Genomic DNA, 72,089 nt, shown 5'->3' with positions numbered 1-72,089 from the left:
ACTTTTTGGGATGGCTTGAACGCCGGGAGGCAGGTCTTCTGCAATTCTGTATACCGTGTCCTTTAGGTTGCAGCACTCCTTGAAAATTTTAACATTATCCCTTCCATCAACCAGATTTATAAAGACTGGCCGGCACTATCCTCAACTGGTCGCCCAATTCTGTGATTACGTTCGATTGCGACGCTTGGGGTTTTGAGGAAATCCTCAAATAAATTTTTTGTTACTTGCTCTTCAAGGGATTGTTGAGGTTTGCCCCTGGGTTCGTTGACACCAAAAACTATGATACTGTTTCTGCAGCTCCTGTTCTCCAGGTCATCAATTTCTTAATTAAAGCATTTGCTTGCGTCCACAAGTCGTCCACTTTTTCAGTGTGGACGTAACGGTCTAAGTGAGTTAATTCAGCTTGTAATTGATCACTGTCAGCTTGCTGCACGTCTCATAAAAAAGGCTGGTTAACTTTGACCGAGGTTTGTCTAAGTTCGCCAAGTTCATTCATAATTGTTTTCTGCATTTCCTCAACGGGGGGTACCGGGTTACACTCGACATCGCCAAAAAATGACAACAAATCAAGCAAGCAGCCAAAGGTCATGAAAAAAGCAAGGACAATCGGCCGTGCGCACGGCAGAAGAAATACGCAAACGTCATCGCTACGGTAGCAAGCTATTTTGCTAGACTCTCTCACCTGACGAATAAACAATGGGCAAGCCTCTGAAACAAAATTGAATAGGTGGAATGATAACGGGAACAATCACTGGAAGCATTTGTCTCCTCCCACGCAAGCAGAAGACATGACCACGCTTTTGTTAGGCGACAGCCACCTTCAGATTAACTTAACGTGAAGCTGAAAGCCATTAATTTAGGCAGCTGTAGTCTGGCTGACAAACAGCTGTCTAGATTTACCAATACAAACGTGGGTTCTTTCAAACGTGGTGCCAGGGCCGGCAGTACCTATGTCATCAGGTTTTAAATGCAATGCAGTCGAATGCCGAACAAAATTTGCACAAAGAGAATTTTGAAGAAGGTGTCTTTTTAATGTAGATGCGTTTTAATAGCATAATTGTTGAAGAAGTCGTACATCCTCGGTTGCATGCAAAAAAACCAAGAAAATGCCGAGCGTTCGTGAGCGTGGGCCTGGTGGCGACTGCCCCGTAACGGGCTGGCGCACTGCCTTTAGCAAGAAAACAGCTCCAGCGGTGTCGTCAAGCGTTACCACGCATGTAATGGTTGGCATGAGGAACATGACGATATCGGTGGATACGATCGGTGGAGACGAAGCACAGTGCAAATGAACGACGGAGCATGTAACTAAACAATTCCTAACTTGTACAAAAGAGTGGTGATGTATTCTTTAGTGCTCCCGTATCAAGATATTCTGCAGCTTCGTTATGGTTCACCTTGCGAGACGTTGTGCAAACTTCGCCAATTGAGCTGCTGGAAGCCTACCACGCTAAGCATGACTTTGCATCCACCACTCCTCGCCAAGAATACAACGACCTCGTCGATGCATATGAACAACGATTACTTGCACCGAAACTATGCAAATATACAATGATGCTGAAACTCAGCTAAGTGTCCGGCAACGTTCACTTACAACGGCTTTACCATTCAAATTCTTCGCGTGAGGGAAAGCTTCCCTGAAAAATTTTAGGTCGCTTTCATAGTATTTTCATCACGCGACTTATAATGGCTGGCTTGTTAGGACATGGTAATGAGTGGGAACACTTCGATGAAGAACGTCAAAGGTACCAACACAGTTAGGCACCGGCGGGAACGAGAAGCCCTTCACCGCTCTAGTTTATAGCGGACGCAATAGGCATCAAAATAATTACCGCAGCAATTAGAAATAGTGCAATGCCTACTAAAGGCGCACGCCGGTATTTGAAAAACTGTTGGAATGTTTCGTATGTTTTGAATACCGATTCCCCCAGCTATGGGGCTTCGCGTTATTTTTTCGGCTGTTTCCTACTGTGCGATCAGATATTGCAGCCCCCATCGCGGTGGCTGAATGGCCAAGGCGTTGCGCTGCTTAACAAGAGGTCGCGGGTTCGATTCCCGGCCACGGCGGCCACTTTCCTGATGGAGGGGAAAAGCAAAAACGCCCGTGTGCACGAGATTTCCGTGCACCTTAAAGATCCCCAGGTGGTCAAAGTTAATCCGGAGCCCTCCCCATTGGCGCGCCTCATCGCCTGCGTTACGTCCGCACGTTAAACCCTACAATCAATCAGATATTGCGGTAAGAAATCACCTAAGACTCTTCATTTCTAGCACGTAATTTGCAGCGTTTTGGTGTAAATTCTCTGAACATCTTACAGACCGTAATAACTATAATAATGCAGGAGCTCGCTGCCAAGTAAGACGCTGGCTTACTGTCACACTCTCATACTCTTTAGGCCACTTTGCCAGCGAGCAAGTGACTTGTTCTCGAAAATTAGCTACATGCTTAGCGATGGTGCGGGCTGTGGGTTTGTTATTTTCACGGGTAGTATAACAACGGCAACAGTTGACAACTTTTTGGAGTTCTGTGGTGCCTGAATCGAAGCGGAGGGGCTGAAAACGCAAGAGTACCCCTCATTCCAACAAAAATTCTGGCTTCGATTCGTAAAGGAATTCTGAAGTGACGTGTAAACATTGCAATATTACTTGCGAGAATTGTAGTATGGAGTCTCTAGGGTATCTCTCGATCAGTGTCGCACCGACTGATTGCGGGCACAGTGCAAAATCAGCTGATCCTTGGCCTGGTGCGAGCCCACGTCTTACGAAATAGGCACGAACAAGGCAAGCTCCAATGGAGTGGGCAAAGCGAATGGCATTGGAGAGTCTCCGCTGACGCGGATGGCGTTGATGCACCGCGTCAAGCCATGCTGAGGTCTTATAGGATGCACTTCACAGCCGACAACATGGCAGAACCGCGGTATGCCGATTACTGAAATATCGAGGATGCCCAACTAACAAAAACTTCGGATGCCAAGCATGTTGTGTCACAGAACCGCAACCAAAACTGGAAGGACTTCTAATCTTGGACATCGTACAATAAACATCGTATCTAGTATACGCGTCACTTCTTTTGGTTGTTGGGGCCACCATCAAATGTCGAATTCGATTATTTCTTCATTCAGGTGTTATCAATAAATACAGCTTTATCGACCAGATGTACGATGAAACGTGCATTCGTTTGAGCCAGTCTATACCATAAAAACAAACACAGAAATTTGCCAAAGTCACTTCAATGTCCTTTTAATGTTACGATCCGCCCGTGTTTGAAACCGCATCAAAAAGGGCAGCAAACACAGTCACAGGGTAGATGAGACGCAGAAGCAGCCGACGCGTCATTCAGACGCCAAGCAGGTGTGCATATATTCTCCACAATTTTTTATTTCCGATTATTGCGAAAAGTCGCATAAAAACACCAAACAAACACATGTTCCTCATAGCCCATCTTAGCGTTACTGACTGATGCCTTTCCTGCATATATATTGTCGCGTGCAAGGGGGTCCTTGGAGGCGACGACCAGATGTGTAGGGGCAGCAGGAGCGTTTCCGGGAGAGCTCAAGCGCGGGGTTACAAGCGCGAGCCCAAGAGCTCTCAATGATCATGATCAGAGAACACACTCACTCGAACACTTCGTCGTCACAGTCGCCTGTTGTCACCATGTAAGGAACACGTGACCATATTAAGAAGATACCTTTGAGAGACTGGTGCCACAGGGGGTTTAATCTGTAGTCCAGCCATCTGGGAAGAACACTTCAGCAAAACTCTAATTATGAAGTTCACGGGGAAATTATGAAATATTGATGGAGATGTTCAGTAGGTGCCGAAGATGAAGTTTGTAGTAGCCCATGGTATAGCAGCAGTGGATGGAGAAGATAACAAATTTGAAAAAGTTCCCGATGGATCCAGCACGCGTTACTTGAGGTTATTAAAAACAAGTAGCGTGATAACTTTAAGCCACGTCTAAACAATATGTTATCGAGTAAAAATTCTGCTGCAGTCTGCAGCTGCTGATTGATGTAAGTAATGGTGCCTTCATTGTTAAAAACCGTGTTTTTTTATGTCGGGGCGATAACTCCCAGCATTCATAAGCGTGAACTAGTTCGCCCAAAAGGCAGAAATACTGACCCTAGTGTAGTTGTAAAGCCAGTCATTGACGTAATCGCCACCGAGGCTGGCGAAAGCCGACCGCCTTAGCCAATATCAGTCGAGAGTGTGCGCTCTCTCGAGTGAAGAGAGAAAACGGGGATTTGCTGAAAAGAAGGCGCATGCGGGGTTGCTCCCGGCTGCGCTTGCGTGCCTTTCAAAGGTAAACGGCTATCGGTACGGACTTCTACGGAGAACATTGGAAGGGGTAGACGACACGATTTAGCTTGACTTCGACCAATAAGAGACCTTTTAGAGACCGGTGCAGTAGACGGTTTATTCTGTGGTGCAACCATCTGGAAGGACCGAACACAAAAGGATAATGATGATGATGTTCCCGAGAATAGATTGACAAATAGGGGAGATTGAACAAGACTGTTAGAAGAAGCACAAGAAAGAGCCCATATTGTAGGATCTAGTCACCGCTGTAAATAGCCATCTATTCACAGGATGCCATAGAGTGGCATAAGTGTATTTATTAATACAGTCTAAGGCACATGCCAGGAATCTTGGAGCTGGGCTTCGTTTGGCAAGCTCCTCCTGCTTGAGAGCGCAGCGAGTCATGAAGAACCGAAGTAGGTGACGATGCTGATGGGGTTACATCGCGAACGACAATGAAGCCTAACTGGTTGGATTGGCATGAGAAGCGCGTCAAATGACAGTGCTCATAGCTACTAGGTGGCACGTAGAGACACGGCCGGGCCCGGGCCGTGTCTCTATCGGGGCGGGTCGGGCCGGGCCTAGAAATTTCGGCCCATGCACAGCTGTAAGGTCCACCCCCTCACCCAAAATTAACTTCTGCATTCTGCGCCACTATTTACTGTACCTATTAAATGGCTTCGCCGATTATGCATTTTTGTTCATTTACAAAGCGTTTACATTTGGTGCTTCTTGGCAGATTTTAATTTTTTTTCTTTATGTGTTAACCGCGGTGCTTTAGATAAGCCTCTGCTATTTCGTCCATTCACTTTTAGCTTTCGTTTTCCCCTTGGAGAAATAACTACATACACTACTACAACAACTGAGTCCTCGCTTCGCCATTTGCGCATTATCTTGCATATACAAGGTATGCTTTTTGCGGCTATGATTTTCGGCAAAGAAGGCTCATGATTAATATCAGTTAACTGCGAAATCAGACAGACTTAGTGGAAGAACAGGGCGATTCATGTAACATACCTCTCCCGCGAATTCTTTTCACAATACATTGCCGGTCGAACGCACTTATATAAGACGCAACTTTTTTCGCAGATGACATTTAACACCAAAACTAACGATCAAGAAGCGAGCCTCATTGATGCTTTATTATGCGTGTTACATTTAAAAGTCTAGAGACATTGCGCTGACTTAAGTTTACAAACAAAAAAGTAGGAGACGCACGTATAGGCGGTGGGCACGGATGCGCCTCTGTGTGCCGTGTTTCTCCCGCTATTTCGTCTTGTCGACTTAGCTAGCGCAGTGTTTTCACTGTTAAGACGTACAAACAAGCCCACAAATGAGTTCTCCTTCCCTCTGGAAGCGGTTTGTGGCCACGGAATGCGTGTGCATATAAGAATCCGATAGGACATCCCCGTGCTTGCAGCGCGCTGCCCCAGCGGCGGGGAACGACATGGCGGCTTCCGTAGCAGACGACGCAGTTGTCTCCACCCGTCACGGAGGGGCGGCGAGGAGGAACATTCAGGCACCCTAGGTTGCACGGAGTGCATACGCGAGGAAGACAGAAGGATGGGTTGGGAACACCGAGATGCTTTGCATCACAACATAGTTCCCTTCGGGGAGATGGTCTACTTTTTTGCGATATAATTCCTTTTAAGGCGGCTACAAAAGTGCACTGGACATTGTAGAAAGTAAATTCACAGAAATGTTTGTTGTTCAGAAAAACATCTCGTTTCCAACATTGTTTTTTTTTAGTTTTGCGTTTTTTCCTGAGTTACTGCTGCCACTCAGTTCAGGCCTGTTTTCAAAAAGGAAAATACAAAATCCCCTGCGGTGGAATTGTTCTGTGTTAAAGTACGCCGTAAACAATAGATACAGCGGGCGTCATAGGTCGCATATTTTCTTGTCGCATTAACTCTTTTGTTCCCGTTGGCGAGTTTAGTCGTCATGGGATTTTGTAACAAAATGACCAATGGCGACTACGGACGTCGTCGGTCATGACGAGTATACTCGTCATCAGTTATTTTGGAGCACTGGCGGCGCTCTCTTTGCAAGACATTCAGGGCATGAGGGGAAGCCATCTTCGGGCTATCTTTTTGACACCATTGAAGAAGTAAAAGAAAGTTTTTGCATCAAAATATTGGGGCCGTGTGAAGCCATCTCAGGGCAATCTTTTTTAGAGAGTTTGAGAAATAAAGGAACGTTGTTTCATCAAAATAATGGTGCCCTTTTATTAAGAAGAAATCGCTCTACAAAGGGAGAGAAAGGGATATTTGGTAAACTTGGCACATTTTTCTTCTTTCATGGTACCGAAAGGGTTAAAACGGATGCTGCTATTTTTAACGAGCACCTTCAACTAGTTAGGAAAATATTACCCCTTTTAAATCCTTTGGCGCTGTTATGTCTATGGTAAATAGAAAACATTAATTAGCTGATGCTTCGACACGCACCGTTAAAAAAATTCAGTGCCCTTCCATTTGTGAAGAAGCATGACCAGTGGAGCTGTAGTGCGTAAAGTTAGAGTGGTCTTAGCGGCTAATTGTTATATAATTTTTTTCCGATGGTTCCAGTAAAACAACAGTTACTGCCATTTTCTGAAACCACACTCCCTGCGTAGCTGGCAATGTATTGACAGACCCGCCTTGCGGTGGCTCAGTGGCTAAGGCGTTGCGCTGCTGAGCACGAGGTCGCGGGTTTGATTCCCGGCCGCGGCAGCCGCTTTTCTGATGGAGGCGAAAAGCAAAACCGCCTATGTGTTCGAGATTTCAGCGCACGTTAAAGATCCCCAGGTGGTCAAAATTAATCCGGAGCCCTCCACTACAGCGCGCCTCATCGCCTGCGTTCCGTCGGCGCCTTAAACCGTACAATCAATCTAATCATGTATTGACAGGAGACAGTAATGCTGTACCATTTACACCCGCACCGTTAACTCAATAACGGCAAATTTGAAGCCTTTTTCTGTAATTATATATACTCCCCAATGCGCCCTACTACGATGCTCGGTCAGCCCGCGGTCGACTCCTCTCATTCGAAGAAGTCACGGAGCATTACCGTCTCACTCGCCGCCGCTATCCCCCTTGACACACATCCCTCACCGACGATCAGGAGCGCTTATGGGAACCCCTCCAGGCCAACTCTATCGTCAGTCATTCCCTCCCCCACAAGATTCATCCCTCTCAGTTAACTTGCCCTAACTGTCCCCTCTGTGACTCTATTCACCCTTTCACGTACACCATGTGGACCTGTCCTCTCAACCCATCCCCCAAATCTGCAGCATCGAGCCGTGGGAGGACGCGCTGGACAGCTCGCCACCGGGGGTGCAGCTACTTATGGTTAACCGAGCCGTCAGCATCGCCGCCAGCCTTCGGCCGGCGGCCACCTCACGTTCCTAAGCCAACTTGCTCGGAATATAAAGTTACTTCTCTCTGGACATGCTTCACGGCGCAAAAGGCAATGTGGGAAAGCCAGCATACGAAAACCAAACTTAAACGATCGTTTGAAAGTTGGTTGACTGACCCCTGAGCACAAATGAATTGTTAGAAAACATTTTCTTTTTTGGGAAATATAAGACGTCTTCTATTATATATGAAGGCCGTACGACCACTTTTATGTTTTTTAAGAATTTTTTCAACACTGGGATCCGGTTTTTTCGGGGAGGAAAAAACTGCTCCGGAAGGAACGTGACGCGATGCCACACCAAACTGTGGTAAAGCCCAGCCCTAGAACAGCTCCGCTGTTAAAAAACACATTGCCTGGCTCAGTAGCAGCGCGCAAGGTATTTCAATCAGAGCCATATTTCTGAGGGTGCCTGAACATAAATGGACAACGTCCCAACTCTTGGTGGTTTTGGATAACTTTGGTTGGCACTTTTGGGTAAGTACACATAATAAAGCTTACCATTGCGTTCTCGTTACTAATTTTCGGGGCTTCATTTTTCTTTTTTATATTTCTAGTTTTGGGCGTTCTTCATATATTTTTGTTGCTAATTTTCTCGTCAATAATTTTTCGCAGCGTCACGAGTTCGTGGCGGTTATTGTTGTTTTACTGGAACAATCGCGAAATACATTATATGGCACTTAGCCGCTAAAAATTACGCACTAAAGCTCTGCTGGTCATCCTTCTTTATAGAGTGGAAGGGCACTAAAGTTTTTTAACGGCGCGCGTCAAAACATCAACTGATTGATATTTTCTTTATCCTACCATCCACATACCCGCCTCACAAGGTATAATTCAAAGCTGCAACATTTTCTGAACTAATGGAAGATGCTCATTAAAAATAAAAACGTCGGTTTTTATGCGACAACAAAAAATGCGACCTTTGAGGCCCGCTGTAATGAAAGACTGTGTCTATTGCTTGCGGCGTACTTTTACTCAGAAAATTTCCACCGCATGGGCATTTTGTATTTTCCGTTCTTCAGAACAGACCTGAACTGAGTGGCAGCAGTCTCTCAGGAAAAAACCCAAAACTAAAAAAGAAACAGTGTTGGAAAAGAGATTCTTTTCTGAACAACAAATATTCCTGTGAATTTGCTTTCTACGTTGTCCAGTGCACTTTTGTTGCCGCCTTAAAATGAATTATGTCGCAAAAACATGCTATGGAAAACCACAGCGGCGTTCAATTTTATTCCGCCTTTTACAGGAGCCCGGGCGCAGCTTCGTCCAGCTCAACAGCGCCAGATTCGGTCGCCGCTGATGCCTGCGAGCGGCAATGTAATCAGCGACCCTCGATGGCCCAGCCCTGCCTTTTGAAAACCGTCACGCCCAGTCTGACACGGAAGCAGAGCGGCGATTAAACATATCAGATAGGGTGGCGGGGGTACGGCGAACACATTCTTAGACCGGTGCTCCTTGGTTCCTGTCGGCGCCCATACGCGGCGCAGCGATGCAGTTCGGCCACTGCTCCCGTGCTCCGTTTAGTTCTGCGCGGACCTGTACATGTGATTAATGTTGGTGGCCCTAAATGGGTACTGACACCAGTTTTCGGTGTTAATATTATTATATAGTTCGCTTCCTTTACTTTACACGTTCATAGTAAGAGCGCTAACGACACGAGACAAAAAGAAGAGAGCACAAACACGGCGCTGTGTTTGTGCCCTCTTCATGTTGTCTCGTGTCGTTAACGCTGTTACTATGAACATGTACCAACTCGCCCAGTCTTCTGTTTTGGCTTTACTCCACAGGATAGCCTAGTTGAAATATGAGCGACCTGCGACGTGTGGAACATCCTTCAATTTGGTGTCATTTTTAGAGTCTCTGGAACAGCACGCGGATCGGCACGCCGCAAATGGACATCCGCGTCACATCACTCCGTGGAAGGAAAAAGAATTGACATAGTCGTGTGTTTCCAACGCTTCTCAGAAACCTGTGACGTCACTTAACACGTGCGGCCATGCGAGCGGCGACTCTGCACTTGCTCGCTCACAAAGTTGATGCACGTATCCGGAGCTAAGTACATTAATAAAGTTCCACACGGGGAAGAGGTGCCGTAATGGACCCACAATTGCAATAGAAGTAGCCTTCAAAACTTTTACAGAAAACGGTCTTCGAAGTTCCGTCAAAATGTTCGGCTAAAGGTACGTGCACACTAGCGTCGCTGTGCCGTGCCGCGCGCCGTTTGCCGAAGTCGGCAGCCGCTGGAAACCTGTTTTCCCCGAAAACGGCGCGTTTTCTGCCCGCAGATCATATGGATCTGAGACCCATTTCTGCCCTGCTGCTGAGCGCAAAAGCCAATCAGCGATAAAGAGGGCGATGGCGAGCTGGTGACGTGTGCCCCAACCGGTTCCCGCTTCCCCATTGCCGCTTCCGCGTGCGCTCGCCGTCTCGTCAAGAAGGGCTCTATTCGTTTCACCTGCACCACGTGAACCAGTTCAGGCGGTGCGGCACTTCGCCGTTCGTTTCAGTGGTGGAGCTCGCGGCACCAGAACCGCGTCGTTCGATTCACCGGTGGTGCCGACGGGTGCAGGACGAGTTCACGGCTTTGCCTGCACTCCCCGCTGAGGAGGTGCAGAAGCAGACAAAAAAAAGTGCGGGCCTGGTTCCGCTGATAGCGGAACCCACTTTGCACCGCTGTGAACTGGTTTAAGAGGTGCAGGCTGAATCGAATAGACCCCATGCTCGACTGAGAGCTACTCAGAATAACGGGGGAGAGTTCTCGCTCGAGAGCGCTCCCGCTGAACGCGTGTACCACGTGAACACCATGTCGGCGAGTCCGTGTGGCCTCCACCGAAGGCGGGGCGCCACGCCGCTGGTCGGCGTCGGCAAGGCGGCACGGCAAGTTCGCAAGTTTGACGCTAGTGTGCACGTAAATTAACGCCTTTAGGCATCTCAGCCGCTGAGCTCCGGCGGCGGGGTGGTAGAAACAACGCCTCCACCGGCCTCCGCAGTGTTGTGACGTACGCACAAAACCGTGAGATCTTAACGTGGCTCTGTCATGCACGCCCTCCTTGCTGGAAACGCGGGAATTCCGAAATGAATGGTTATTAGCTCGTTACAAGTAATAATTATTTATCCCTGGGTAAAGATCGATCGTTCCCCCGAAGTCCGGTGTCGATCAGGAACCCAATCGCACGGGCTCCGGTTGATTTGGCAGGAGGCTGGCAGGGAGATGGTGTCGAAGTTCTTGGAGACGGCGGTCGAATTGACGAACTCAAGGCGTTGGGGTTGAATAAATGAAACGAAGAGTTTATGTACAGCTATTTACAGTATGAAAACTGGGTACGTAAGCAATAAAAAGAAAAAATTCGAACTTCAGCTAGACGCTAGCTCCAACTGCGCACAAATCACTTCAGCTTCCAACTTCGTCTAACTCTCTTATTCTCGGAGCGTACACAAACCACTCGAGAAACCACGGCCGCGACCCTGTCTCGCCGCGAGATCCGTCTAGTTGCCCGGTACGCGCTGCACCCTAAACCTCCGTTCGTACACGCGTATGGGAGTGCCCAAATTCACGTAGACAGCTGTCACTCAGCACGCCACGGAATATTCAATGAGGCCCTGGCATCTTCGGGTCAACGGCACGCTCGCAGACGTGCAGGTGCGGGCGACCCCACCGGGTGAAAGCGAAAGACGGCGACAGTGCCGTGCGCCGGCGGCGGCGCTTTAACAATGGTTTCTTGCACGGCGTGCGCCTCGACGCCGGTAATCCCACCACCTCCGCGTGTCTAGCAGACGTTCCCGGAATCCGGCGGCGCTGTCGACTTTCTCAATGGGGATTATCCTTGTGGTATGCGGGGGGCGTAGCGATGCAGCGATGGCGTAGAGGTAGAACACCCGCCTCGCGTGCAGAAGGACCGTGGTTCGAATCCCGGTGCCGGACAATTCCAACCGGATTAAAAAACAAAATCCGCGCATTGATGGAATTGCACAAAGGGGCTTGGGGTGCGGCCTGACCCCGGCGACCATTGCCGGTAATGCACTCCCTCAGCAGAGCAGGATTGGCCACCCTGGTGTAGTAACGGCCACAACCTCCCATGAATACGCCAATTAACCCTCGGCCCTCAGTCCCCAGCGGCTGCGAAGCAACTGACCACGGCGGCGGTCAGACCTGTGACGCAGCAGAGGGTGCTAAAAATCCCTGGATCCGGACAGGCCGCCAATGGAATCTGAACCTGGCAACGTTTAACGTGCGAACCTTATCTAGCGAAGCAAGTCTCGAGGTGTTGTTCGAGGAATTAGAGGGCATTAAATGGGATGTAATAGGGCCTAGCGAGGTTAGAAGGGCAGGCGAAGCCTTTACGGTACTGAAAAATGCACACGTCCTATGTTACCGTGGTCTAGAGGACAGAAGAGAACTGGGAATGGGATTTCTAGTCAATAAAAGCATAGCTGGCAACATAGACGAATACTATAGCATTAACGGAAGGGCAGCAGGTCTTGTAATTAGGCTCAATAAGAGGTACAAGCTCAAGGTGGTGCAGGGCTACGCGCCCACATCCAGCCACGACGACCAAGCAGTGGAACGACTCTATGAAGATGTGGAATCGTCAATGGCTAAAGTAAAAACGCAGTATACCGTAGTTATGGGGGACCTCAATGCTAAAGTAGGCAAGAATCAGGCTGGAGACAAGGCAGTTGGGAAATATGGTCTGGGCTGTAGAAATAGCAGGGGGGACTTACTAGTTGAGTTTGCAGAACGGAATAACCTACGCTACGCATAATGAATACCTCCTTCTGTAAACGGGACAGTCGGAAGTGGACCTGGAGGAGCCCGAATGGGGAGCACAAAAATGAAATAGACCTCATATTATGCGATAACCCTGGCGTCGTGCAGGATGTGAAAGTGCTCGGAAGGGTAAGGTGTAGTGACCACCGTATGGTAAGATCTCGAATTAGGCTAGATTTGAGGAGGCACCACAACAAGCTAGTACGAAAGAAGCCGATAAATGAGCTAACACTAAGACGTGAAGTAGAAGAATTCAGGATCGCGCTGCAGAACCGATATTCCGCCCTTAACGAGGAAGCTGAGCTTACGACACAGGAAGCCAGCGACAACCTTACACGCATTATCACGGAGTGTGCAGTGGAAGTCGGGGGCACTATGGCTAGACAGGATACTGGTAAACTTTCTCAGGAGACGAAAGATCTAATCAGGAAACGGCAAACCATGAGAATCTCTAGCGCAGCTGACAAAATAGAACTAGCCGAGCTCTCGAAGCTAATCAATAAGCGTAAGACAGCTGACAATCGGAAGTATAATATGGAGAGGATCGAATACGCTGTAAATAACGGAGGTAGCCTGAAAGCAGTGAAGAGACGTCTTGGCGTGGGGAAAAATCAGATGTATGCACTTAAGGATAAGCAAGGCAATGTCATCACAAATAGGGATAAAATAGTCACAGTGGCCGAGGAGTTCTACAGGGATCTGTACAGTAGCCGCGACATACAGGATAATGCCGAACGAGACAGTAGTTCAGAGGAGATAGACATCCCACCAGTAACGACCGAAGAAGTAAGGAAGGCTTTGAAAGAAATGAAAGGGGGCAAAGCACCTGGTGAGTATCAGATAACAGCAGACCTCTTGAAGGATGGCGGAGAATTTGTACTTGAAAAACTGGCAAACCTGTATACGCAATTCCTAATGACCGCAATGGTACCGGAATCTTGGAAGAACCCGAAAATCATCCTAATCGATAAGAAAGGCGACATGAAGGACTTGAAAAATTACAGGCCGATCAGCTTACTGTCAGTCGTCTACAAGGTATTTACCAAGGTAATCGCTAACCGAATCTCTGCAACCTTAGATTTCAGTCAATCTAAAGAACAAGCAGGGTTCCGTAAAGGTTATTCAAAAATGGACCATATTCACACGATCAATCAGGTGATAGAGAAGTGCGCTGAGTATACTGAACCCCTATATATAGCCTTCATAGATTATGAGAAAGCATTTGACTCGGTCGAAACCCTAGCAGTCATTCAGGCATTACGGAACCAGGGGTAGATGAGCATTATGTAAGAATACTAGAGGATCACTATAATGGGTCTACAGCTACCATCATCCTCCATAGGGAGAGCAGTAAAATACCTATAAGGAAGGGTGTCAGACAAGGAGACACAATCTCTCCTATGTTATTCACAGCATGCTTACAAGAAGTATTCAGAACGTTGGATTGGGAACAGGTGGGAGTAAGGGTTAATGGAGAATACCTCAGTAACCTCAGATTTGCTGATGGCGTGGCCTTGCTAAGTAACTCGGGGGACGAATTGCAAAGCATGCTTTCCGCACTGGGCGAACAGAGTAGAACCGTGGGCCTGAAAATTAATATGCAGAAAACTAAAGTAATGATCAATAACCTGGGGACAGCACAACAGTTTGAGATAGATGGCTTGGCAGTGGAAGTGGTAAGCGAATATATATACTTAGGCCAAGTTGTGACCCCGGATCCCAACCATGAGGCAGAGATAATTAGAAGGATCAGAATGGGGTGGGGTGCATATGGCAGATATTCTCAGATAATGAATAGGAGCCTACCATTGTCGCTGAAGAAGAAAGTGTATGACAGCTGCATCTTACCGGTACTCACCTACGGGGCAGAAACTTGGAGGCTTACTAAGAGGGTTCAACTTAAATTGATAACGACTCAGCGGGCAATGGAGCCAAAAATGATAGGTGTAACATTCAGGGACAAGAAGAGAGCGGAGTGGGTCAGGGAGCAAACTGGTGTTAAAGACATATTAGTAGAAATTAAGGAGAAGAAATGGACGTGGGCAGGGCATGTAATGCGAAGGCAAGATAACCGCTGGTCATTGAGGGTAACAGAGTGGATCCCTAGAGAAGGCAAGCGTTGCAGGGGGCGGCAGAACGTTAGATGGGCAAGATCAAGAAGTTTGCGGGGATAAATTGGTCACAGTTGGCGCAGGACCGAGGTAATTGGAGAATAATGGGAGAGGCCTTTGCCCTGCAGTGGGCGTAGATAGGCTGGTGATGATGATGATGATGATGATGATGATGATGATGATGATGATGATGATGATGATGATTATGATGATGCGGTGGGCCAGACAGTCCGTCTCCCATGGATGCCGTGACGAATTGGCGACGACTGCAGCGCAGTGTTGGCAATGGTACGTCGCTAGACGGAGCGGCGGGTTCTCACGCGCAGCCCGGGCGCCTGGCCGCTAATCTCATAAGTGGACCTTACAACCCCCCCTTTAAGAGGGTTACTGGACCTCTCGGTTCAGTCGATCCAAAAAGAATTTAAAAGGGCCACTCGTTTCATCACTCCTTCCGCAATAACAGCGGAATAAACAAACAAACACAAACAACACGTGGAAGGAGCTAGGTATAGCCACAAATGAGCCCCCTTCTATTTCTTTAGCTGATCCGAACTCTCTCTCGCCCAAATTACGAACACAGCCTAGTCACTAGCCGTTCAACAGGGACGGAATACTCTAGCGAACCGGAAACACACCAAAAAAAAAACGCTAAAACCACTAAGTCCGGGTAAAAAGAAATTGGGTAGAGTCTCCGGAGCGCGTAAACGCTGCGAACAACGAGACAACTCAACCTAAAACACTGATGCGCGCTATAACTGCAAACACGCACAATCATTCCGGCACTCGACAACAAGACCAAAAGGAATGTGGACTGGCAAAGAACACGGGCAATTTTGCAGTCAACAAAAAAAATTCCCCCGCACCTCCCCGAAGGGAATCATGCACAAATGCGAATGCATTAGGTGCGCCGATGAGTGTGTTGCGAGTAATGGCGTAATTAATGACGAGAGTGTGAACGTAATAATTTATTGATCAGAACCTGTTTGTGTTATCGTTGTACCTGACGGCCACAATCACTGCCTTGTGATCGCTAAAGTGCACGGTCAAAGGGTCTTTGAGAAGCATACGCGCGTCACAGTTTCGCGTAAAAACCAGATCAATGCAACTCCCGTGAATGGTAGTGGGGAACGTGTCGAAGCCGGCAGAGAGACAATGCATAGAGTGCCTGGTCTGCATGTACTCGACCAGCCACTCGCCACTCTTCTTGCGCACGTCAACGTTGAAGTCGCCAACCAAGACTATGGGGTCAGAGGGTTTGGAGCGCACGCGCACACTTTCCATAGCCGCGTCCAGCTGCGCGGCAACGACGTCTCGAGCGAGGGCTAGGCGGCCACTGCTGTTGCTAGGGCGAGGAGGAGCGCGGAGAGATAACACCTGCGGGCTCACGCCGACGGAGCACGACAACCCCCGACTAAGAAATGCATTCGCATTTACGACGACGACGACGACGAAGGCAGAACTACGAGGCGCGCGCTCACGTGCGCTCGCGCTGGAGGAATGCAGGCGCACGCCGGCCAACGGGGCAAGACAACCCCCGGCTAATAAATGCATTCGCATTTAATAAAACGTTAAGAAAGTTTGCATTGCCACTATGCGCACGCGCGCTAATGTCCACCTTTACGGCGTATCCTGATAACGTCCCTTCAAGAATGTTCGGCTGTGCTTTCGCTCACTTGCGGTGCACAGAAAGTTCAGTTCTGTGCGTGGATCGATCAATTCGGTGCACGGATCGAGCACTCAAGGCGTCTCGTCGCGCACAACCGCGGCACACGCGCACACACACACCACCAACGAAAAAGGACGGGTGAACGGGAACGTTCACGTCCGTCGTGGCTGTGATACGGCTCGGAGGCAATTCAATAGTAGCCTTTCCAAGCAACAATCTGAAAGCAGGGGAGTGCATTCGCGTACTTCCAGCCCCCTCTGCAGATGATCCAGACCACGTAGTGTTGCAATGTCAACGCAGGTCTCGACAATTTAGCCCTATGTGGCGAACACAACTTCGACAAAGACGGAGTGGTATCGCAAAATGCGACTTCGCTTCCTGTCCCATAGGCCAAGTGGCCATGCCTCTACAATGCCCCAACGTAAGGCAATGCTGCGCGCTGGCAGCGTGAGCGAAGTGTTGGTGCTGGAGCGGAATGGCGGCCCGCAAACGCGACGACCTTCTCGGGATCATTCGTTCCCTTACGCACAGACTGTCCCACATCAACAACCTCACAAACATCTGTTATTACCAAAAACCGCGCGTGCGCGCTATGCGCATTCTGAGCGGCGGCCTGACCAAGACAGTTTTTCGGCTGTCCCAGTACGCACTCATCCTGGCACAACCCAGAACTCCGGCCTGTGACACACGGCCAGGTCACTGAACCCAGCGCGTCAACCCCACCAGCGCGGCTCTCGACTAAATCTCTGTAATGGCCGCAACCGACACTAAAGCTACGAAGCACTATCTCAGACGCCGGTTCCGCGAGACCGGTGATTGCGTCTCGTTCCCCTGTCTCCTCGCCCTCTGTCTCCTCACACGGTTTTTCTCTTTCCTTTGTAACCTCCTCGGTAGCTCTCATGCTTTGTTCCGCAGTCCCCACGCATGCGTTTTGGTGCTCTCCGTCAGCCCCCTCGGGAACCGTCTCACTATCAAGGCTACCCAACCCACGCGACATCTCCGTGTCGTTCCTATCCTCGTCAAATGCTCTGAGCTCCTCATCCTCCGTCTTCTCGCTTTCTCTCTCACTTCCTCTTTCATTTTCCACATGTTCAACCCAGTCTACCTTCTCAGCTCCCTTATCCGCCTTTAACTCCTGCTTTTCCTCAGCCTGATCGTCAACTCCATCTCTTTTTCGCTCCGTCTCTTCACATGATTTCTCGCCCTCTATCTCCTTTCCCTTCTGGGCGATCTCCTGAACGCCCGGCCCGGAGTTCACTTTCTCGTGCAACTTTCGAGCGTAATTGGGAGCGCGGCAGGCCCCAAGACTTTCCTGCGCGACTCCAGTCTCCTCCGGTCCACCGATTAGAATTTGGGTACCGCCCGTGCCAGCAAGTTCAGCATGCATTAGCGCAGTGTCCGGTGCAAAAGCAGCTGGCGGATCTACACCCGCGACAACGGGGCTACCCCTTGACTCTACTTCCACACCGGACGCGCTCGCTGGGATGGTCCGCGTGCTCGCTTCGCCTTCCATGCAGCTGTTCCCGGCTCAGCCGCTCGCCAACTGTGCGCAGCCAAGGCTGCTTATCTCGTTCTCGCGCGGCCTCGAGTTGAAAAACGAGCTGGCCCCATTCAACTCTGCTGTCAGTGCATAACTGGGCCTGTTCGACGGGTTCTGCCTTATGCGCTGCAGCTCCATCCCCACACGTTGCCTGCGAGGCCGCTCGTCATGTTTGAGCATCCCTTCATTACACCGCTCTACGGTATCCCCGGACGCGCTTACTTCGTCGCTCCTCATCCCAATGTCCGTCTCCACGTGTTCAACACCGGCGGAAATGCTAGCCTCGTGTAGGGAGACACGGCTGCTTACTTTTTTATCGCAATGTTCAACTTCCGAACACTGGCCGGAACCATTCAACTTCGCGGTCGCCACACGACTTGCTGAGTCTGTGCCCCATTGTTTCTGTTCGCGGGTCTCCGAGCGCAAGGGCGTCTGCCTTCTCCTCTCCAGCTCCACCTCATACCTTCGCAACCACTCTTCAGATTCGAGCTTCAGCTTTTGCATGTGCTCCTTAAAATCTCGCGCCTCTCCTCTCTCTCGCTCCTCCGCTTCGCGCGCTTCTTTTCTCTCCCGTTCTTCGGCTTCGCGCGCTGCTTTTTTCTCTCGTTCCTTCGCTTCGCGCGCTTTCCTCCGCCTCGCACGCTTCTTTTCTCTCTCGCTCCGCCGCCTTTCTCTCTCGCTCCTGAAACTCCAACTCCATTCATCTAATAATTATTGTTTCGGTCTCCACTTGGGGAGTTCCTCCTGCTGCCGATCCTCCTTGAGGTGGCGCCTCATGCGTCTCACCATTTCCGTCGCCTTCTGCCATGTTCGCCAGCATGCTGCGCGTGACTACCATGCAACCCCAGACTCAGCCTACACCGCCACAACGAAGCGCAAGAAATCCCACTCACCCGTACCTCCGTTGGTCGGTTGCTGCGTCGTTGGCCCCGTGCGCTGGTTGGCTCTGCCGCTCCACTCCGCGCGGAGCTCTGCCGCCGCCGATGAAGGCGGGCTTGCGTCTGCTTGCTGCCCCTGGTTGTGGCCTGGCGATTTATTCTGCCAAATCCTGCCGACTGCGCCAGTAAAGATCGTTCCCCCGAAGTCCGGTGTCGATCAGGAACCCAATCGCACGGGCTCCGGTTGATTTCGCAGGAGGCTGGCAGGGCGATGGTGTTGAAGTTCTTGGAGACGGCGGTCGAATTGACGAACTCAAGGCGTTGGGGTTGATTAAATGAAACGAAGAGTTTATATACAGCTATTTACAGTATGAAAACTGGGTACATGAGCAATAAAAAGAAAAAATTCGAACTTCAGCTAGACGCTAGCTCCAAGTGCGCACAAATCACTTGAGCACCCCACTTCGTCTAACTCTCTTATTCTCGGAGCGTACACAAACCGCTCGAAAAACCACGGCCGCGACTCTGTCTCGCCGCGAGATCCGTCTAGTTGCCCGGTACGGCACTGCACCCTAAACCTCCGACGCGATCTCAACCTCGACTAGGGGGCTCACAAATCCCAACCTAGCTTTAACGGTCGAGACTCCTTGTCCCGCCGGGAACTGCCAGCTCAGCGCTCAGACAAGAACGATTTCCTACGGCCAAGTTCGGCCTTATGAAACCGCAAGATCACCATCTCTCGGGAACGCCCCTGTAGCGTTCGTACACGCGTATGGGAGTGCCCAAATTCACGTAGACAGCTGTCACTCAGCACGCCACGGAGTATTCAATGAGGCGCCGCCATCTTCGGGTCAACGGCTCGCTCGCAGACGTTCAGGTGCGGGTGACCTCGCGGGGTGAAAGCGAAAGACGGCGACCGTGCCCTGCGCCGGCGGGGGCGCTTTAACAATGGTTTCTTGCACGGCGCGCGCCTCGACGCCGGTAATCCCATTACCTCCGCGCGTCTAGCAGACGTTCCCGGAATCCGGCGGCGCTGTCGGCTTTCTAAATGGGGGATTACCTTTGTGGTATGCGGTGGGCCAGACAGTCCGTCTCCCGTGCACGCCGTGACGAATTGGCGACGACTGCAGCGCAGTGTTGGCAGTGCTACGTCGCTAGACAGAGCGGCGGGTTCTCACGCGCAGCCCGGGTGCCTGGCCGCTAATCTCATAAGTGGACCTTACACCTGAAGTATTCAGATTGCTATTTTGGGTTCTCTAGGCCACAAAACATCGATAAAATAAATGAAAAAGAGTAAAATGTTGGTCTCAGTACTCCTTTAAAAGCTCAATAATCAAACTTCAACGTTTCTTTTGAACGACACCCTTCGTCTTGCCTCAATATGTGGTTTCTCGCATACTGTATAAGAATAAACACATAAACTGTGTTACAGGCGTGTTATTTTTACTCAGCTCGAGGGTGTCCAAGAGACAAATTTTGTAGCTCAAAGTTGCCCCTTCCGGAAGCTAGGTGACATACATTGGTTCGTCCTAGTTGCATGTGACATTTTCATTGAGAGAGAATTCAAGTGGCTACGTGGTAAAAGATTAGCATTTTTTTGCTTCGCAAAACGTAACTATCGACACAATGGTATTGTATATTTTATTGTTTGGATGGTTTACAAATACATTTTCGCACCTAGGACAACTATTGCCAACCTCTGGAATAGCTTCAGGGTGCACGTTAAACACAGAATTGCATGTGGGTCTGTTTCACTTGCTTTTCGGCAAACACAAAACTGTGGCAACTAAAAGTAACGGTGTTGATCAAACAAATTTTGGGGACTCTTTTAATAATTCTTACCTTAAGGATTATGGTGTTTTTTCACATTTATTTTCTAAAATTCATGCTTGCATTACTGGCTTCACCGGAGTGCATTTCACGCACTTCGATTCTGGTGCAACTCGCATGTTATATTTATTTATATTTCAATGCTCGAAATGTGAATCCCGACTATATATTCGTTTCTGGTAATGCGTTTAACACCGTGAATTTCGTGAATCCTGAAGGCTGTTTGTTTCCGACGCGTTCCGGTTGCTCAACAGTTTGTGCTGTTCTGCCTGAAAGAAGGCATCCAGAAAACTTGGTGAGGCATCAAAGTGCCATTCTTCCGGTCTCGATGTGTCAACTTCACGCTCTTCGCAAGGTAGCTGTAAGAGCAGTGCGCGCAGGCTGAAAGAGAAAGATAGCGGATGTTAAGTTAGGGTTCCTATTTACGTTGCAATTCAACACAAACATGGCAAATCGGTTTAGGTACAAGCTGTTGTAACAGCGTGCTTGCTGCGAAAAAATTTTCTCGGGCCATTACCTGGTTTTACACGCCTTGATGAAGAAAATCTAGCTATTACCAGACTTTTTTGCGTCATGTTTGCGTCTCTTTCTTTATATTTGATTTCGCGTTTGGCCCGGATCATTTTGCAGGCAGTCCGGCCGCAGTGCACGCGAGAGATTTTTAGAATGAGAGCTCTCCAGGGCTAGCATGGCCTGTTCCGCTTACGTGTCGTCACGCTGATCTGCCACGTGGCATGAACCTAGTATAACTCTTGTACTGCCTCTGACAGGGTACTGAGTCACCACTGTGGTACCTAGTCCGTGGTACCGTGGGCTCCGGCCCTGTAGACCCATGTTTAAATACCCACACGAAATCAGTCGTGTTCTAGTTTGCTTTGCAACGGCGGTCACGTTCTTTTGTTCGAGAAAACAAGAGCAGGGACGGCTTTTCAAAGAATGGGGTACGCACAGTTTACACTCTAAAATGGCAATGAAGTGGAATGGAAATGACCACACCAGGAAGAAAGGGGAGGTAATATTTTTAGGGCGTGCCTAATTGTGGTGTCAGTGTGCCATGTTACCGCTGCTCGTTCAGAAAACGGACTTCCCTTGATTTTCTGGCTCACAGGCCGGCGTCATTTGTGAGAAAGCGCCAAAAGCAAGCAGATGGGACAAAATCTTTTCTTTTTACTTTAAAAAGAAAAGCTTTCTTGGCCTCACTTCTGGCGGTATATTTACCTAAAATACACTTAAGGAAAGTCAACTTTACACAATGGGAAAGCACATGATGATGATGATGATGTACAATAAAAAGGCCTCCCGTGACAGTTGAAGAAGCCATTAAGGAGCCCTAAAGACTAAATACAAGTATAGTTAATTCGAAACACTGCCTCGTTAGAATATTGCTGACGCCACTTTTAACGCAAATTTCACTCGAATAAGCTCTATATCTAGGAAAAAAGCGAGGGAACTTCCGACCGAATAGTTCTTTTCCCGCAATTGAACCAATGAGGCATTATGGGCAGCTTTGCTATTGGCTGTGGCTGGCAAAAGCAAACGCAAGTTAGCCAGGACTTATAAGCTTGAAGAGCGAGCTGTTTGTGGGTAAATTTAATACTTATTTTTTATAGCAGTAATAATGGTGGGGTAAACAATGAAAACAACTAACCAACACGTTAACTTCGAACATGCCAGTGCGGTACTTTGCCGGCTTACACTGCCTAACACAACCGTTGGACGCGCTGGCCTTGTCTGACTCACTACTGGCCCCGTGACGTACGCGGCACGGCCGCTTACGTGACTACGTTTTTCGAGTCATAGCTTATGTTTTAGGAAGCGATTACTGTGAAGCGGAATAAAAATACGGCATGTTTAGAAGTACGAGCAAAAACAAAGTTCGAACACGTACTTCAGCGGCATTCAGCGCCATCTTTGGAAGCGCAAGACAAAAGATAACCAAATGGCCCACTGAGATGGTAGAAGGTCTAGTGAGCAAACTAGCTTTAGTTTTGAGTCCTTGCTCTGGATACGTCGTGGCCGACGTCACGAAGCGTGCGATTTAGCACAAGAATTTAAATTTGCTGTTAAAATGTGTAATTTCTCGGCTAATTTTGCCTGAAATATACCTGCAGTTTTCTTTGCGCTAAATAACGGGGAGATGTATGGCAACAGCAAGCGGTTCACGAGGTTCGAACGGTTGTGACTAGTTAAACCGCGCGCGCCTGGTTTTCGGAGCCTCAGCGTGACTCCCTTACGACGGTGCAGAAGGACCTACTTGGGTCCATTATCTCGCCGCGCCGCCTGTTTACGGCAGTCGCATCGACCGTTAGCGAGCCAAGACGACAAGGTGAGCCTACAAAGTGTTCTGCACTTAAAAGAGAACCTCGCAGAAGCGCAGAAGAAGAACCTCGCAGAAGTTCAGCCGTAGCAGCGTCAACGTGGCTATGACAAACACCGGCTGCAGATTACTTCAAAATGGGTAGGCCACGCATCATACATAATACTCCTGGTCGCACGTTACAGCTTGCCTGGTTAACCATCTGTACAGAGTGCATGGCCGCATATTTTTTTTCGGGATGCGGTTGCTGTTTGCCAGCTTTTTCGCTCAAGCATGCGCCGAGGAACAACTAGTGATATAGAACTCCTCATAAAATGGAACGATTCGTATCTTTTTCTAAAACGGAGGCCGGCAGCTGATTTTTTTGCTTAATGTGCCGTTTTAGAGACTTTCCCTTGTGCTTTTAATTCAAACAAAGTAGTGTTGTGCGGAAGAGATATAATGGTGATGGAACTTGCGCGCCATTACTACAAAAAAAAACTATTAGAAAAATTCGCGTAACTTCGCCAGGAAAAATTAGGTAGAAGTTGGTTGAACACACTAACGTAATGAAGTCGACTAGCTATAAAAAGGGAATTTCTTACAACGGTCACAGAGAGCAATTCTTTTTACAGCCTAACAGTTTCAAGCACTTTGAACCAAAATTACATTATGTTTTGTCAAAGAAACAATATCCTGTTTCCCTAGGTGCGAAGAATCATTATGTCACCATGCAGCTTTGTTTGATTAAAAAGTACTCCTATTCGGTGGAATCTCAGAAAAGACAAAAACTTCTGAAGTACTCCATTCCTCTAAAAACCACCTGACGCGGGCAAGGCTGTTCGTACGTGCGTGGTGTACGAGACAACATGCATGATGCATATGCGCCGTGTGCTGTGACTACAGGAAAATGAGAGGTAATTTAGGCTAGTTTGTGGACATTATCTGAATTCAAAGCACCGCTAATAGACGGGACCAGGGCCGACAACACACGGCGCTCCTCGTCCCCTCTATTACCGCGGTTTAGATTTTAGATATGATGGAAATAAATGCTGTCCGGCAGGGCCTAGAAGTACGTTCAGAGGAGTTAAGCCGCTAAATCCTGTATGAGAGTAAAACCTCTGCACTGTCGGATTAATGTCGCTTTGTTTCAATCAGCGCTAAATTTATCGTGCGTCGTATACTTGGACGTGCAACCGGGACCAGTGAACAAAGAAACAATCCCTTGGAGCGCAAAGTTGCAACAAGTTGGATCCAACTGCTGATTTCTTGATATAACTCTTTAAGACTCGCATCAGGATGTAGCCGTCAGAAAAATTTCAAACTGCGTTTGTATGTTTTTGATATCCAAGATTTCACTTAAAAACCATAAACAACTCGATCTCAGAAGTATTTAATAAACTAGACCGTGTCCTAATCGTAAACACGAAATCGTAAACGTGACCACTGTTTCCTAACCACTGCTACAATAGAAAACGTATACATATTATTGCGATCTGTAGCCTTTATATATTAAGATAACACCTCCAGCTTTGCTTTAATAAATGTTTTAACTAAAAGAAAAAGTAAAATTAAGAAAACCTGCTTGCCGCGTCGAGGATTTGGCGTGTCAAGTAGGTGTTCTGGAACCGCTCAGTAGGTGTTCTTGTACCCCACTTGAACCGCTCACCCAGCATTCGCATATCCAGCCGCAGAGAGGCAAGCGCGAATGCTGGCTGAGCGATTCTAGTGGGGATGATGGCGATTGTAACTCACGAAAGTGCTCTTAAAATGGCGTGTAGAATTGCACACGCTGCGTCGCGAAGGGATCAGCAGGAAAGTTAGTTTAATGGGATTAATTTTTTTCGCTCCCTCCAGTGCGGCTTCCCCACTTCCCAGCGTGGTAAGATTCAATAGCATAGCTACGTCAACTATAAACCAAACCAATCTCTCTCCCACGGCTTCAAAGTCCTCTCCAACCCGGTGTTTTTTTCAGGCTTGCCCGTGGGATTGCGTGAGATGAGTTTTATGCTTACACAGAACTGGCGTATTTTTTGTTGGATTATCCATTTACAGCTTTGCTCTAAAACTGCCCGTATACGAGCCTCTTCAAACGCCAATTTTAAAGGGACCCTGCAACACTTCTTTTAAACTCTTCTGAAATCTTAAATGCTTGCAGTACGTATACACCAAACACACCCAGCAGTTAGATTACGGGGTCGCAAAGTACTTCAGCCAAAAATTACCGCTTATGCTCATTAGATAATTTGAAAACTCGCTCAAGAGATTTTTCTCATCCTCCCGGTGTTCACGTTCTTCGACAGCCTGAAGTACGTCAATGAGGCCATGTAGCGGCCATCGGCCGGTTTTCATTCAGCTGTATCAATGAACGCTTTTCGATAGGGACTTAAAAAAAAAGCCACAACAATAAAGCACAAACGGAAGGCGTATCTGGTGCGACGGGCAAATCACGTAGTGCCGCTTCGTGCTGGCGATAACTGTAGCTTTTGCAGTGCTTCAAAACGCGAAGAGAAGAGTGAAATCGTTTATCTAAAGTTTTGCAGGGCACCTTAAGGTCGGAGAAAAATGAAGGAGGTTGGCTCCACTAGTATACCTTTCATAAAGAGAAGGAATGAACAAGTACCGAAATTTATTGGAGTGGTCAAGCCTCCATTTATCCGAACGCATGACCGAGCAGCGGCGCAACGGGTAGAAAACAGATCGAAGCCATCCTAAGGCGTTAAATTCGACAGTAAAGCAAGGCATTTTCAGCGCCAAGATTGCAAAGCCATTCGACATCGCGAGGCGAAACAATGCTTCTCAAGTAATAGCTGGACATTCATGCTTTTGCCCTGACAATGCATTACCACTCTTTAAATAGCTGGATTTTCTTTCAGATACTTATCATTGTTTGTATTTCCTAAAAAAGCATCTACCGGGTGGAGGTAGCATATAACGTACAAAAATCTTAAGCAAAACCTGGTGCTTTTACACGACGTCATGAGTATGTAGCGTCTAGTTTTTAAAGGTCACTATAAGCAGTAGCTGTCTTCCTACCGCTATAGATTTACATGATTGTAACCTATGACAATTTAGTTGGAGATCTCTTCAGCAGCTACAGTTACAAAAACATCATAGGACTTTGGAAACAAACTTAAAGTATCTTACGGGTTAAACTTGATGCACTTCGTGTGATAGCCGAATTCGAAGCACCTTGTTTTAAGCACATCAAAGTAGCCGATACCGACCACCACAGAAAGGGGGCTGCTGTCATTCAAAAGGCAATTGAAAAACTGGCGGTCATCAGCGCAATTCGTCCTGGAATAAAGGGCAAAATAGTAAATTACACGCCATGTTGGTGGCACAAGAGCGCGCAACTTCTTTCCTCAAGAGCATAGAATTATACAAAATCTGGTAACAGAGATTATCCGCCACGGCACGTTAATTTTGTCGTTTTTCGAGCACTAGGAGCTAATTATACAGTCATATTAATGCGTAGCATTCTTTGCTGGGTACCACGGCATCCAGGACTATGAAACACCCTGCATGGCCACAAAAAAGCAAATATCGTTGAAGTCTATTTGTAACCGCTGTAATGGCGGAAATAGAGATAACTGGTCGTATAAAAAAAAAGAATGCAAAAATACGGATAATGCATTTACACAACAATGCCGAGTTCGCGAAAGTCCCACCTAAAATATTTATAATAGCGCAAATGGGTACAATTGGTCGAACGAAATTTTGAAATATAAAGATTAAGAAAAATATAAAATAATTTTGGATAATGGCGAACTGTGTAACATCCTCAATTTCCAAAATAATGCAGATTTCGCCGAAGTTACAAATGTAGTCGTTATAACAACAGAAATGGAGAGTTCGGACCAAACGCACAAGTCGGACAAAAGTTGAAAAGCTAAAAATTTAGAAAAATAATAAAAAATGCGGAAAATGGCCAAACGTATAAACCATGCAATTTCCACAGCAATGCATATTTCGCGAAAGTTCCAACCGTAATCGTTATAAAAGTGTAAATACAGATTATTTATCGAGCGAAATTTGAAAAAAACTAAAGAAATAAGATAAATATGGACTTATTTTGGAAAATGATAAACCGTGTGACGCCCTGCATTTCCAAAGTAATGCTGATAGGCCGAAAGTTCGAAATGTAAGGGTTATTTTGTGAAACCCCGCTGATGCATCCCCCGGACTTACGACGACCCGCTTTTTACGACGCATAACCGCAGTCTCGGCGAACTCCCCATGGAAACAATGCATTAAAAACCCCCACGATATCACGCTCGGGTGCGCGCGGTCGGCTTCATACGACGGGCCCCGGTACGGATAAACCGCGTTTCTCACATATATTACACCGCTTCGCCACGTCGTGCCGTCCTTCTTTACTGTTAACATCCGTTTGACGCTGCTTGATGGTCAAAGGTCCGCCGGCGGGTCGGACACTTGCTGAACATACGCTAGCAAGCAGGCGTGAGCGGGAGTTAACCTGCGATGGCCCCACGTGGCAGCAGTGCGGCAACCTCGAGAAGTAGAAGTTCAGGTGGCAGGCGGACAGTGAATTTGAAGCTCTTGTCGACACGCCGACGAACGTGAAAACATATACGACGCAACCGATGACAGAACAACCACTTTCCCCGCCCGCTAGATCCAAGTTTCTTCCTTTCACGACGCTCTTTCACTATGTCTCTGCTCTACGCTTTCAAAGCCGCATTGTGGCTCCACTCCTTTCTTTGCTAGAGTGCCTCAATTCACGGGCGTCCGTAAAAAGGGTAGAAACACGTACCCGTATATTACTCCCTGGCCGTGGCAGCAAGTCCCTGTAGCAAGACATCATAATTTTCTCCGCAACACGGTTTACTCGCTAAGTTTGAATCATCTCTATTTCGCGTTACTGGGTCTTGTGGGAAACAAAAGCATTTGTGTCGAGCACTTTGACCCAAAAGTGACAGCAAGTGGGACGTTGAAAGCGTGTCTCCACCATGTACGGCACTGCTGTTTTTTTGTTTTTTTTTCGCCTTGTACTATCGTTCGTTTCGCTTGGACTTGGCAGTTTCACACTCACTTTTTCCCTCTCAATATGCTTGACCACGTCGGCCTTACCTAGCGCGCGCAAGGTGCGGGACTGGCGGTCTTTGTTACAAATACCGCCGTAGGCGGCGCTTGGCTGGTGGACTAGCTGGCCGCCATGAAAAGGAGGGGGCAATACATAGGCATTGCTTTTTTTTTTAACTTGGGATTTCAGCAAAAGGTTCGCAAATCACGCAAAAACGGGCTAAATATAATCGTTTAAATACGTTCTTAGCCCACCGATCCCGTGAGACCGTCTACTAAGCCGGCATTTACCCGCACCTCGGTCGTGCGACACTTCGATCATACGACGCCTTCTCGGTGTCCCTTGAGCGTCTAATTATCAGAGTTCCCCTGTAATAACGTAAATGAATATAATTGGTCGGACAAAATTTTCAGAATATAAACAATCAGAAAAATATTGAAAAATTATGGGAAATGGCAAAACGTATAACACGTGCCCTTTACACAATAATGCAGATTTCGCGAAAGTTCCACTTCTAATTGTTGTAAAAGCGTAATTCAAATAATTGGATAGAACTAAATTTTGAAAAACTTTAAAAATGAGAAAAATATCAAATAGTATGGACAATGACGAACAGTGTAACACCTTGCATTTCCACAATATTACAGCTTTCGCAAAAGTTCCGAATATAATCGTTGTAATAACGTGAATGTAGATAATTGGTCGGAACAAATTAAATAAAAAAACTAGGACAATTACTAAAAAAATTATTTCATGTGAAAAAAGTGTAATGCATGTCCTTTCCACAATAATGGTGATTGCGCGAAAGTTCCGCCTGTAATCGTTATAATAGCGTAAACAGAGATAATTGGTTGAAATAAATTTTGGAAAACTAAAAACAGATAAAAAATATAAAAATTACGAAAAGTGGCGCACCTTGTAACGCCTTGCATTTCTTCAATAATGCAGATTTCGGGAAAGTTAAAAGTATTAACGCAAATGAAGATAATTGATGCGACAAAAAATTTGAAAAACTAAAAAATAAAAAAATATTAAAAAAACACGGGAAATGGCAAACCTTATACCGTATGGCACTTCCACAATAAATGAGATTTCACAAACGTTCCACTTCTTATCGTCATAATAGCGTAAATGGAGATAATTCATCAGAGAGGATTTAGAAAATCCAAAAACTTGGCTGGAAAAAACTCTCACTCAGGACAAGCGGCTTAAGAATGGTACGGATTAGTAGATAATTCCCTGAAATTCAGCCGATTTTTTGTGGCCCCATGCACTGCGCCGCCAATAAAATGCGAAGCGTATAATCATTTTTTAGCTTCAATTCAGAGACACAACCAGCAGCATCCCATCAGTTTTATGCCATTAACACAAAGTTGAGGTCTGTTTGCATAAATGCAAGGGGAAGGAGAATCTCTTTGCAGCATTGGCTGTTCCACGGACAACGCCGGGCTTACAAAGTGTCTGTGCTACGATGATACTGTCACGTGGCCAAAGACGACGCAGTTGTCTTCAAGGAAAACAAGTTTATTGGAGCGAACTTGTGCTCCCCTAACAACTCAAAATATTACAGAGGCGGAGAAGCAGCGGTCAACAAATTGACTTGCGCTGGGGAGTGTCGTCGATACGAATGCTGTGGCGTCTGCTCTGCAGGCTTTTATCTTTCGGCGCGAGTGTTTCTGGAACTTCCGATTTACATACAGAACATTGTAGATCAGAGAAGATTATTCTCGGCTAGTGACGTTAACACGAATCAGTATGCTTATCTGAATGAGATAGCCCGTGCGGCATAAAAATAAAGAATGCAAGGCGCGCTTCGCTTGACACAGATAACAGAGCCGGGCGTAGACGGGCAGTAAAAACAAACAATAAATAAACAAACAAACGCATACATGGTTCGCGGCATTACCCCCCCTCTAAGAGTGCATCTACCCGATGCTTAAAAAAAGGCAGTCCGAACAAACAAACAAAAAAAGCCCGTCATCTTGCATAGTAAGGTTTCAAGCGAACCACGTGGACGACTTCGGGCCGCGTGCGTCGTCGTGATGTTCCGGAATCACCATCGGGGATCACCTCGTAAGTAAGTTGGCCGATACGTCGTAAAATCTGGTACGGTCCGAAATACCGTCGCAGAAGCTTCTCACTGAGTCCGCGTCGTCGGGTGGGAGTCCAAACCTACACACAATAATCTGGGTGGTACTCGGCGTCTCGGCGTGTGAGGTTGCAGCGGCGGGCATCCACCCGCCGCTGGTCCGTTGTACGAACTCGAGCGAGCTGGCGGGCCTCCTAGCACGCTGAAGGTATCGCTGGACGTCGAGGTTGAGGGCGTCGTCTTCTGCATGCGGAAGCATGGCGTCAAGCATCGTAGTCAGACGTCTTCTGTCGACAAGCTGGAACGGCGTCATCTGCGTAGCCTCCTGGACCGTGTTGTACGCAAACGTGACATACGGGAGCACCTCGTCCCAACTCTTATGTTCAACGTCAACGTACATTGACAGCATATCTGTGATTGTCTTGTTCAGACGTTCCGTTAGTCCGCTCGTTTGTGGGTGGTACGCCGTCGTTCTTCTGTGATCCGTGTTGCTGTAGCGTAATATTCCGTTCATCAGTCCCGTAGTAAAGGCCGTTCCGCGGTTCGTGATTAGAACTTCAGGGGCTCCATGTCGCAGCACAACTTGGCTTATGAATAACTTTGCGACTTCCTGTGCAGTCCCCCTCGGAAGAGCGGCGGTAGCTGCGTAGCGCGTCATGTAGTCTGTTGCTACGACAATCCACTTGTTCCCAGATCGTGACGTAGGGAACGGGCCCAGTAGGTCCATTCCAATCTGTTTGAAGGGCCTCGATGGGACGGCGATTGACTGACGACCGGCGGGTTTCGTCGGTGGCGTTTTTCGTCACTGGCAGTCACGGCAGCTCCGGGCGTAGTGGGTGACGTCGGATGTAAGGCGGGGCCAGTAGTACTTCGCCTTGATTTTTCCAATTGTGCGGGATGTGCCGAGATGTCCGGAAGACGGGTCGTCGTGGCACGCTTCGAAAATTTCGTCACGAAGGTCTGCGGGGATGACAAGAAGGTAATTCGTTCTTGTACCGGGGCTGAAATTCTTCTTCACGAGGACGGAGTTTCTCAGGCTGAATGCTGGTAAGCTGCGTTTGAAGGTCCTAGGAACGGCGACGTTGCATCCCTCGAGGTAGTCGATTATGACGCGTAAGTCGGGTTCGGCACGCTGCTGGGCGGCTAGGTCGCTCTCCGTCACATTCCAAAGAACGCGCTGTCTCCATCAGAGTCTTGTGGTTGTAAGTCGACGGGGGTGCGCGACAGGCAGTCGGCGTCGGAGTGTTTCCTGCCGGATTTATAGACGACTGTAACGTCGAACTCCTGCAAGCGCAAGCTCCACCGCCCAAGACGGCCAGAGGGGTCCTTCAAATTGGCGAGCCAACATAGCGCATGGTGGTCTGTAACAATCTTGAATCGTCTTCCATACACGTATGGGCGAAATTTTGAAATCGCCCATATAATTGCAGGTACTCTTTCTCAAAGGCAGAGTAGTTTTTCTTCTCCTTTGACAGACCACGGCTTCCATAGGCGATTAGCTTTTCGCAACCGCTTTGTTTATCTCACTGGCGTGCGTGTGCATTTCCGTTTCGGCGTTTTCGTCGAAATGAGCGAGCACGGGTGGGCTTTGCAGGCGTTTGTGCAGCTCGCAGAATGCTTTTTCTTGGTCGTTTTCCCATCTAAAAGTGGTGCTATCTTTCGTCAAGCGTGGGAGTGGTTCTGCCATGCGTGCGAAGTTTGCGACGAAGCGCCCGTAGTATGCGCACAGTCCGAGAAATCTTCGCACGCCCTTCTTGTCTTTCGGCTTTAGGAAGTTGGCAATGGCTGAAGTTTTTGCCGGGTCAGGTAGGACTCCCGCGGCGTTCCCGACGTGGCCCAGAAACTTGAGCTCTTCGTACGCGAAACGGAACTTTTCAGGCTTCAGTGCTAACCCCGACGTGCGAATGGCCTCGAGTACAGCCTCCAACCTTGCAAGGTGTTCGTCGAAAGTCCGGCCGAAAACCACAACGCCGTCGAGGTATAGGAGGCAGGTGTGCCACTTCAGGCCAGCTAGCACAGTGTCCATGACTCTTTGAAACGTTGCTGGTGCCGTGCACAGCCCAAACGGCATCACCTTGAACTCGTATAGGCCGCCCGGGGTTAGAAAGGCGGTCTTCTCTCGATCTCTCTACTCCACCTAAATTTGCCAGTAGCCGGTCTTCAGATCCATCGATCAGAAATACTTCGCATGGCAGAGGTGGTCGAGGGCGTCGTCGATTCGTGGCAAGGGGTACACGTCCTTTTCGGTGATTTTGTTCAGTCGCCGGTAGTCATCGCTAAACCTTAATGGGCCGTCTTTTTTCTTCACCCGTACGACTGGTGCAGCCCCGGGGCTTTTCGATGGCTGTATAATGTCGTCTCTAAGCATGTCGTCGACTTGAGTCCGGATGGCTACCCGCTCGTGTGGAGAGACGCGGTATGGTGACTGTCGGGTAGGTCGGGCTCCATCTTCGGTTATTATTCGGTGCCTCGCTAGAGGTGTCTGACGCAGTTTTGAGTTCGACGAAAAACACTCGCTGTAGCGACTCAGCAAATCCACTAATTTCTTCCGTTCTTATTGGGGTAACGCCGGATTCACGTCGAAGGGATTCGGAAGCTTGAAGGTATCTTCGGGTGCGCGTTCAAAGTCGGCAACCGCGATCACGTCACTTGCTTCTTGCGTTTCTTCGAGGTACGCAATTGCAGCGCCCCTGTTTAAATGCTGGTATTCCCCGCTGAAATTAATGACCAGAACTTGGGATTTGCGTTGCTTAAAGCGCGCAATACCTCTTGCGACAGAGACACCGTGGTCGAGGAGCAATCTTTGGTCACTCTCTACGATAGTGTCGACGTCAGGAACCACATCTTCACAGAAGACGCTGATCATCAATCTTGTGCAGGGTGGCAGGGTGACATGATCGTTGGCGATCCTGATAGCAGCATGGTTTTCGGGGTTGGGTTCCGGCGTCATGCTGTGATCGGAGGAAAATGTTATAGACTTGGCCTGTAGATCAATTATTGCACCGTTGTCCGTCAAAAAGTCAATTCTGAGAATTACGTCACGGGAGCAGTTAGCCAAAATGACGAACGTTGCAGGGTACGTTGTGCCGTCTACGCTGACGCGCGATGTGCACGTTCCACTTGGCGTCACGAGGTGGCCTCCTGCTGTGCGAATGTGCGGACCGTCCCATCTGGTCATAACTTTCTTCAGCTTAGACGCAAATGGCCCGCTAATGACTGAGTAGTCGGTTCCCGGGTCTATGAGGGTGACTACTTCAAAGCCGTCGATGGACAGTTGAACGTTGGACGCTGCTTTCCTCGAGTTTCGGGTGCGTCGTGGCGTCGTATCTCGGCTTGTGCGTGTCGACGGCCGGGCGCTGTGCGTCGTGGTCGTCGACTTCTCAGCGGAAGGTTCGGTCAAGTCGGGTACGCTTCGCGCCGTATGGTTGTCGTCGTGTTCAAGAGTCACGTCCGGGTTAGATCGGGTCGTCGGGCAAAGGGCATGTCGGGAATCATCGTCTTCCGCGAGTCGTTTTGTCGTTGGAGGGTTTTCATTTTTCCGCGATCGTGCAACTTTACCTCCAGAATTTACTGCTTTTAGTTTCCCCCGCGTGGGCTGGGGGACCTTCCACGTGCGAAATCAGCATTGCTACGGCGGTTGGGCGGCTGGTATGGTTAGGGCGACGGTGATCGGTTGAAGAGGGCTGGTGCTCGGATGGTGTTGAACAGTTATTCGTCGATGGGCGCTGGCCGGGTCGGGGGCTGGGGCGTCGACGTTGAAACCACGCAGTCCAAATCTCCTGTACGGGCAGCGACGATAGATGTGATCGGCCTCTGCGCAGTGGTAGCACAGCGGACGATTATCGGCAGTTCGCCATACGTCCGTCTTCCTCGGCGCCTTGTTTTGGCCTGCAAGTGGTCGGGTGGGCGACAGTGGAAGGCGGTACGGCGGGACTTCTTGATGACGGGTTGGCGCAGGGCGGCATCGTAGAACAGCCGCGGAGTAGGTCATAGCTTGAGGCTCACGTGGTACATCGGAAGGCGTAGAAGTCCCCAAAACGAGTTGAATTTCTTCCCGGATCACATCGCTCATAGATCTAACTTGGGGTTGCGGCGTTGTTGGGAAGAGTTTCCGCAGTTCTTCCCTGACGACAGCGAGGATTGTCTCACGTAGTGTGTCAGAGCTAAGAGCCCCGGCATCGATCGAGTCCGCAACTAGCGCATTGATTGGAGGGTCGTACTGCCTCGTGCGAATTTGCAACGTCTTCTCCATGGCGGCCGCCTCAGACACGAATTCGGCCACCGATTTTTCTTTTTTTTTGGGGGGGGGGGGGGGGGGGCGGGGGGGTTGCGGACAAGGCAAGCAAAAAGTTCTTGCTTTACAAATCGCATCAAAAACCTCAGTTTCTTTTCTTCCGTCATAATCTGGTTCCGCACGACGAAATAGTCGCTTCATTTCCTCAACGAAGATTACGACTCCTTCTTTCGGGTGTTGCGTTCGAGTTTCCAGTAAAAGCGCAGCTCGTTATTTTCTCACCACGGTCGTGAAGGTCTCAAGGAACTCGCTTTTGAATTGCGTCCAGCACGTCAAGGTGCTCTCGTGGTTCTCGAACCAAGGTCGAGCTGCATCCTCCAAGTAACAGAAAACATGCCGGAAGGTTTTTTTATCGTCCCACCCGTTGAAGATCCGCACGCGCTCCAGCTTCTCCAACCATTCCTCCGGGTCTTCAGTGGGGGCTCCTCGGAATGTTGGCGGTTCCCGGGGCTGCTGCAGCAGGATTGGCGACGTTGGTTCTTGCACCATGGTGGTGGTTGCAGCAGTCGTTGTCTTGTGTCTTTCTGGCAGGAGGCCTAACTCGGGCGGCAATCCTTGCAGTCGGAGGCTGGTTCTAGTTGAACTGTGCTGGCGGTTTCCAGAGGTCGTCACACAGGGTGCGTACCCCGCACCCTTACCAGATGTCCCATGGCCGAAGACGACGCAGTTGTCCTCAAGGAAAACACGTTTATTGGAGCGGACTTGTGCTCCCCTAACAACTCAAAACAATACACAGGCGGAGAAGCAGCGGTCAACAAATTGACTTGCGCTGGAGAGTGTCGTCGAAAGGAATGCTGTGGCGTCTGCTCTGCAGGCTTTTATCTTTCGGCGCGGTGTTTCTGGAACCGTCGATTTACATCCAGAACATTGTAGATCAGAGAAGATTATTCTGGGCTGGTGACGTTAACACGAAACAGTCTGCTTATCTGAATGAGATAGCCCGTGCGGCATAAAAATAAAGAATGCAAGACGCGCTTCGCTTGACACAGATAACAGAGCCGGGCGTCGCCGGGCAGTAAAAACAAACAATAAATAAACAAACAAACGCATACATGGTTCGCGGCAATACTACTCTATTCAAATTTTAATCCCTGAGCACCTTTTCATCATTACACGACACGTTTGGTGAGATCTGTGAAGCAAAATGATGTACCATGAATATGTCGTGAAATTCTTGTCGGGCCCGAACAGGGTGCTTGGCCCGACATGTGCACGTGTTGGTTCACATCTTATGAATGCGACACTGGAACGCACAGGTTATGATCGCTGGAATGTGATGCATTTGCTTCCACATTGGTTGTCAAAGCTCTGAGGCCGAGGCCTCACGTCCTATTACATATAAAGCAGGGCATGTGCCCACTGACGCCTGTATTGACGCGACGCTTCACATGGTTTAGGGAAATCGGGCAATAAAGTGCGTGGGGCCTAACGTCTCCATTGCTGCGATGGATCATCTGGTTGGTAAAAAACTGTAGAAATGTCACCAGCCGAACACCTGGCGCCGTAGAGCAATGGGGGACACGTTTTTAACAGCAGGTTCTGTTGTTAAAAACAAGAATCAGCCTTAACCAAAATGTAGAAAAGAAGTGACTATAATTTGCACCAATTTTCTAATATTTTCCGAAGTATAAAAACCACACAATATAGCGGTAAAAACAAAACTTAGCAAGAAGCTAAAGACTAGAAAAAGAAACATAGAAAGATGGAACTAGGCATCAGTTCAGCGGAGGATATGCTACTACACGAAAATTTAGCAGAAACAACAACTACGTGGAAAAAGGTGGCTGATACTAAGTATTTCCCCAGGCTTCCCGTAAAATGTGGGTGCGTTTTCTGACTTGATAGTAGAAATTTATAACCCCTTACATTGTGTAGAACAAAACATTCGTCAGTCCATGCTTTTTCCCGAAAGCAGGAATGTTGTCTAAGGAGTGATCATGGTCTCGGCAGCACATGTCAGTGCTTCTGGCACTTCCCAAGTCATCGTACTCTGTGGCTATGTCACCAGGTCCACACCACTTTGTGCCTGCGCAAAGTCACTCATATTCAGGGTAGTACGGTAGTAAAGGCAAAAGCAAGTTTAGTAGTTATCCGAGCTGAAACACAGGCCATGCAAATTTTCACTTTGCCAATTTTTGTTTGAGCTGTTGGAAATACCTTATTGTATCTTCTTCTTACCGAATGGATTCAGGCTGGTGCTAATACTTAGATATTTTTTGAAACATCCCCTCTTTGCTGGGTGAACAACCTATGCTTGAGAGTTTGTGGTGGTTTTATTAAATCGCAGCATAGAGGTGTGCAAGGAATGCACTCAGTAAGGTTTTTCAAAGTGTCCGAAGCGTTAAGCATCCATGCAGCGTCTCACAAATAAAATGCCTTCCTCAGTTTAACAGAAGAGTGTAGTTGATTTTTGTAGCCCCACTTTTTTTCTAAATTCTTTAGAAATTATATCACAGTTGAATAAGGGCACACATTTGTTTTCCTAATAATTAGGGGGCACAAACCCCTTAACCGCTTCTATTGGCTTCTTGTCCGCGCTCCTGACATACCGGCGAGTTTCGATGTCAAATAAGCTTGACCTGACTTGACCTACTTGTCATGTTACAAGGGAAGGTTGTTAACCAACATCACCTGAAATCGCAATCTAACAAACCTTGTACATGCTTTTATTGGCCACAAGTTAATTTCACCAACCAATTATAGAGAGTTTTAGCTAACCGTTTTCGACGGTCCGCTCCGGTATCGGTGGCACGCTCAGCGCAACCGGAGCCAATGCCGTTCGCGGCCGAGTGCGCCACGCATGCGCAATGGCGCTCGCGCTCGCTATCGGAGCGGAGCGGACCGTGAAAGAGGGTCAGCTAAAACTCTCGTATTACACTCTCAGCAGTCGTCCTTATCAGGAGGGCTTATGATCGCAGAAGTGATTTGCATACATATTTTTTTTTGTGTTCAGGTACCCTAAAGGCCCGGAAGACAACACATAGGGAAGGGAAGGGTTACAATGTGTTGGATAAATTTTCATTCAAGAACAAACACAGCCGAAAGCGGGAATGTAACAGGAAAAGGTATAAAAACAAAGAAGTAAATAGAAAAAGAAATATTAAGCATTCACGCATATAACACGGTTCATGGCTTTAATAATTTCAGCTATATATACATAAAAACCGCTTCAAATGGCTTACAAAGACATCGTAAATATGAATAGTTATGCAGATTATCTCCCACCTTAGAGGTCGCTGCAACAAAAGAGTCTTGAGCCATGGAAAAAAATTGATAAGGGGTTACTGACACAGATCAGCCAAACGCAAAAATGGCGCGTAGTCAAGGAAACGGGAAAAAGGATATCAGATGTTAACGTCATGCAGGCACTGCACTCTTATAGCTGATTTTCCTGTGTTGCAAATTTGCAACATAAACAGATTTCTGACCCTACATGAGGGATAAAATCTCATCCTATTTCGAGGGGTTCCGAAGGACGCTGCTTTGTGAAGGCCTCTGTAATCAAGGTCATTTCTTTTTTTCCCATATGGGAAGAAGGATAACAAAAACGTTTTTGAAGGCGGCAATTGTTCGAGTTTAGTGCATGTTGCTCGCACTAAAACAGAGTAACCGCGCCATGCTGATCTCGGAAAACATAGTTACCTGGTACTATTACGAGGCTGTGGAAAGCCTCTTCCAAGAAATCCAACAAAGAAGAGCCTTCAGTCTTTGTAGGTTGGTCTAGACATTTGTCTACAAACTTATCCATTTCACTCGTGGTTATATCTTTGAGGACATCTTTCGGTATGGTTGGCAGGAGTTCTTTAATAAGGGTCCTGAAGGAAAAACAACAACATTGGTATGGGTTTAGTCTTTTTATGAAAAGTCGTCGCAGGAAGGAAGACTAGAAAAACCCATGGCGCACGCCCAAGAAATCGCTGATTTAGCGGCTGCTTTGCCGACGTTTGGTTCCCGCGCATCCCCATCGATGGCGCACCAGCTGGGCTGTGTGCGCTTAGCTTGGTGCTCAAGCAAAACGATGAATCTCTTCTTGCAGCTAGACGCCAGGTGGCAAAATCTCAAGCAAAGTCAATCTTTCAGCAAGCACTGTATGCGTTGTCTTCGCTTTCGTTCGTGATAACGATGTTTAGACGTGTTAAACCTGAGCCATTTCCCCCTTGGTTAAGGCACCGCTGAAAGCAAGAACGTCTTGGTATTAGCGTCGTACCGTCCACAAAGTACGAGCAGTTACAACTTTGTTTGCGAAAGGTAACTGCATGTGTGCAGGATTTTTCACGGTAAGCAGTGGGACGAAAAAACCGAAACTGAAAAAAAGGAAAGAAAGCACGAAGCTGAAAAGACGACAAAAAGAAAATATTTATTGTACCAGAAGAAAGATAGAAAACATGAAAGAAAGAAATAAGTAAATAAGTAAGGAAAAATACTGGCCGTCAACTGATGGAACCACGAGACAAGGAAAGAAAGAAGAAAGAAAAGAAATAGACAATGAAAGAACAACATAAATAAAGATAGGAGGAAATAAAAGAAAGAAGATAAAAAAGGCAAGAAGCTGACCGAGCACGACTGAATGAAAGAAAGGAGGATTGATAGCAACGCCTCTAAACCACACTGCATAGTTGCGATCACCTAAGAATGGTAGTCTTGCTACTCACTCGTCTCCCAGAATGTTGCAGTTAGTAACTTCACTGGTGTTCCGGTCCTCAAATATCTCCACCAGACGGTGTCCACCCATGTTAACGTCTGTGAACACGCGGTGGCTTACGTCGGGCTGTGAGCTATGGAGAGAGCATTATGAAACCACGACAAAAATACAGATAAATCACAATCCATTCCTCCTACTTCCATTGCCACCCCCACCCCTGCAGTACGGAATACAAGACCAGCTATTCCATCACACTTCAAGTACAGAAAAATGCACTGTGTCTTTTTCTTGATAAATTTAGTAACCAGCTAGAGATATGTCGCCCAGTCGACCCTAACGGAGTGCCTAAACCTGTGTGCCACCGACCTTTCACTTCGTGTACTTAAAAGGGGTCTGTATTTGCGCTACCTCTCGTGTACTTACATTTGTGCTTTCTTACTTGTAGATTTGTTCCAGAGTTTTTTATACACCGAATATTGCGACAAGAATATTTCTGTACTGTTTTACAGAACTGTCGAATTGATATTTTTTTCAGAACAGCTCGGCAAAGAGAAAATGGCACATTTAATATTTTTATACACACGGCTTACCCTGTTTCAAAAAGCTTATGATTAGATTAAACGGCCTAGAAGCAATTATGGTGTAGTCGGAATAAAGCTGTACTCAGCGCACTACGATGACACTATTGCGTTGTTTCTCATGCTCTGATCACGGTCGGTTTGTTCGGGTGTTCGCAATACTTAGTTCAGGTATACCTATGGGTATTGAACCTAAGCAAAGCTTGATCTTGAACAGAAAATCAGGGATTTCTGAGTGATTGGGTTGGTTTCTAAAAGGCACCTGCAAGCAGCTATTGAGTTGGGCAAGTGAAGTATGTTTCCGAATGTTTTATTCCGGATCTTGTTATACTTTAGCACGTGACTGGCAACAAAATCATGCGTTAGAGGCTAGGGATTCACAAATACCACTGCACGCTTATGATGTTCATTCCTCAGTATTGCACGATGGTCAGTTAAATGTGTAATGTTGTTATTTTGCTAGGTTCCCGTAGTTTAAACGTTATTGTTGGGGCTGCGTAATATATGCACTGGTTTTTGAGCTTCACGTAATCTATTAGAAACACTGAACTAGGCTTGACACCCCAGTCACAGGGATAAAAAAAGGGGTCAAAACCAGGATTTTCAACAATTAACGAAAAACAATTGTGGTCTCTGCTGGGAAATACCGCGAGAACGGAGCCTTTCTCTGATTTCAGTGGCCGATCTTCGCAAATACAGTTTCTCAGTCAGGCATCATAGCAAGTCATGTTTGCTTCCTTGTACAAGTCGACGACCTCAAAAAACACTGTGGATTACTTTGAAGCGTACAGGTTGCGAGCCTAGTTCACTGTACCAGTGTAGCTTCACAGGAAATTGAATTACAGGGGTTTCTTTATTCACAATGCTTACTGTCCATATTGCTATTCAAAAGACAAAACCAATTAAGAGAGTCACAGATATCATAGAGTGATTATAATTTTGTCACAGTTACTGTAGAGTGGAACTGTGGCGTTAAAAGCAGATGGTTGAACATATTATTTACACCGCTAGGTTATCCTGAATAACTAGTGGGATCGTCGATTGCGCTAAAACTTACTGCGCTGGGCAGGTATTCACACTTTTTACTGTTTTTTCACCAGATTAGCGAAATTAATCCCCAAATCTACGTAAATTATTATGTATAACAAAAAGATGGAAAAGGTTCTTTTTTAAAAGCTTTAATGAAGATTACCGAACTATTGTCCAGATGACATTGCAAATTTAGGACTTGCAATTTTTAGACTCTGACGTATCTCCTAAACAAGGTGTATAGCATGCTCGTGAAACCATACACAAAGCTACAACCGCAGTGGAGATAAACAAGTATTTCCGTGCTTTGCTTTTGGTGGCGCCAAACGCTCGTGTACTACACAGTGTAAACCATAGTGAATGCCTTCCTGATATATTGCTTCCGAGATTCTAATACGACACTACACTTTTTTTTCTTTGTGCACAGGTCATAATAAGAAATAAAATGCACTACCTGCTGTGTAAATGAGATGTATTTTCTCTTTGTGCGGCCGAACCATCTGCCAACGTCGTATTCACTTCGTCTAAACCAGAAACAGCCACCCCTTCCGAAGTAGAGCCAATCCGGAAAAATAGCACCACGCAAACCAACAGCAGTGCTGCTTGTAGGCTTGTTATTCCTGGAAGGCAATAGAATATTTCACACTATTTAACGTTAATTACAAAAAATAGTTCATCACGCACTGCAGCAGAGACGATGTATTTAGGCATTTTTTTATGTATAAAAATGTTGGCACACCTGTTTATTTCCTCAATAGTCGATTGCAGGAAGCCTTGAGAAAAATTACTACGTGGGAGCAAGTGCCCATATAATGCTGTATTTAATACAAAATCATTGAATAACTTTGTTGTTAGTTTTTGGGAAAGAGAGAAACAAAGCAGTAACCCTAAAATTTTACAGTTCCGCAAAGTTGGATTCGGGCATGCTTTATTAACAGCCTTCTTTGACATATTTCTAGCCTATATCGTGGAAAGCTCAAGGTTAAATTAGACCTTCATTTAAAATAAAAACTAATATTCTTCTACACTTTTGTTCTTATGTAATTGTGAAATGCATGTAACTCAAATAAAATTAATTTTAATGAAAAAAGGACTGAAGACTCCCCTAAGCGAAACCGAAGATGATCTTATTATTTCCTCTGTGGCTGAATAAGCACCGAAATTCAAATTAGGAACCTAATTGTTCCTTCTGTAATTTTTTATTCTGGTGATGTGCAGTAGGCTGAAGTGCTCGTGATTTCAAGATTTATTTCTAGGTCCATAATATATAAATTAAGCGTTGTGATTGTCACCGGGAAGCGCGTACTGCCATGGCGGCGCCGATAACGTACGGTAGCCCCTGGTACCGTCCCTAAAACTAACCTGTTTGGAAGAGTCTTCTTTTAATGAAGCGATCAGAAACCACAGCCCGTAACAAGAAGTGTATAAGAAAAAGAGGGCGACAAACATTTCTGAAACTAAGGGAGTCGCATTCGCGCCAGAAACTTTAGTGTGCTACCTTGATGCTTTGGCAGAGTGTGCTGCAGAGCAGACTAGGTCTCACAAGTTTTCTTACTGGGGGGGGGGGGGCGTTTTTTCTTTGAAATAAAGGCATGGTAATAATTTATGTCAAACTGCCTCACTTTGGCAGCGAAAACTATTCGCTTAGTGTTGGTTTGCACAAACAAAATATTCATCTTCTTTTCGTTCAACCAGGAGTGACTTCGCCCAAAAATTCTCAGCTTCCGGTTAACTTCGACAATTCATGCGAGATGATCCGTCTTAGGGAAGAAAATAAATACACAATGGAGTCGTATGTTGCTCACATTAGTTGCGCGGGTCTATACTGTCTTTCTACATGCAATACTTAATTTCGCTACATTTTCACTGTCCTGAAAGAAAATATCAGTCCTGTTGACAAATTCTTCATGAAACATCGGTCTTGTTTAAACGTTTGGCTAGAATAAATGCTTAGTCATTGTATGCTTATAGCATTCACCGCGCAATCAGCGCGTGTTGACTACTATAACGGTAATAATTCTAACTTGAATTGTCGCTTGGAAAAAAAAGCGAAAATAAGTAAGGGCAGGTCAGAAATATCACCGGAGTTTCCAATACACAGGTACTTACGTTTTGCATATATTTCCATCGTTTGGTGTGGTTGTACAAAGGTAGAATCTCCACGCTGAATTTGGCGGGTTTTTTCGGTGACACTATGGACTGATTGAAGTTGTTTAAACTTTTGCCTTAGAGATGCCTGTCGCTAGAGGCCAGTCTACGGATCCAGGATGTGTCAAATGTGAGTACTGCCTGTTGTGGGATACCGTAGACACCCGGGTGATGTGGACAACAGCTGCTATGCGGACAAGGGCAGCGGAACAAGTGCAATCTGAAAGTCTGCAGCAGCTGCAGTACGATACGTGTATACACCGCATGACCGTAAAGTTTGATAAGTATTTCAAATGAGAAAGAAAAAATGAGATCTTTTTCAAACTGGCCTGGTTGTTTTAGGATCTAACAGGCGCAAGGGACTTTAGCAGAATAGGCTGGTTATGCTCGATTTTGTTTGAGGCTTTATCATGCAACCTAAATATGACGCCATGAAACAGCTTAGAAATGTTTTATTAGTTTGGGTCAGCCGTCCGCCAGGGCTGTGAAAGTGGTCCTTTTAAATGAATTTAGGTCAAATAGAGTACACTCGTAAAAACTTTCAGATGTTTCAATCAGAGCGTGTTTTGGTGCAACCACAACTGCGGTACTAAACTGGCCACGAAAATAAACACTGTTCTTTAAAAATATCGTTTGGTGGACAAAAGAATAATTATCAGATATGCGTTCATGTTTGTCGATTGATTGTTTAAACACATTGGAAATAGAAACCAGTCATTTTTCGCCCTGCATCACCCGTGCACCATGATATATACTGCTTTGTTTTTAAATGCGCAGCAAAATTCTGCTTTAAAATTTATTTTAGAATAAAGCTGAACGCTTTGCTGCAATATTGCATATATAACGGAGGTGTGTAGAAAAACCACACCGCGAGTGTTAAATAAATGTTACTATACTATTTGCAATTTATCTTGCCGGAACACCTTGCGGTAAAAGCTATGCTTATCGAGCTGTAACCCTAGTGGTCTTTTGTACTGCTGCCTCAGTATGTATGTATATATGTTGTTTTGCTGGAAAGTCGTGAACAGTTGAAGGTACACTGCATGCTTATGTCACCATCTATATTATAGTGGTTATGTCACAGCTAATTCAGCCAAGCGGCTACCTCAATTTTTACGGAAAACAAAAAGCGTGCATCAAATCAACAAAGGTTGGTCAATAACTTCGCGAGCGGATGGTTTGTGCTAATGACATGACGTTAGTTTCAAAAATACCCAGCGTCATGTGTTTGCGGCTGCTAAGGTTGACACTACTGAGTGACAGGAAAGACGTGTATTAAAACTGTACAAACATTTTCCACGGTCACTCCCTAACCAAGGATTGTCAATCGCTTTCTGAAACCAGTGGCTATCATTATCTCGTATGACTGAAAACTGCGGAAGTAAGTCACAACACCAGGTGAGGCCCGCTAATCGCAAACGCAGAGAATGCGTGTGTCGCCGATAACGCAGTGATAGAAATATGCCCGCAATATGCACCAAAAAATGGCAAAAGACATTTAAAGCAGGATTTTGCTAGCTGATTCAAAGGCATGTAGTAGCAAATAAAATGGAGATGGAGAGGATTTTCGTGAAGGTCGAAAAATATGTGTTTTTACACACTTAAATAACAAAATTACGGTAGGGACTGAACTGAGATTATACGCCTTGTATTTTTGCTCTTCACAACAGTTTATTCCCGCCAAAGTTGCAGTTCTTATACAGTGTTGGGTAAAGAAGAGAAAATATTCTTAGAAAACGTTCACGAGGTACTTGCAATTTTTTTCCCTTAGACTTGGCACCTCCTGTTGTTTTCCAATCAGGTACCGATTGGTTAAGTGACGGTGGTTGAAGACTGCACGACGCGGAAAGCTCCTAACTGCTGGGCAACGCTCTCGTTAACGTGCTTCAATGACTTGAGATCGCAGTTTCTTTGCTTTGCACAACTAGCATCACGAATGAACTTTTATTCTCGATAAACTTCTTGCCCGCATTTGCACAACTTTCTAAAAGACACTGGCATTTTCGTAAGAAAACGTATTCCCATGGTTTATTAGTTTTACCAGCCTCTAGCGGAAGGAATATACCTGCAGTTTAAACACTGCACTTTGCGGCACGTTTTACAAAGTGCCAGCAGAAAACAATTCTTTGAAAACAGCAATAATGACGGCTGCTGTACCCCCTGAATCAAAATAATTATAAACAGCCCGTTGAGCCAGAGAGTTGAGTCGGAGTACGTATTTTTTTTGCCTTTACTTCCTTAATCTTTTAACAGGGCTGCTTGTCATTCCTAATTTTTTAAAGACGACATTCTGATGAGAATTTGTCCGCCTCAAGCAATGCTCAATTAAGACCCCAAAATTAAGTGCGAAATATGGCTTTAATTTCTTTCACATTGAGCGCTTTTTGTTCTAATTTAGAAGCCGTTTGGAACAAAAATAAGGTAAAATTGGCAGTGCCATACTTGCTTGATTTAATTTTTTCTTAAGCAAGCAGTTTTACTGGAAGCTGCGCGATATTCTAGTCACCATTCGCAACACGGTACACCACTGCCTGATCTAACATGTCACTACTCTCTCATAATAAAATGAACAGTAAAATGAATGCTCGGCTCAGAACTTCGTGGCCTCTCCATGCGCATGCATGGTGCGTAGCAGCCACGAGCTACAGTTTCAGTCAGCTAGTTGCTACAACACTTGTTTATTTACAGTTAGAGGTACCCTTAGCGTTCCAAGTTCACATTGAAGTGTTTCATTAGCCTGTAAATCTGCTAAACTGCACTGCCTATACGGAGGCGTTTGTACTATATGATACCAGCGGAAAAAAAGTCTGGATCGTATACTTATAGTGTAATAATACTCCTGTGAGAGCTCGTCTGAACGCACTCACGCTCCTACTAAATTCTTACTAATCTACAACAACCCACTGCGTTCAAGATGTCGAAGTTCTGATGGTGGCATGCTACTCTAGGTTTTATTAAAATGTTTACATGCCCTGGTTTCTGATTGGGAATATTCGTTCATCATTTTAGAGCATGAAAACTGAAAATTACAATGAACCAGGAGGTAAAAAATTGCCATCCGCGCATAAGGCTCGACTAGGATTTCCAGCAGTGACAGCATTATTGCATTCGAAACTCTTTTGTTTCTTTTTGCCTAAAGAAACACGGCAAAAACTCCTCACGGCAAAAGCCAAGCCGAGATTTATTGAGCACTTGTGCCATTCATTTTATTCATCAAGAATACTGCGCGGAATGAGAAAGTAATCACGGTGCAACGTGGACAGGTAGCTACTACTTTATGCGACTGAAAATCTACTCAACGTTTGACCAGTAAGCGGACTTATTACTAATTCACGTGCTGAAATATCTCGACCAAGCCGAGCGTTTTGCTGACCCTATATACTGCCGAAACCTTAGCGCTCGGCTGGTGGGCTCCCCATTGACCCCGCGCCGCTCCAACGGTTCGCGTCTCCCCATTGTTCGCGCGGCAGCCCTGCAGCGAGATGAGCGGCAGTGCATCGTTCCAACCTTCTCGACCCACCCAAGCCGAGCTTATGAGGTCCATAGAAACGCCGCAACTTACTTAACAGCCCAGGGAGACATCCACAAAACCTGTGCTGCGATAAATAAATTGCACACTATTTTCTACTTTTCTAGCGCCGTAAAAAACCTAAGAACCCTTTAACGGCCTTATGTCCTCCTTTAATGTAGCAGTGCGAGGTTGAGCTGAACTAGTATCAGGCGGAAAGGTCAGATTGCTGGGACAAGTTACCCTGAAAACATGTCAGTTTGCGTGACAGCTGCCGAGCCTAATGGGAAACATTGTTTGTGTGCTATCGAGTATCCTTGCTTGATTGTTATTTCAGTGCAGCTTGTGATTTGTTTTCTTTCAAATGGCCTGACGGTTTTTAAAGTAACACTGCCACTGCAGTGTTAGGAACCCACATACAAAGGTTTCATTAAAAGACAGGCGTTTAAATTTAAAGCATTCATCGAAGGACGCCGATGCACTTCTGAATTGGCTTTTTTTACGCATCTGCCTGCTGCTGCAGAGAATACAGAACCATGGTATCGCATTTCTGGTAAAGATCATTGCCCAAGAATTACCGTTGATGCTACGTAATCAGCGTGATTTGAATGATAATGTAGCAATGTGTTCGCCACTCTTGGGTTCGTTTTTCGATTTAGCCCGAAAGCCGCTATGTCAATAGTTCTTAAGAAAGCTTGATTACGATAGCAACCTTTCCCTTCAACTTCTGTATTTCTAAGGACTTTTGGCGCTAATAAAAATAATGAGTTTTATCTGACCATTTCTGACGATGCGCTCCGCTCAGATAGAAAGCTGGAGCGCCATTGCTTATGCGTTGCACGCTAGGGTGCTAGCAGCGATACCAGAGCGGGGCCTCCCTCTGCCTGCCGGGGGACTCTTTGAGGACCATCGCGGCAGCTCACATTAGCGCGCGGAAATTTAAGATGGCTGCGCCCTGTGAGAGGAGCGTGCTGCGGTGAACTCCGTTTCTTCAGTTGAAACGTGAGCCACAAAACCGCGAAAGCGCTTCCGAATAGGCAAAAGCGACACACATTTCAACGACGTTTAGAACACAAGCGAAAAACGTCGACCGATGCACATGCCTGCTTTTATGCACCTCCGAGATAGACAGCCTTGCCTTGGCTTGGAAATGTTGAACGGCTTCTTTTAAAAAAAAAATATTGTTGCGGGGCGTTAATTAAATTCCCCGCAAAGATGGTGCTACATGCACTGTGCTAGCCGGGAACGTCATAAAGAAGGGAGATCAACAAGACGCTGACGGTGAAGCGCGTTTGTTCCATCGCTTGCGCGGTGCTCTCTTCCACCGTGTTTTCTAATAACTAGCCTGTGAACAAGTATTGTAAACACAGCATTGTAAATACCGGTTTAGCTTGTATAAATATATAGGACCATTATATTGTGTTAGAGACTGAACTATATACAAAATGTGGCATAGGGCAATAAAATTTACACCATCTTCCCCCGAGGGGAACCATGGGGCAAATGCGACGCATCGGGGGTTGCCGTTGCGTTATTCAAATCATGGGACGATGTCATCGGAGCGCCGGCGGCGGAACGACTGAGCGGAGCGGCGCACTTACCGCGTTTATATGCAGCGGAATGAGAGAGTGCAGCGCATAGCAGCGCATAGCAGCGCATGCGCATGTGTTAACCGAGCGCAAGCGCGAGCGCAAGCTTCGCGCTAACGCACAGCTGGCACGGCGACGGGAGCGAGCTGACCGCGCTGACGCACAGATGGCGCTGCGGTGAGAGAGGCGGAGCGCACAGCTGCCGCGCCGAGGATGCGGACTACGCCGCGACAACGACGCGGGACAAGGCGAGTTAAAGAGATGCGTCGCATCTAAAACGATACCTTGCGTTTTTTGAGTGCGTAAAATACCAGTAATTATATTTCATTTGGATTACATTTTCGGTTACACGCGCTTAGGACACGAGCAGTGACGTCAATGATTCATTGCCGAGAGAGATACGGTTATCGCTGAGCAAAAAGAGTTACGGCTGCTGACGCTCTGGTCGCGCTGAGCGCGCCGTTGTCATTGGAGCGGACCGTCAGAAACGGTCAGCTAATAGTCTCTATTGACACGGTACTATAAATGTTTGTTTACAATGTCAAGATAAATTAAAATAGGAACAACGGGGTGCATCGCTCTCACTAAATGGTGCACATCTTACCGACGGGTCGCGTATAGGCAGCATAAAGTTAACCCGTGTTCGTGTCCAGCCTTGATATGGAAACAACCGTGCTCTGCGTTTTAGCCTTTTGGTTTCGAACACAGCTGCGTGGCGTACCGGTGGGCGCTACCGTTATCATTTTGTCGGTGCGGTGGATGAAAGCGCGCACGATGAACGTAGATAACAATAGCCTGCAGCGGCTCCATACGCAACGCCATTCTACTGTAGACACAACAAAAGGATAACAACGTAGTTCCTTGCTCACATATTATCTTAAAGTCGCACACGTGCCTCGGAACATGCCCAGGCGGCCGGCCACTGCAAAAAATCGTGCTGCTTGCTCGGCGCGCCTCACTGGGCGCCGTGGGGGTCCTTTAATATCCGATAGCAACGAAACGTTCCCGCTGAAATCAAGGAAATTGACACGCAGTGACTAACTTGCGAGATACCCTCATACGCACTCAGCCATCTCGACCTCAAGCGGTGGGCTGGAAGATGCCGCGATAATAGTTTCCGTGCACCGCTCACTTGGTCCGTTGGGTTTTGTCTTCGCCTGTACCTTCGTTTACGTACGTAGCTTTCCGTTGATGCACGAGCGCAATACTCAGGCCGGCTTCAGACTGTTGCCGCAACTGTCGAAATAACTTTTAGGAATGACGTCATCTTACGTCTCAGCCAACCGAACTGCGTGACACGCCGTTTTTTACGTTTATAGACCACGATACAGCTTTTGACTCGGTAGTCTAAACATAGCATCATGCACGTATATGACGTTGTGTGATGCTCTCTGCGCAAGCAGCCACGCCGTTTTTTTTATGTCGTGGTGGTTCGGCGCGCCATTTATATTGTGAAATGTGCCACGGGCATTACGGCTTCTGTTGGGAACGGGAATTTCGTGCCCTGACCCAGATAACAACAACCGGGGTCGTCAGGAGTCAAGCACGGGCGCCCACACAAAGAAGGGGTATAGGGTAACGTAATGATATCAAACGCCGATACAAACGAACACTATAATTGCACAGATGAAAATGCGTATGTCGTTATACTAAGGCAACCGATCGTACTGTAGCTAACAAACAAAGGAGGCACTAACGGAATACTTTATCACGGCCCTCTGACTTTACGCTGTGTCTCAGTGTCAGCCCCGTGGAGCATTTGCACGGCACGCTAGAGCAAGTGGGTAATAACCGGTCTAGAAATCCCCCCTCCTTAATCGATGCCCTAGAGTGCGCTACACGCAGGTTTATCAGGAAAAGTGCTGCGCTCACAGTGGCCTCCATGTTGCATGGTGCCTATATTGGCCCATACATTTTGTCTGCGGTGCGTGGATGCTTCTTCAGAGACATGATATTATGACCGTTGACATAAACGTAACATGCTACTTAGAGCCACGCTTCTCAAAAGTCACCGTTTTACCACTTGACCACTGAGGCCTAACAGCGTAATTGTTTCAGCCGTTTTGGAAGAGAATAGAACTAGTGTTTCAAGCGAACTAGTAGATGACGTTGGGTTCGATTGGGAAGGCCTGAGCTTGTACCTGTTAGCGAAGTGAGTGTTATCGCACTGAACGGAAAATCCAAGGGCAAGCTTTGTAAAATACCTAACTATGTATGTGCAGTCTGCCTCGCGCGGTTGAACGTTAACATGACGGAAACTACGGACTACGGGCATCCAAAGCAACGTCAACCCGTCACACTATACTATGCCTGTACCTGTAACGTCTTTAGGCTTCAATATGTAATATGTGGCTTAACGTGAGGAGATTCTGGGGAAAGCATTGCCAAAATACCACTATACCACTGGAGATATCGGCTAAGCGTCGCATAGAAGGGGAAGTGCAGAATCGCTTTCATTGCGAGAAGCGAGGAATGCCAAACACCAACTTGTTCTCTGGACATTGCATGGCTTTCCCAATAGGGTGAATGTAGCCTATGTTTTACTTCAAAACTTCTTATGTATTTATAGGTTTTAATAATATGGATGCCTGCACAGTCGAAAAGTTGGTTTCGAGTTCATTGCCTAGCTTCAAAATATTCGAGCGATAAGCATTCCTCGCGTGTGCTCAACTATGACTAAGGAGACTGAAAGGGGTGGCAAGAGTGGCTTAGGACACATAATCGCTTTTGGAAAGTTTACAGCCTTGAAGTACTGAAAGCCGTGAACCAGTAACGCATTATACTAACGTAATGAAGCGGCTCGGAGGTAAAAGAAACTTTGCCGTCTCTCTTGCGTGATGTTAAAAAATCCCGGGCCACCTCCACTAACGTGAAACCTGGACAGAGGCGAAGCATGCAGTGTATTAGTATATTCAAAGTATGTCTCTTGCCACATGCGCGAGCGGAGTCGGCGCCGGAGAAGCGCCGGTGGGAGAAGAGTCGGAATCTTCTGGATTCGAAGGTTCCCGGAGGTTCGCGTCGACAGCGCAACGGTTCCTGCAGCAGTGGACGAGTTGAGGAGGCACCACCTGCGCACGGCGTCTCTGTCATGTGCTGATCGGCGCATCTCATTGCAGCACAAAATACCGATGCCGCTCGACACACCACATAACGGAGCGATCCAGGCCTCCGCAAACACCTCGGTGGTACTAAGTCTGTACTTTATATATATTGCAGGCATGTTCTTACATACCTCATTTTTGTAAATAAGGAATCGCGCTTCGTTTGTTTGGCTTCGTTGTTTCGCTCAATTGTTTGCACTAGCCAATATCAATAGATCCACCGAGGAACGCTTTGAAAAGCCTTTGCCAAGCGGTCGCTGACATAACACCTTCTAACATTAACTAACTATCCAAGGCTGTTTTTGAATGATCGTTGGGATCAATAAAGTCACCGTGGGCACTCGAAAAGATATCAGGAGTATCGCCGTTAAGAACAGGGTTTGTCTAGATGAAATACAGGAGATAACGAAACCTATGCCCTTCATAATTAAGACCAAGCATCAAAGAAAGCTGAGCGAGTGGGTTAGGGTTTATGGTGAAAGGAAGCGCGAAGAAACGACGACAAACGGTGTAGTGTACGAGCACAGCACAGCACAGCACAGCTGAGTCGTGCTGTGCTCGGACAGTACACCGTCTCTCTCTGCAGTCTCCGCGTGCGCTCGTAGCTCTATTGATAAGGAAACGGGCTCTCACTCCGTTTCTGCATTCGGTCCACGTTCGATTACTTTACGCGGCCAGTAATTTATTTGCTCCCGGACGTTTTCTGTCGACGCTGACGGCAGGGAGAGAACCTTTGCTTTCTACAAGTAAAAAGCTTCGCTTTAAAACACCGCCACGACAACTGACAATGTTTTGTGTAATATGGACTCAGTTTTGTCTGGCGTTTACGGTGAATATGCGAGTAACCATTCCCCCGTACCGGTCGTGGTGGCTCAGTGGCTAAGGCGTGGCGCTGGTGAGCACGAGGTCGCGAGTTCGATTCCCGGCCGCGGCGGCCGCTTTTCTGATGGAAGCGAAAAGCAAAAACGCCCGTGTGTACGAGATTTCGGCGCACGTTAAAGACCCCCAGGTGGTCAAAATTAATCCGGAGCCCTCCACTACAGCACGCCTCATCACCTGCGTTGCGTCAGCTCGTTAAACCCTACAATCAATCAAATCAACCATTCCCCCGTGTTTGGTTTCTTTGCACTGCTAAGGCAGCTCCCGAAAACGCGAAACCTACTACGAATGCGGGGATCAATTATGCCAAGCTGTGGAGTAAACTTAAAAAGATGTTTCACCATGACATCGAAGCTGAAAACATGCGTACCGAGTTTTAAGTGCGAATGCACTTTATAAGCGACCCAGAATTCCGGCGACCGCCGTCCGTTCACATAGCAACAGCTGCGGGTGCGCGCGCTCCTCGTCTTCCTTGGCAACGGGGGGAGATGGGCGCGCGCTGCCTGGCCGCTGACATGGCACATACCCACGTGGGGGATTGGCCAGGAATCTCCTCGTCTTCATTGGCAACGGGGCGAGATGGGCGCGCGCTGCCTGGCCGCTGACATGGCACATACCCACGTGGGGGATTGGCCAGGAATCGGGCGTGAGAAGGGCTAATGCACCCGCTTAAAGGAGTACTGACACGAAATTTCAACGCTGAGATCCGCTCTAGCAATCAAGCACAACGACAACACAAATAGGTGTCTGTGCATGGCACATACCCACGTGGGGGATTGGCCAGGAATCGGGCGTGAGAAGGGCTAATGCACCCGCTTAAAGGAGTACTGACACGAAATTTCAAAGCTGAGATCCACTCTAGCAATCAAGTACAACGACAACACAAATAGGTGTCTGTGAATAAATGCATCTTTCTTTCTTTGTAGTTGTGTGTGTGTGCGTGATCTCTCTTTCGCGAACATTACCGAAACGCGCAAATTCAACTCGTGCATTCGCACTTTCACATTCTTCCCCTCGGGGAAATGCGGGGAAATTTTTTCAACTCTGCTAAATCGGAAAAGTCTCTTGTTTCCAGCTGCACAATACACTATAGCCGTACATACGAGCAACCACTTTGCCCTTCAATGACAAAGGTCATACTTAACGCCATAAACGAACGAGGTGCGTGGTGCCATTAATTAAAGCTTCACAAACAGAACGATTGATACGCGCATCAATTCCGACTCGTTAGGAACAAAGTGGCGGATATGGTAAGAAAAAGAAAGAATTTTATACTTGACAGGTGCTGCAAGCCCGAGGCAATGCAAAATAATCTGGAATGTAATGAATAAAGTACTAGGCAAACCCTCTAAAGCTTCCGTTGTTTCAGATTCAGTTGAAACTAGTACCGTAAAAAATTTTCCCGCATTTCCCCGAGGGGAAGAATGTGAAAGTGCGAATTCACGAGTTGAATTTGCGCGGTTCGGTAATGTTCGCGAAAGAGAGATCACACACACACACACACAACTACAAAGAAAGAAAGATGCATTTATTCACAGACACCTATTTGTGTTGTCGTTGTACTTGATTGCTAGAGCGGATCTCAGCTTTGAAATTTCGTGTCAGTACTCCTTTAAGCGGGTGCATTAGCCCTTCTCACGCCCGATTCCTGGCCAATCCCCCACGTGGGTATGTGCCATGCACAGACACCTATTTGTGTTGTCGTTGTACTTGATTGATAGAGCGGATCTCAGCTTTGAAATTTCGTGTCAGTACTCCTTTAAGCGGGTGCATTAGCCCTTCTCACGCCCGATTCCTGGCCAATCCCCCACGTGGGTATGTGCCATGTCAGCGGCCAGGCAGCGCGCGCCCATCTCCCCCCGTTGCCAAGGAAGACGAGGAGCGCGCGCACCCGCAGCTGTTGCTATGTGGACGGACGGCGGTCGCCGGAATTCAGGGTCGCTTATAAAGTGCATTCGCACTTAAAAAATTTAACTCGTACTTTACAATTGTAGTGTCGCGCTTATCTGGCCAGGTTCCTTCGAAGCAATGCGATGCAACGAGCAACGCAATGACATGCTCCTTTGCGATTGGTGAAACTGACTACAATGAAATTGTGAACGTGATAGCAATGTTGACAGACAGGACATCCGCCGGTTGTAGTATAACCGTTCGTGTACTGAAGGACAATATTGATGTACTTGGGCCCCAGTTACTTCGTCTTTATAATTATGCCATATTAACTGGGGTTTACCATGACAACCTAAAATTAGCAAGAGTAAAACCAATTTTCATAAGTGGTGACCATAATCAACCTGGCAGTTACAGGCCAATAACTGCCTTTAGTGTTACAAACACTGTTTTGGAAACACGTATATCTGTTCGTCTCCAAAATTCCTCAGAACATAAGATTATAACGCCAGTGAAACGTGTGGGGATTCTCCCCTGTGAGCGCCCACGTTAGGCCGTTCAAACTGCCGCGCGCCACCTCTCCTGCCATCTGGGAACACACGGCAGAAAGACTGTGCGATGGAGGGGGGGCGTGGCACATTTTTGGGCACGCTAGATAAGGGCAGCGGCGCTTGGTAGCGGGGGGAGTTGCCGGCCGGGAGCGCCGCCGGTCACAAGAGAGAAGCCACCGCCGTCAGCCACCTCGAAGAAGACGCACGTCAGCAAGGCCCGCCGTTCGTCCCGCCGTACCGTAAGCCATGGGACCCTGAAGTGCTTTTGTTATGTGCTTGGCTGATTGTATCCCCTGTTCCATTTATATTTCATTTTCCACTGCTTGAGTAAAGCGCAATTGTTCCTCTTGCAATGTTCTGTGCGTGATGTTTTGACGAGGCCGTTGCCTGAACCCTCCTCGGTAGGCAGAACAACCTACAAACATAAATTTACCACAAAAATTTCCCCGCATTTCCCCGAGGGGAAGAATGTGAAAGTGCGAATGCACGAGTTGAATTTGCGCGGTTCGGTAATGTTCGCGAAAGAGAGAACACACACAAACACACAACTACAAAGAAAGAAAGATGCATTTATTCACAGACACCTATTTGTGTTGTCGTTGTACTTGATTGCTAGAGCGGATCTCAGCTTTGAAATTTCGTGTCAGTACTCCTTTAAGCGGGTGCATTAGCCCTTCTCACGCCCGATTCCTGGCCAATCCCCCACGTGGGTATGTGCCATGTCAGCGGCCAGGCAGCGCGCGCCCATCTCGCCCCGTTGCCAAGGAAGACGAGGAGCGCGCGCACCCGCAGCTGTTGCTATGTGGACGGACGGTGGTCGCCGGAATTCAGGGTCGCTTATAAAGTGCATTCGCACTTAAAAATTGATTGATTCTATGGATTCACTCGCCGACGCAAAACAGGCGATGAGGCGCGCCGTAGTGGAGGGCTCCGGATTAATTTTCCCAACCTGGGCATCTTTAACGTGCGCCGCAATCTCGCACACACGGGCGTTTTTGCTTTTCGCCTGTATCAGAGAAGTGGCAGCCATGGACGGGAATCGAACCCGCGACCTCGTGCTCAGCAGCGCAACGCCCTAGCCACTGAGCCACCGCGGCGGGTGACTTACCACAAAGAGATCTACGTCCTCTGCAGTAATGACACTAAAGTGTACGCACCTTTGCATCCCAATGAAATAGCGGGTGTTGTATTTCTTGACCAAAATAAGTATTCGACTCATTGACGCATTCGATTCGCTTGAAAATATTAGAACATTATGGGGTTCATCGACGCACACAAGAATTTTTTTGCAGCTCTAGGCCAATCCGAAACTGTATGTTTCTGTTGCCGATTTTTCATCGTCACGATTGGAAATCCGTACAGGTAGTGCCCATGGCTCGGTTTTCGGTGCGGTGCTATTTTCTCGGTACGTTAATGACCTTTCTGCGTACTTAATATCATCCAAGGTAATTGTGTATGCGGTAGATACCCCAAATATTTTCAGTGGGAAATCAGCTCAAGATGTACTACGTGCGGTAAATTATAAGTTGTTGCGCTTCCCAAAGTGGCTTAATGGGCATAAGTTGACTCTAAACAGCCCGAAAACAAAGTAAATTATTTTCCGTTCCCCAAGTAGGGGATGTGATGCAGACCCCATAAAAATATATGTTAATTACTGTCTGCATAACCAAGTTGACTAAGTCAAATATCTAGGGGCGACTGTGGACGGCCATATGAACTGGAAAAAGTGCATAGCAACGATATTTTCTAAACTTACATCGTTCTCTTCGCCCTCTTAAGAAGTAGGACGTAATTCAATATCCCAGTTCTGAAAATGATTTGCTATTCAGTCCTTCATTGTCACTTCGTGTATTGCTGTGAATCGCGGGCATTTACATATCAAACTTATTTAGATCCTATCATTCGAATTCGAAAATGAGCATTACTTATAAAGACATTCTTCAACTCTTATGTTCGATGCCAACAGATATTCTCTGAGCTTAAAATACTCTATTATTTCTTGTCCGTGAAATGAATGTGTGTATAGTTGTCGACAAAATTATTCTTAATTGCCATCGTTGTTAAATAATTTTTTTTGTGTTACGGACAAGGAACGCTAGGAATGCTAGTAACGTAAATTTCAACTTGCCTGTAACGCGAAATACCTGTGGTCAACGGCTACTGCAATATTCTGGAGCAAAAGTATAGAACACTTTACAGATAGCAGTGAAAAAAACTAACTTTTTATTTACACTAAAAAGGTACTACCTATCCAGCATCCTGTTCTTTTGTTCTGGTCCGTTTATGTAATCCTTCGATTTTAGTGCACTGTAAGTAATCAATAGCCGTAGACCTACCTGTATAATGTTTTTGGCTATACTGTATGGTCATCTAGTGGGCCTAAACTTGCTTCGGCTATTGGCTCAGCAATTTGTGTTATGCATTCTAGACAATTTGCAGGTGAATAAATAAAAAATATTGCGCGCTTGCTGACGCGCAGGTGCCCTGTCTTGCGAGGAACCGTATTTAAGCAATTGAGTGAGAGACAGAGTGGCCGTTAGTTGCCTTGGTGTCACATGACGTAGCAAGCTAAGAAGTATGCTAAGACGTAGCGCGACCCCGCATGGGGCACCTTGAGCAATCTTGGTGGCGGTACTGGCGATACCGCGGACCCCGAGCCCCCAAACATAAGCTGGATCCAACCGTGGCGATGTGTGTATAGGTGGAGGGTTAGAAACCACGAACGGTGGCCGTCGGAGCCCAGGTCAAGCTCCGGCGGATGGGCTCCCTGTCTGTTCACCAGGCAGGGAGCTCCGGGACCTCTTTGACTATCAGGGTAAGGTCAAAGAAGAAAGTACCCCCGTCTCCCTGCTTTCCAATGTATCATATGGCATTTTCCAACACCCCCCCACCCAAACGTGATAGGCCCCCGAAAAGGGGCCGCACGGAAGTTTCGTTCCCACCTCTTTCAACAACTGTCTTGTTAACAACCGTGAATAACTATGCTCGTTTTCTTGTGATTGAGTCAGCTGACTCAGCAAGACCTGTCGCTTCCATGTCCGTATTCTTGATCCCTAAATTTCTGCAAAGCACCGTAGGTGGCAAATATCAAGCTAAAAAGCTCAGGACGGGAGAAATCCTGGTAGAACTCAATGCCGAACAACAAGCCTGCACTCTTCTTGCACAAACCCGCATCCAAGATCTGGACATCAGGGTCACGCCCCACAGGAGCCTAAACAGCTCCCAGGGTGTGATTTCTGAGACAGATCTCCTGACGGAAACAGATGCCGACCTTCTCGAAGGTTTAAAGGATCAGGGCGTCACAGCTGTGCGGCGCATCACGATGCGCAGGGACGACAAGATAATCCCGACCAAACACATTATCCTGACCTTTGACCACTCGGAACTTCCACAATATATAAATGCAGGCTTCATTCGATGCTCCACTCGTCCTTACATGCTGAACCCGCGCCGCTGCTTCAAGTGCCAGCGGTTCGGGCACGGTACAAACTCATGCCGTGGCCGTAGGACTTGTGCAAAATGCGCCGCGTACGATCACCCCCGCCACAACTGCCCATCCGACACCCTCACGTGTGTGAACTGCGGGGGGCCGCATGCAGCGTACTCCCGCAAATGTGAAAAATTTCAAACAGAGAAAAAGATCATCAACATCAAGATAACTGAGAACATCACCTTCCCAGAGGCGCGGAAGAGGTTCGCCTCTTTCCCCCTGGGGAGGTACGCCGACGCGGCTCGCCGGGGGGCGGAGCGGCGTCTGGCGTCTACAGGGACCCAGTTCAGCGAGTCTGACCTGGTCCCTCCCGCGCCCCCTCCCCCACCCCTCGGGTGCCTCAGGCAGCCCAATCAGTCGCCACGCCGCTTGCTGAGGCAGCAGCGGTTGTGGTGACAACCTCTTCCGTTGGGACCGGTGCCGCTCCCGCCGCTGCCTCCCCGTCCTCCAGTGCGTTGGAGGGTGTCGAGGGGATGGACATCGGGGGCCCCGCATCGGCTCCCACCGTCACCGCACCGCCTCTGCCACCTCTGGTGCCCCGGACGCCCTCGGCGGTGGCGGCTCAAACGAAGGGCTCCCGAAAGGGGGCCAAGTCCGGGGGGCCTGGTCCGCCGGGCACCCTCCTGGCATCCGACGAGGAGATGGATGTCGCGCCGTTCCTGCCTGCAACGCAGCGCAAGGAGCGGCCTCCGATGTCCAAGCCGACAGAGAAGCCTAAAAATCCTAGAATAACAGCCCCGAAAGACGACACATGAACAAACACACACACTCCAGTTATTCTTAAATTTAAATAATGGGAACAGAAAACATCATCCAATGGAACTGCAGAGGCCTCCTTAAAAATCTTGACGATGTGTATGAGATTCTGCATGCCAATCAGCCAAGTATCATGTGTCTCCAGGAAACCCACCTCAATTCTAAACAAACAAATTTCTTAAATAGGTACATGGTATTCAGAAAGGACAGGGTTGGCTGCACGCACTCTTCAGGAGGTGTGGCCGTTGTCGCCTGGAAATCCTTAGCCTGCCACCCTATCACTCTGAACACTGTCCTTGAGGCTGTAGCAATCCCTACGATAATATTTAATAGGTTGATAACGGTATGCTCCATTTACATTCCTCCTGATCATGCACTTTCGAGCTCTGATTTCGAGGCGCTGGTCGACCAGCTGCCTGAACCATACATACTAACAGGCGACCTTAATGCGCACAACCCTCTTTGGGGCTCCTCTAGAACAGATGCCCGAGGTCACCTGATAGAGAAGTTTCTTACATCCTCCGAAGCATGCCTCTTCAACAAAAAACAGCCTACATACCATAACTTAGGACACAATACATAGTCGCATCTTGACTTGGCTATTGGTTCCGCAGTTCTCTTTCCATGTCTTGAGTGGGGTGTGGGCACAGACCCATATGGTAGTGACCATTTCCCCACTTCATTAACGTATATAGGTATAGGCCCGAGCAGTCCATCTTCCCATAAAAAGTTTAATGAATCAAAAGCAAACTGGAGCACATTCACACAAACATCTCAACTACACCACACATCCATAAAACACCTACACGTGGAGGAAGCCGCCCAACTCGTCACGGCGCACATCCTCGACGCCGCCGAAAAGTCCATTCCCCAGGCCTCCAGTGGGTCCCGCACCCCAAGGAGGCCCTGGTGGAACGAGGACTGCAGGCGGGCGCGAGAGGCCCAGAACAAGGCGTGGGGTGTCCTTCGCCGGTACCCCACGTCAGATAACCTCATTTTTTTTAAACGGGCAAAGGCTTTTGGGAAGCGAGTGCGTCGTGAGGCGAAAAGGGAGAGTTGGCGCACCTTCCTCACTTCCATCAACTCATGCACTGATACACACAAAGTCTGGACACATATACGCAAGCTGAAAGGACAACAGACACACAGCCTGCCCCTGGTTAGCACAACAGGGGACACACTTGAAGACCAGGCCAACACACTTGCACAACACTTCGAACACGTGTCCAGCTCATCACACTACGCAAACACTTTCATGAAGCACAAAACGTCTGCGGAAAAGAAGTCCCTGCGTGATAGCAACAAGTCGCACACTTCTTACAATTCTCCTTTTTCAATTTATGAGCTGAAGGTTGCTCTGAGCACATGTAAGCCTTCAGCTCCAGGTGCAGACAAAATCACATACACCATGATACAACACCTACACCCAGACACTCTTGAAACACTCCTACATCTATACAACAACATGTGGCTTTCGGGGCACATTCCTCGCTCTTGGAGGGAGGCCATTGTAGTGGCTTTCCTGAAGGAAGGAAAGGACCCTTCCTCTCCCGCTAGCTACCGGCCCATCGCCCTTACAAGCTGCCCTTGCAAGCTCCTCGAGAAGGTGATAAACAGGAGACTTGTGTACTTCCTTGAGTACAACGGTCTTCTTCAGGCTTCAAGGCAGGCTTCAGGGCGGGGCGATCTACAAATGACCAATTTGTCGCCCTTGAATAATACATAAAGGTCGCTTTCATTCACACAGTTTTGCACAACGGTGTTTTTTGACCTTGAGAAGGCCTATGACACCGCTTGGCGTTACGGGATCCTCAGTAACCTAAAGTCTTTCGGTGTTTCGGGCCATATGCTCAACACCCTTGCTAGTTATTTGTCCGAAAGAACGTTTCGCGTGAGAGTAGGTAGCGCACTCTCAAGAGTTCATGTGCAAGAAAACGGCGTTCCGCAAGGTGGAGTGCTAAGCTGCACTCTGTTCATAGTTAAGATGAACTCCCTTGGGAAGGCATTGCCACCTACAATTTCTTATTCAATGTATGTAGACGACATGCAGGTATCTTTTAAATCATGTAATATGTCCATCTGTGAGCGTCAAGTCCAGCTCGGTGTCAAAAAACTTGCCAGCTGGGCAGACAAGAACAATTTTAAACTTAACCCAGAAAAAAGCACCTGTGTTGTCTTCTCCAGGAGGCGTGGGATCCATCCGGACCCAGACATTATCCTGAATGGCGTATAGATTCCTGTGAGGAAGGAACACAAGTTTTTAGGTGTGGTGTTGGATGAAAGGCTTACCGTTCATCCCTCACATTAAACAATTGAAACATAAATGTCTAAAGGCTCTCAACATTCTTAAAATCTTGTCCCACCAGTCGTATGGAACGGATAAGCAACTCCTGTTACGTATTTTCACAAGCCTAGTGGGGTCTAGATTGGACTATGGGAGTGTTGTGTATGGGTCAGCCACTAACACAGCACTTAAAATGCTCGACCCAGTGCTTCACTTGGGGCTTCGCTTCTCTTGTGGCGCATTCCGTACGAGCCCTGTACAGAGTCTTTACGCAGAGTGTGACAAATGGTGCTTATCACACCAGCGAACCTATGTTGACTTTTTATATGCCTCTAAAATTTCATCAATGGACAACCATCCTTTTAAACCGGTTTTTAATGATACATCCACATCAAAGATCTTTTTAAATCGCCCATCTATTCCTGTTCCCTTCTCGCTCAGAGTAAGGGACGAGGTCACTATTCGTGAGGTCTCCTTTGTAGACACATTCAAATCATCTATCACTGATCTTGTAGCACCATGGCATCTTCGTCCTGTTGCATATGACTTGTCTTTCTTAAAATACAATAAGAATAGGACACCAAAAAGTGGGATTTTGCAGCATTTCATGTATGTGCAGGATAAATACAAGGCTGCAGAGTTTTTCAGCGATGCATCGAAAACGTTCACTGCAGTGTCTTGTGCGGCGCATGGGCCGAATTTTGAAGCATATAGAACAATGAATGTAAAGACAAGTATTTTTACGGCAGTAGCATATGGGGTATTTTTCTTGTTGTAAGTCACATAGTTGAACATCACATTCCTAAATCCATCATCTATACAGATTCGCTGAGTGTCGTCTGTACATTGTCATCCGGAGAGTCCTCGAAAAACCATGTAGTTAACCTTGTCTTGAAATCAATTGTGCTGGCATATTCTTCAAACCTTGAGGTGACTGTGTGTTGGGTGCCAGGCCACTCTGGCATCGGCGGAAATGAACTGGCAGATGAAATGTCCGCCAATGCTGCACTCCGAAACACAGTAGACATAACAACACTATCTTACACAGACCTCAAGCCACACATAAGACAACACCTGCGCAGAACATGGCAAACACACTGGGACTGGGATGGACAGACAGACAACAAACTACATGTAATAAAGCCACACTTGGGACGGTACACAGCTGACTCACACAACAGACACACGGAAGTCGCCTTGGGTAGGCTGCGGATAGGGCACACCCATGCAACGCACTCGTATCTGCTGACGGGATCTTGTAGACCCCAGTGCAGCAGGTGCGGAGAGGCCCTATCCTTAGTGCACAAACTAATCACATGCAAGGCACTTCACGCAACACGTCACAAACACTTCAGAGAACTCTACAGACAACATATCCCACTACATCCATCGCTGTTTCTAGGTGACTATGCCATGTTTTCCGTGAAACGTGTGTTTGAGTACTTGTCAGACGTGAAGTTTTCAAACCTCATCTCCTATCACGCATAATCAAATCTGGCCCTATACACCTGCCATCACCATTGCCGTTAATTGATTTTATTGTTATTTTGGCTTTAGTAGCCACTATTTTATTTTAGATACTTTTGTTTGGCGCTCTTTGCCCCAGCTGGCCTTGCGCCAAAAAACTCTAACCATCATCAAGACGTAGCGCGAGCCATTAGAAAACAAGTGTTGGAAAGAACGTTGGAAAACGCTCGGACCACTGGTCTTCCTGTCTTAATAAATGTTTTTCAATCAATCTTTTAAAACGCGTGTTTGTTCCTGGAGATGAAACGTTCTAGCGCGAGGCGTTCAAAAACGATTATCCCGGTGTGCTCTTTTAGTACACGCTACGCTCTAGCACGAGGCATTGGAAAACGAGTCACGGTGTTTTACTCCCGTGACAACACGAGAATACGATGACATGAGACGACGACGACATGAGACGCCGACAGCCCTAGCCACTGAGGTGATTCGCCTCTAAAACGGTCCTGATCTTTTGCACGCAAAGTGGCCGAGTGGATAAAATGCGTTACTGAGGCGAAAGGAAGCACAAAGTAAGAAGTGATGCAACAAAAGCGAGAACTGCTGTAACAACGAACCACACTGTTACGATTTGATTGATTGATTGATTGATCGCAGTGTTTAACGCGCCGACGCAACGGAGGCGATGAGGCGCGCCTAGTGGAGGGCTCCGGAGAAATTTTGACCACCTGGGGATATTTAACGTGCCCCGAAATCTCGTACACAGGGCCGGTTTTGCTTTTCGCCTCCATCAGAAAAGCGGCCGCCGCGGCCGGTAATCGAACCCGCTACCTCGTGATCAGCCACACTGTTACTCGTATTTATTCAGAGAAGTGGCTATGTACCACGTGCTAGTATTATGTGGTTTCTTTTGCATAAATGTATCTGAAGAATTCTTTTCCGCTACACAGCAATGACTTCGCAAATAAGAAAAGCAACAGTTCTCCAAATAGGTTTCTGTCAATCCCTCGAATCCGCAGAAATTGTGAATGGGTATGTTCCTGAGGCAATTTTCGAACACCGGGTCATTTCTCAGGCTGGGTTAAACGCGATCGGCTTCAAGTATTACTGTATTTTGAGCGGCTTCTCTGCCCACTGCACATGGGAGACGCGATCAGTAATGTGGTATGTTTCAAAGAAATTGAGAAACGCATCGTCACTCACATCAGTATGTGCAAGTGCAGGAGCAAGAGCAAGGGAACACCGTACGGAGAATTCCCTTTACCTGGCGGGTGCCGTTACCGCCGCACGTGGGGCTCAATCATTCATTCATTCATTCATTTGTTCCATCATTTGCTTTTGATGGTTTTTGATTCCAAGGGTAACAGCCCTGCCTATGCATTTTGTACCATTTATCGTCTGCTGTTCAACTGATCATTGTTACGGCATAGTGCTTCACAGGGTGCGGTTTATGTATTTTGAATAGTGAACCCCCGGCAACAATGTCCCTATCAGGCACTGTAGGTAAATAAATAAATAAATAAATAAATCGTATATTCGTTCAACATTCATCCAGAAAGGATATTGTCACAATTGTTCACTCGTCGGCTTTCTCAAGGAAAGGACAGTTTCTGGAATTTCTTGCTTGTTTGTTTACTACCGAACACAGCGCGGGAAATCAGAGGTGTTAAGTGTCAGTTAGCCTTCCTGGTTCTCGCCGCTGAAAATCTGAGGATTGATTTCACTATTCTGTAATTCTTTATTGCAAAGTCAGTGATTACCCCAATGCAAAAAAAACAAAAACAAGAATTCTAGTTTACGGATGGGCCACAGACGTTTCAGACGAGACTGAAGGGCTTGAAAGTGGCATAGTTGCACTCATAAACAGAAAAAAAAAGGTCAAACGTTTGCAGAGCTATTACACTAGGACGAGCACGTTCTGATCTTGCATTTAGCCTAAATTCTATGAAATAAAAGTCGAAACGCGAAAGGCCAAGAAGTTATTAAGAGATCGTTTGAATGCAGTCAAACCACGCGATAACAAAATCCCGCGGGTACGAAATTCCTACGGCAACGAAATATTTTCGCATCCCCGGCGAACGTCCATAGACGCCCATGTATTTTACATCTCGAGGCAACGAAACATTTGTGGAAACTCATCCCGCGTTAGCGAAATTCTCTGCAAGTTTGTTCGGCATTTCACCTACCCACTGGAGGTTAACTGTGTCGAAATAGTGCTCAAATGCATTTTTTTTGGACTCAAAGTGTGTAAACTTCTGCCACAGCACACTTGCATGGCCGCCGGCATATTCGTTTACAAACGACCGCGCAGCCGGCGGCCGTTGATACCAACGTTTCTAGATCTAGTAAGGCTGGTGCAGTGCCATTGGTGCCGTGCAAGTGGAGCGTGGTAGGAGGAGAGTTCAGTCCGGCCGTATGCCGTGGAGGCAGCCTCACAGCGGCACCACCAGGGGGCGACACATGGTGACTAAAGTCACGGCTTTGGCTTGGGCTACGCTTGCCCGCTACCGCTGAACAGCGCGCGTGCGTTTGTTGTTTGTGTGCGGCGGTCGGCATGTTTGCTTTCGGTAAGATGCCTTCGCCAACCTGAAAGTGGAGGTTTTTAGATGCGACGCTGAGAGGAGCATCTCTTGCCGGCGGCCCTGTCCTGCGTGCGTCCGTCGTCCGCGTCCGCACAGCTGCGTCTCTCCTCCGCTCGCCTCCTCTCTTCTCTCCGATAGCGAACACTCTCTCCCAACATCTGCAGTCGCGCTGCGCGCGGCTGCGCACTGTGCAGTACTCTCTTTCTCCGCGGTCTCCTCTCCTTCGGGCACGCTGCGCATAGAAGCGGAGTGCCGTGCTCCGGCCGGTCTCTCAGTCGACGGTCGTCCGCGCTTGCGTTGCGCTTGCTCTCTTGCCGTACCCGACGATTGCTTGATGCGACGCCAATGGAACCCCGTTCAGCGTCGCATCACACCAGGGTTCCCGCGAGGGGAGTTGGGCGTAATTTTTATCGCTACGAGATAATACAGCCATCATTGCCCAAGTCCGTGGCCAAAGTGGAGGAAGGGAGTGTAAAGGGAGGATAGCGCCGACGAGTTTGGAATCGCCTGCAGCTCGCTCACCATCTTGGAAAGCAAGGATCCCATCAGTTCTCAATGGCGCACGTGCGCAAAACAAAAGAGTGATGGCTGGGGCCTTTCTGGATGTCAACAAAGCTGTGCTCACTTAGTTTTTTAAACAGTATTGGTGCAGCGAGGTACCACTATGTCTGGCATTGTTCGTAAACAGAAGAAGCTGCGCTTCGCTTGCATGATCGGACATATTCGGTGCCAAGGGCCAGGGCGAAAAATGTGCAGAGAAGGTGAACCCACCGATGTTTTGGATGCGTTTGACACGATCTCGCCGCTCGTAGGCGCGCACGACAACTAGCAATGAACCACTTGTACAGTGAGAGCTGAACTGTGACGTTGGCTGCAAGGTAAGGCTCACGAAGTAATATACCCGACTTTAGGAAGTAAATTTTTGGTTTGTGGCCGATTTTCAGGTCGTTTATGTTTCATTGTCACGGCAGCGAAATTCCCGCAAAAGCGAATTTTCTGGCTTTCCCCCGCGGTTTCGTTATTGCGGGGTTCGGTCCACGAGCGTGTCCTATGAGTGAAACGAAGCCCGAAGCCCCTTTATGCTGATTGGCCTCTACGAAGCATCACTACAATTAGAAGAGCATGCATTTTCATGAAATTCGCGAATGAAGTGCCGACAATCTCTCACTTTAAGAATCATGGCTGCTCTAAAACGCGACTTCTGAATATTCAAAAGAAAACTTTATTGTGTGTCTCCCCTTCGGGATCAAAGGCTGTTCGCGGATCTAGGCAAAATAAACCAAAGCAGTTACCCTCAACGTGAAAGCTATCCAAGTGAGCAGAAGTGATTCTTCAAAAGTGCTGTGGCGCTCTCTCCTGAATAGTTTCAGCATCAGCCTGGCGTTCATAACTGAAATAGGCAAGAGAGGGCTCCAAAATACCTGAAAAGTCCCACAGAGACACACCGGATTGAGTTTCAAATATTTGGGCTAATTAATGCGCGAATTTATGTTTATCGGGTTGAACAATATTGTGTATTTGTGGCCTATAAACGGCAGCCTCCGTTTCAGCAAAGCCGCGTAAACATCGCCCCCAACAATTTGCATATGGGTCAACTGTACCTCGGTGGTGCAATGGATGACATTAGCTTCGTAACGCAAGAGACCCGTGTTCGACCCCTACCTATTTTTGGGTGCGGGACGCTGTGACTACGGTGGCTAGATACCGTGATCTTAAGAGAACTACGATGGCAAGGTCGGCCCCCTCAGTGCTCGGTATGGCAGGGTAAACCACTCCAAAAAATGGAATACGCAATTTTGGGGCAGAAAAAATGGCCGCGTATCTGCTCCTTTCGTTGCAAGTGCCAACGAACGACGGTAGTCGACTGGCGCCTATGTCAATTAAATGCCTCCCTTGTCTTTCCAGCTCACCTCTGATGTTGTTCCTTTCCCGTCTCGTTCCTCCCAAGGTAAAGTTCGCTCAAGTCATTTTAAAGTGACCGCGTTCCACTGCTCCAAACCGGGTACCGCGGTGCCAGCGCTGCCCAACGGCGGACACGCGCGTGAGTCGAGGCAACCTTCTACAACGTTTATAGAACCAGGTTGCCCTACTCCACGAGCGTTCCAAGCGCAACGGGGAACCTATCTAGTGGAACCTTTCGTCGTTGTTGCAGGTTTGATTGTTCAAATGACGCCAGGTAGCGCGGGCAACAGCAGGCGACGGTTTTCTGCACTCGATGCAAAAACCACGCACCCATGAATTTTCCATTGAGGAACAATGCAAATTTCCCTCGTGTATTGATTTGCTGCCTTATTCTTGCGTAATGTCTTGATCTTGTTCAACTATGTTGACAAGTATGAACATCAACACCAGACTTACGCGTTTTAGGGAAGTTTTCTCTAAGAAAAACAAGGAGACGGAAAACCCGTGGTTGCTTCTTCTCCCCTTGCGCGTTCCTTTTATCTTGCGCTGTGCGCAGCTAGAGATACACAAACGGTTGTTTTGTTTGGTGGTGTCTACCTACACGAAATGCCAGGCTATGGAACGTCTAATGTCCGAGAGGTACCCAAGAAACAACAGCAATCGTAGCAGAATGGCTGTGTTTAATTTTTCACTTGGTATATTTTATTCCACTTCCTATTTTATTTCTCGTCTACACATTCTCAAATATAAGATGGTCATCGACTAAAAGAAACGTGCACGTAGCATAAACCAATAAACCAACCCATTTGTAGTATTTATATAATGAAGGTTCTTCCGTCAAACATCACGATCAGATCTTCCTCATTATATAGAAGAGTTCATGTCCCTTAAGTTTTGTTGTGTTCAGCATAGGCTTCCACGAAGCTGGGATTGCTCACAATGTGCCACTCCTTCGGCTTTGATGTGTCCTCTTCTCGGTGCTCGCATGGTTTTTGTAATTGCAGCAAGCGAAGCCTGCAAAGTGAAAAGACATTTTTACCTTCTTCTGTGATGATGGGTAAATAAAAAAAAGTTTCTTATAAATTGTTCCTCGTTCTTATCCAGTAATTTTCTGGAAATACTGCTACTTTCTTAATATTTGAGAGCTGCGAATCAACACAGTTGTTTAGTATTACAGTCTAAGCGCTATGCCCCTCGATTCTTTTTATTTTCGTAAGTGCCTTCTTTGATTCAAGATTCCGTTTGCCCAGGAAAGGTTTTCCGACACCACGAGAAGACGATAACAAATTTCAATCACCGATTTTACCTAAGGGTTTTTTAAGGACAGGCGCAAATGGTAAATCACGTCAGGTTTGCTTAAAAGACTTGGCATTCTTAAAAATAGTTTTTTTGACATTCACTGTTGGCGATAATAATCACCGCACACGTGCTGTGGCACGTGGGTTGAAAGCCATCAAAAAAGTACATGTGTATTATCTCCGTAGACGACTTCTAGGTCGCACAGATAGACTAAGGGATCGAGACTTCTGCAGCCAATTGTTCAAGCACTAATAGCTCCCTCTAGCAGGCAAACAGACGAAATATGGTTTGGAATATTTGATGTTCCGAACAACAACAGAATAAGAATACGCAAAACTGGCATGTAAGGATCAGCATAAAAACATTTTTTGGCTCACTGAACAGGAAAATAAGAGATACGCTAGGTGCGTGCTAGCTTTTGCGAGGAATAATATTTGGTTATCTTACAAGTTATAGTCGGTGCATTTTGTAGGGTAGCCATATTCGAAGCATTTGGCATTCAAGATATCGAAAAATATAGTTCCCACGGCGAGTGAGGTTGTGCTGCTGTCATTCAGGAGGCAATTGAAGAACTGTGTATCGTCTGCGCAGTCAGTCCTGCAACTCGCCGAAGAACAATTAATGCATTGCTTTAGGAAATGCTCAGTTTTACTTAAAAAATGGTAGAACGCCTAAAACATAGTGCGTATAACAAAACTGACAAAAAATGTCTAAATGTGCTAGTAGTGACTAGCTGTCAGTGCCTGCTCTGCGCTATCTGGAACAAGGACTGTTGTTTGTCTACTGGAAGGCAGCTGCTCTTTTCAAAAAATAATTCAGCTGAATTGCCAGCCATAAAGCTGGCAAGTCTACAAACTATCGGTTTTTTAGGAATCACAGTAGCTATCCATCGTGTATATGAACCAGCGCATAAACCGCGGAAACCGACGTTGCCTAACACGACAACCTTCTTGAACCTATGCCCAGGCATAAAATCAAAGCGGAAAGCAGAAGAAATTCCGCCTTCCAAGCGAACGTTATTTGTGAACTTCATAGATTTAGTTTATTATCTTGCTGTCTGAAATTTGACAAAAGCCATCAAAAAAGCTAACACGAACTACATGAACATGGATAAATTTGCACACGTACGTCACAGAGTGGCCTCGAGATTTTCAAGGAAGCATTGAAACATTTTAATGACGTTTCGAATTTTGCATAGCGGGCGAGATTACCTTTACTGCCGCCACATTGTTGCTCCGGTTTCTTTCTTACTTCTCTAGTTCTCCCTTTGTCACTCAGGGCCATTACCCAACACTGCTATTTTTGTAAGGAATCTTGGTCGCTGTAATTTGTTGGACAACATGCGCACACGACGTCACACGCAAAGAGCAAGCCAGTGGAGTATTATCGTCTCAGTATGCCTATAACTGCCCACTTCCCGGCACAGCCCATTGCACCACATTGCACATTCTCTGGACTGTACTGGAAAACATCTTCGTAGCAGTATTTTGCAGGTTTGGGAGGTACTGCAAAATAGTCTTGTGCCGTAATACTACAGTGCCCGGCAGATTTCCTAAGATGTATCACCATCTCAGACCCGGCAGTGTATAACCGTGCTAACGCCCAGCAGTGTACATCCGCGCTAACTTTCAAAATGGCGTCCATGAATGAAGATGTGCGATGCGAGCACAAACGCGAAAGGCTACAAGCGGAACACCTCCAGCGCCGAATGCAAGGGGCGAGTAAGGTGTGGTTGGGAAAATCGTCAACGTGTCGGCGGACGTGGGAACATGGTTACGACCATTCTTCACGGCGAATCCGACGCGCGTCCACCATGAAAATCTTCAAGTTATACGGTCAGAGTGCAAACGCAAGTGTAAATCTTAGCGTTACATCGATTCTCCTCAATGTGTGGGATGTTCCATTTGTTATTCCGTACAACAACGGCGGTGAAGGTAAAGCGTAATTAACGGCTCGTCAAGGTGTCTTTTATCTTCTCTCCCTCTTGATCCCGTCTGTCTTGCTGTTGCTTACAAGAGGCTTGTATAATTCGCAAGCTGCTGTTCGTTCTATCCAGTAATGTAAACGACTTTGTGTCGGCAGCACGTTAGCCTCATCTGCATTCTGTGTAGTTTAGTCGTAGGCCGTCGATAGGCTTCGAGTCAGAAAAATGAAAACAGTGGTTTGTGGTAGGTTTCCAAGAGAAGCTTGCGAACGGGGATGTAGTCATCACGTTTCTCGCATGACCAGACAACTTTTAGATGCGAAGCAGCTTATGGTGGCGCCTGTTCTCTCCGCAGTTGTGTGGGCGCCGTTGTGCGGCGTCCACACCCACACTGCGCATGCCTGGCCAGGCACCACTGATGATCATTGTGGCAGGATGCCCCTTGGAATTGGCCAACCAAAGAATCCTTCACGAGATAGCTTCGCGTTCAACCACCGTCGTCATCTCCCCGTAGGAGAACCTCCTCCCGCAATGCCGCAATGAATGCCACGGGCAACGCCAGCGTCAACGCAAGTGTCAGCGCCGTGGACAGCGCCTCGCAGAAGAGGGCACAACAAGAAGAACAAGAAGAAGAATGAGCAGCACCTCCTCCTTCTGTGATCGTCCACCCGGAACACGAAGACGCCGACCTCATCCCGAGCCAAGACTTGGTGCGCCTGATCAAACACGCGATTCCGTGCACGGCCGTGCGTAAGCGCCCGGACATCATGGACCGGGACGAATTCTACAACTTGATGAGGATGACAAACGCAGAACTACATGAGCTACTGCGCGAGATCATCCACCAGCAGACGACGCCGTCAGCACCTCCGTTACGGGTCTTCTTCACCGGACCGGCCGGTTGCGGCAAGACGTTCGTCCTCCGGCTTGCCATGGACCTCTACAACCGGTACAGCAATACCGGCAACAACACCGCCTACAACGCGTTCGTCATCTGCGCGAGCACCTGAAAGGCGGCTGTGGCAGTGGGAGGACCGACGGTGCACGCGGCTTTCAAGCTCTCTCGGAAGACCACCGGCCCCAACAAGGACGGAGGCCTGAGAGCCAGCGAGTGCAATGCCTTCCGCGTGGCCTTCTGCAACGTGGAATGCGTGATCATAGACGCGGTGAGCATGATGTCTGCGGACATCCTAAACGCAGTCGACTTGAGTCGACCGCATGGCTGCTTCGAGTACTACTTAGGGTTCCCCTACGGAAAGATGGTGAAATTTTTTAGTTTCTTTACTAAGCGTTTCCACATTCTGTTTCAGTGAGTACTCGAAAGGCATAAGCGATGGCAGCACAAATGATGACCACATAGGTGATGGCAGCGCAGAACGGTACTGGGACCGTAGGACGGCCGGTCGGCTGTAATCTTCGTGTGCCTGTTGTTTTTGTACACGGCTAGTACTGCGCTTCATAAATTCACCCCATTACGTTTTCTGAATGCATTGCGTTAAGAGGCCACCCGCAGACGATCTCCTGCTTTGAAGACGCAATGTTGAACAGTGGCTGGAAATGACCTGCCATGTTTGTTATTGAACCTCCATGGCACGCCTCCAGGCTAACTACCCGTTTAAGTTGTCTTGAAAGTTTGTGTTGTGATCTATGTGATAGCTTTGAGTTTGGGCTCATCCGGTACACGTCCCAACGACGCGCCTCAAGTATTTCTGCGAGGATCAACTCACATTTTTTATCGATCTGCATAGCACGGGTGCACCAAATCAGCTCCGCAGTGCGTTGGAGACAGTCACTGTGCTTCTGTTATGGAAATACTCATCAGGATGTCGCCCTTTTCGCAAGCGACTCGTTTGAACCCACGTAGGATGTCACTAACACGCGGCTGAAGTTGTTCAAGAGATCAAAACAAGCCTAGTGGTAGCTGACTGAAGCAGAAACTACCTAATGGAGCTGTACGGGTTCCTTCCTTCTCTCCATGAGCGGGTTCTAACAGAAGCCCGAGGGTGCTTCGATTTTCTAAAACCATGCGGCCCGTCTAAACGTGCTGTGGGTGCGCTTTATTGCTCAAATTAGATGCCTCTTGCGGTGTGCGGAGTTTACAGGCCTTGATGGCTTGACTAGAACGATCCTTGGTAGGCAGCTTACAAAGGGCTGCGTGACCGGCGTTATCACAGCGACTTCGCGGGTTGGTTACAGCTCTGCCATTATTTTTTTTGGTTTGTTTGTTTGAAGAAAAGTAGGGATGCGTCTCCTGAATGCGTAAGACGAAGCGGC

General features: G+C 47.4%; 2 protein-coding genes across 2 annotated transcripts in view; both read right to left on the bottom strand.

Moving 5' to 3' along the window:
• Positions 1 to 20,452: 20,452 nt before the first annotated feature.
• Positions 20,453 to 42,782, bottom strand: LOC144180545 (uncharacterized). Its single transcript, XM_077708872.1, has 7 exons — positions 42,558 to 42,782; positions 40,903 to 41,068; positions 38,852 to 38,974; positions 37,842 to 38,014; positions 36,066 to 36,225; positions 25,917 to 26,066; positions 20,453 to 20,854 (listed from the first exon to the last, which is right to left on the bottom strand). Exons 1-7 carry the CDS (start codon positions 42,574 to 42,576, stop codon positions 20,662 to 20,664), a joined length of 984 nt encoding a protein of 327 aa, XP_077564998.1. The 5' UTR covers positions 42,577 to 42,782; the 3' UTR covers positions 20,453 to 20,661.
• Positions 42,783 to 67,240: 24,458 nt separating this feature from the next.
• LOC144179983 (phospholipase A2-like) overlaps positions 67,241 to 72,089 on the bottom strand; it is a 20,722-nt gene continuing 15,873 nt past the window's right edge. Inside the window, exons 4-5 of the mRNA XM_077708397.1 lie at positions 68,339 to 68,488; positions 67,241 to 67,606 (exon numbers count right to left, since the gene is read on the bottom strand). Coding sequence (XP_077564523.1) covers positions 67,480 to 67,606; positions 68,339 to 68,488 — 277 coding nt within the window. The 3' untranslated portion in view covers positions 67,241 to 67,479. The remainder of the gene's footprint in view (positions 67,607 to 68,338; positions 68,489 to 72,089) is intronic.

This window comes from Haemaphysalis longicornis, unplaced genomic scaffold, assembly GCF_048455015.1.
Source record: "Haemaphysalis longicornis isolate Haplotype H1 unplaced genomic scaffold, Haemaphysalis longicornis Haplotype H1 scaffold_4, whole genome shotgun sequence".
Taxonomy (NCBI): domain Eukaryota; kingdom Metazoa; phylum Arthropoda; class Arachnida; order Ixodida; family Ixodidae; genus Haemaphysalis; species Haemaphysalis longicornis.
Note: the sequence above shows the minus strand (reverse complement) of the source record. Positions and strands in the feature narration are given on the sequence as shown.

Excerpts from the sequence above, each read along its gene's own strand:
- LOC144180545 (XM_077708872.1), bottom strand. Across the intron at positions 36,226-37,841 it reads CAGCCTCGTAATAGTACCAG|GCACAAAGTGGTGTGGACCT; the intron begins GTAACTATGTTT and ends GACTTTGCGCAG. Across the intron at positions 20,855-25,916 it reads AAGTGCATCAAGTTTAACCC|CCTGCGCGCACTGCTCTTAC; the intron begins GTAAGATACTTT and ends TTTCTCTTTCAG.